The sequence below is a fragment of the Lycium ferocissimum genome, chromosome 5, assembly GCF_029784015.1.
Source record: "Lycium ferocissimum isolate CSIRO_LF1 chromosome 5, AGI_CSIRO_Lferr_CH_V1, whole genome shotgun sequence".
Classification (NCBI taxonomy): domain Eukaryota; kingdom Viridiplantae; phylum Streptophyta; class Magnoliopsida; order Solanales; family Solanaceae; genus Lycium; species Lycium ferocissimum.
In genome coordinates this window covers 4,359,857-4,430,527 of record NC_081346.1, presented here as the reverse complement: position 1 = coordinate 4,430,527, position 70,671 = coordinate 4,359,857, and the positions used below count along the sequence as shown (strand labels likewise).

General features: G+C 33.6%; 7 protein-coding genes, 1 non-coding gene and 2 pseudogenes across 10 annotated transcripts; 6 read left to right on the top strand and 4 right to left on the bottom strand.

Moving 5' to 3' along the window:
* The first annotated feature begins 52 nt into the window (after window positions 1–52).
* On the top strand, window positions 53–3,742 carry LOC132055536 (uncharacterized). The gene is made up of 4 exons (XM_059447413.1): window positions 53–388; window positions 1,259–1,657; window positions 2,807–3,218; window positions 3,412–3,742. The coding sequence occupies exons 1-4, from the start codon at window positions 154–156 to the stop codon at window positions 3,611–3,613; spliced, it is 1,248 nt and encodes a 415-aa protein (XP_059303396.1). The 5' UTR covers window positions 53–153; the 3' UTR covers window positions 3,614–3,742.
* Window positions 3,743–5,073: 1,331 nt separating this feature from the next.
* TRNAL-CAG (transfer RNA leucine (anticodon CAG)) lies at window positions 5,074–5,154 on the bottom strand. The gene has a single exon. It is a non-coding gene; the product is annotated as a tRNA-Leu (tRNA).
* A 2,766-nt stretch (window positions 5,155–7,920) lies between these two features.
* LOC132058107 (reticulon-like protein B9) lies at window positions 7,921–10,039 on the bottom strand. The gene is made up of 5 exons (XM_059450671.1): window positions 9,614–10,039; window positions 9,113–9,293; window positions 8,519–8,660; window positions 8,317–8,386; window positions 7,921–8,216 (listed from the first exon to the last, which is right to left on the bottom strand). The coding sequence occupies exons 1-5, from the start codon at window positions 9,711–9,713 to the stop codon at window positions 8,047–8,049; spliced, it is 663 nt and encodes a 220-aa protein (XP_059306654.1). The 5' UTR covers window positions 9,714–10,039; the 3' UTR covers window positions 7,921–8,046.
* Window positions 10,040–12,574: 2,535 nt separating this feature from the next.
* Window positions 12,575–18,141, top strand: LOC132055535 (L-Ala-D/L-amino acid epimerase). Of its 2 annotated transcripts, XM_059447412.1 has the most exons (7): window positions 12,576–13,258; window positions 15,111–15,221; window positions 15,454–15,670; window positions 15,874–16,207; window positions 16,865–16,926; window positions 17,019–17,091; window positions 17,845–18,141. In XM_059447412.1, coding segments are annotated over exons 1-7 (1,299 nt in total). In that variant the 5' UTR covers window positions 12,576–12,757; the 3' UTR covers window positions 17,846–18,141. The 2 variants fall into 2 exon arrangements, with proteins under 2 accessions (XP_059303394.1, XP_059303395.1); XM_059447411.1 differs by lacking the exon at window positions 17,845–18,141 and having other exon boundaries at window positions 12,575–13,258; window positions 17,019–17,095.
* A 3,655-nt stretch (window positions 18,142–21,796) lies between these two features.
* Window positions 21,797–22,447, top strand: LOC132055534 (non-specific lipid-transfer protein 2-like). Its single transcript, XM_059447409.1, has one exon. The coding sequence runs from the start codon at window positions 21,886–21,888 to the stop codon at window positions 22,165–22,167; it is 282 nt and encodes a 93-aa protein (XP_059303392.1). The 5' UTR covers window positions 21,797–21,885; the 3' UTR covers window positions 22,168–22,447.
* Window positions 22,448–22,914: 467 nt separating this feature from the next.
* On the bottom strand, window positions 22,915–27,894 carry LOC132055533 (kinesin-like protein NACK1). The gene is made up of 14 exons (XM_059447408.1): window positions 27,657–27,894; window positions 27,460–27,549; window positions 27,257–27,357; window positions 26,774–26,890; window positions 26,607–26,688; window positions 26,444–26,511; window positions 26,274–26,333; window positions 26,065–26,189; window positions 25,621–25,819; window positions 25,323–25,433; window positions 25,124–25,213; window positions 24,086–25,039; window positions 23,601–23,926; window positions 22,915–23,510 (listed from the first exon to the last, which is right to left on the bottom strand). Exons 1-14 carry the CDS (start codon window positions 27,892–27,894, stop codon window positions 23,183–23,185), a joined length of 2,889 nt encoding a protein of 962 aa, XP_059303391.1. The 3' UTR covers window positions 22,915–23,182.
* Window positions 27,895–30,833: 2,939 nt separating this feature from the next.
* Window positions 30,834–32,071, top strand: LOC132055532 (LEAF RUST 10 DISEASE-RESISTANCE LOCUS RECEPTOR-LIKE PROTEIN KINASE-like 2.7; annotated as a pseudogene).
* Window positions 32,072–32,263: 192 nt separating this feature from the next.
* LOC132055196 (rust resistance kinase Lr10-like) lies at window positions 32,264–33,301 on the top strand (annotated as a pseudogene).
* Window positions 33,302–40,141: 6,840 nt separating this feature from the next.
* On the top strand, window positions 40,142–49,828 carry LOC132055530 (LEAF RUST 10 DISEASE-RESISTANCE LOCUS RECEPTOR-LIKE PROTEIN KINASE-like 1.2). 2 transcript variants are annotated; one of them, XM_059447406.1, is made up of 5 exons: window positions 40,142–40,968; window positions 41,296–41,589; window positions 48,202–48,237; window positions 48,331–48,591; window positions 48,699–49,828. In XM_059447406.1, exons 1-5 carry the CDS (start codon window positions 40,497–40,499, stop codon window positions 49,631–49,633), a joined length of 1,998 nt encoding a protein of 665 aa, XP_059303389.1. In that variant the 5' UTR covers window positions 40,142–40,496; the 3' UTR covers window positions 49,634–49,828. The 2 variants fall into 2 exon arrangements, with proteins under 2 accessions (XP_059303389.1, XP_059303388.1); XM_059447405.1 differs by lacking the exons at window positions 40,142–40,968; window positions 41,296–41,589 and adding an exon at window positions 44,608–46,498.
* Window positions 49,829–50,516: 688 nt separating this feature from the next.
* Window positions 50,517–54,087, bottom strand: LOC132055531 (protein SAR DEFICIENT 1). Its single transcript, XM_059447407.1, has 7 exons — window positions 53,877–54,087; window positions 53,658–53,733; window positions 52,448–53,000; window positions 51,941–52,101; window positions 51,646–51,840; window positions 51,437–51,533; window positions 50,517–50,991 (listed from the first exon to the last, which is right to left on the bottom strand). Exons 1-7 carry the CDS (start codon window positions 53,969–53,971, stop codon window positions 50,777–50,779), a joined length of 1,392 nt encoding a protein of 463 aa, XP_059303390.1. The 5' UTR covers window positions 53,972–54,087; the 3' UTR covers window positions 50,517–50,776.
* Window positions 54,088–70,671: the final 16,584 nt, after the last annotated feature.

The following is a 70,671-nucleotide window of genomic DNA, read 5'->3' as shown; positions in this document are numbered from 1 at the left end:
CACAATAGAGTATTAATGCTCCCTGTAAAAGAATTTTAAGTCCAAAGCCAAAGATAACGTACTATTGTGATTCTTTTCTCGTTTCCGGTTCCTCTGTATAGCTGAGGAAACAGTAAGCTGAAACATAGAGGGAGACGCTAAAACCCTAAAACCATGAGACGAGCTCTTTCTCTTTGCTCCCGCAATTTCCATCTCTCTCAAAGCTTCAAATCTACTCCCAACACTAAAATCATTCATGGCCCACTTGTTTCTTCAAAGTTTAGATTCTTCTCTTCATCTGAAAATGACTCTTCATCCAATCCTGAACCAACCCCTCAGCCCGAAACTAGCTTGACTGAATCTACGGGAAAAGAGACCTCCCTCAATGTTGAAGATGTCAACAATAAAGGTACAAAAAGAAACTGCTATCTTTGTGATCTGCAAATCTAAATGGGAATGTAGTGGCAGTTATTTGTCAATTATGATAAAATGAAGTGGTGGGGTTAATTTATCCTTTTCTTTTTCTCGCTGTGTTGTTATATGATGTATGTAGTATACTAGAGGAACCCCAATCTTTAGTGATTTTGCTGATTAATTCTTATGAAAAAAGTGAATTTTGCTGGTTAATGATTGTATGCTGGATCTCTCTTGCTATGATTGATCCTGATTGGTTATTATAGAGCAACAACAACAACAGCATATCAAGTATATTCCCACAAATGGGGTGTACGCAGACCTTACCCCTACCTTCGTGGGGGTAGAGAGGCTGTTTCCGATAGACCCTTGGCTGATAATAGAATAATGGAGAAAATTTAAGGAGTAGAACTCTGGGTTTGTTTTATTGTCCTCTCTAGGTTTGTTATTCCAACTAAAATGTCCCCAGGCAAAAAAAAGGACTTCTTTTTCGAATTTCACGGTGTTCTGTCTTATGGAAATTCCTTTATTATACTTTTGTTGTGTGTGTTAAAAACAACTTATTATTGCTCTGAGGATTCAGCTGATAGAAGATGGTGATGTATAATATCAGGGATTGTACATTTTAAATTGAGAAATTGACATAAATAGCCGCCCACCAATATAATAGCCAGCAAATGTATATTGATGTATAATATACATAAAATATAAATTTTGATACATAATAGTGTATATTTTTTGAATATTTGGCCAGCGAATGTAACTATTTTTGCCCGACTGGCGAAATGTGTAACTTGCCCTTTTAAAATTTACATGGGTTTCTGGGTTCCATATTAAGCAATTTTATTCGTTATATCTACTGTAGAGTTGAAGCTGCGGATCGAGGAGTATTTCAACAAAGGCAATGAAGAGGCGCTTCCGTCAATTCTTGAAGCAATTTTAAAGAGGAAATTGACGAAGAAGCATGAACATACAGATGATGAGTTACTGGAGGAGCTGCAGATGAAACCCCTTGATGGTGTAAATGATGAAGAGTTTGAATCAGATTTCGAGGAAGCTCACAAAACTGATGAAGAGATTGAAGATTTGTATGACGCAACAGATATTGTGAAGAAGCGAATGGCGTCTGATCCGTTCTTCAACATGGACGACAAGAAGTGGGATGATATGATAAAAGAGGCTACTGAACATGGGCATCTTAAGGATACAAAGGAGTGTGAAGATATCTTACAGGACATGCTTAGCTGGGATAAAATTCTACCTGGTACTACTTTTGTATGCTCTTCTGGCTTCTTAGTCCTTATCCCCAATACCCCATTAGTAGAAATATTTATTCTTATGCATCATGATGTTATTTTCGACTAGGCTTTATGTCGATAAAAAGGTCCAGCTCCTCATATCTGTTTAAGTCTTATGATTAGCTTCTTGAAAGTGAATAATTTAAGTTGTCTGTTGAACTGGGAAAGGTTCCTACCCGTAGCTCGTAATCATCAAGTGAACAGCTGCTTGGAGCGTTTCTGGTGCATCTTTTTTCAATCTTTCCAAACTTTTACATCTATTTCAAAAGAATTTGTTTACCTTTAAACTGTCCCTCCCTTTTTATTTCTGTCTGTGGACTTTTTGGAGCTTTAGCTTAAGGCCCTGATCCTTGCAGGTTAGATAATTCTGGATCTCAATTTGGATTTTTTCCATGTGTTTTAGGCCTAAGTTAACTTCATTAGTTTTAGATTATGATTGGCCTGTGAACTGAAACATCAATATTTGATGACTTTCATGCCATTTTCTGTCTTTTTCCTGCAACACAAAAACTTGTGGCTTGCGCTATTTTTAATTTGTCCCCTCTCCTGTTAAATATAAGGTAGGGACAATTTCTGCCGATCAAAGTGAAAAGATTTCGGCTTAAAAAGTTTTTCAAAGTATGCAGGTGAATAGTATCTGTACTCCAATTAACGAGCAAAAGACAATATCTGTGCTCCAATAAGCAGTACCGCAGATATTGCCTGAAGTTTAATGGGAACAGGGGTGCGATTTCCACAATTTGTTTTTTAGTACAATAAATTTCATTTTCTAATTCCTTTCCCTGTTAGGTTAATGAAATTGGTGTAATGGTGGAAAAGTATAGTTAAGTTTAGGTTTCTTCATCGAGCATATTACATCTTACCTTGCACACAAAGAATCACAAAATTCTTTAACTCTTCAGTCAGTTATATTTCCTCACTAGCTAATTTCTCTGATAGCTTGTATGAAGTAGTTGTAAGCTTTATTATATTTCAGTTTCACACAATGTTGTCTCTTTAGGACATTATTCGAACTTGTCTTTTACAGGATATTAGAGTCAGCTTTCCGTGATCTATTTGACGTCCCAATCTTATATTTGGATTCTCGACTCATTTGGTGTTTTATTTTTATCCAGATGAAATTAAGAAGAAGGTGGAAGTTAAGTTTGATGAGATAGGTGAAAGGGTTGAAACAGGTGAGATTACTCCTGAAGAAGGCTATGCATTGTTCAAGGAGTTTGAGGATGGGGTGGTTGTGGAGTGCGCAAAACTGATGGAGAAGGATGCTCCACAGTTTGATGCGACTACTCTGCCTGATAACAAAATGAATTTGGATGACCCACCAGGTGAAGGGCCAGTTCTTAGATGGCAAACAAGGGTGGTCTTTGCTCCTGGAGGTGATGCATGGCATCCAAAAAACAGGAAAGTCAAATTGGGTGTTACGGTGAAAGAGTTGGGTCTGTCAAAGCATCAATTTCGTCGCTTAAGAGAATTGGTCGGAAAACGCTACCATCCTGGGAGAGACGAGCTTATTATAACTAGTGAAAGGTAAGGTCACATTGCGGGTGTATCTAAATTACTAGTATCGGATCTTATTATGGATTAACTCTTAATGTATGTTTCGCCTTATCTTCAACTGAGCTTTATTAATGTGTAACTATTTGTTTCAACAATTACAAGAAAGTACTTATCTACTGCTTAATGGGAAACTTACATGAATAAATTATTTATTTTTACTCAGATTTGAACATCGCGAGGAGAATAGGAAGGACTGCTTGAGGACTCTATTTGCTCTTATTGAAGAGGCTGGAAAGGCTAACAAAATGGTAGAGGATGTTCGAACGTCATATGTGAAGCAGAGGCTCAAAGCAAATCCGGCATTCATGGAAAGGCTGCGTGCAAAAACCATGAAATTGAAAGAATCTAGCTCGCTGCATGCATGACATAAGCTGTTTGCAGCTGGCGTTTTCTTGTAGAAGATAAATGAAAGGATATTGATGTGCCTTCTCTTTGTCATTTCGAAACATTTTTCAGCATTCACAATTAGTACAGGTTTGCAAGGGCAATTCTTACATGGTCTGGTGCAAAAAGAATTACCACTTACTTTTGGTGGCACAGCGACGTAGTAGCTACCCTTTTTCTCAAACCATATCAAGAAGATTGGAACGAGAAGGGTTGAAGACGACGGAAAACATGTTAATGAGATGACCTTTTTGTACTTTAACAGCTGCTTCTCATCCGCCACCTGCTGAAAGAAAAGGAAAATAAAGTGGGTTTCTTCTTTGAGAGAATAGTAGTCAAACTCCAAACTAAACTCTTTCAGGCTGCTTTTTGCTTGCCATCTAAGTTCTAGCCCACTGTCTTAAAAGTCCTATTAGTTTTCTGCTAATCCAGGTTGTAGGGTGTACACCGTGACGCATCTTGTTTGGGATGTGATTTTTGTGGACGTTGTTGTGTCCCGCTTTTTAGTTATTTTTGTTAGCATGGTTAGTTGCTGTATAACTTCATTTTCACTTGGATCCTTCATGAACAGATTATGCACTTGGAAACAATCAGATTATGAACTTGGAAACAATGGAATCCATAGTTCTATCGTAACTCACGAGCAACTGACTAGAGAATAGTGGTGAAAAAGGTATAGATAAAAGATGTGACCTAGGTTCAATCTGTTGACACAAGAAAGTAAAATTGGATGTTCAAAGAGAAACCAACAGCCTTCTTTTGGACATTTTAAAGTTAAATGCTATGCTCATTATTCCAGATATTATTATGACTTCTCAAGTCAAATGATTACAAGATAGCAACACAAATTGTGATAAATTAAAAATAGTAAGCCTCCTAGTTCTCCTCATCATTCTATTCGTCCTTTCCCTGATCAAACTCAGGTGGCGAAAACCAGCTGCTAGCAGCCTAGCACGGCTGGATGCGGTCCATTATCCGCCCTATAGAGTCGGTTAATTCTGACACGCATAGAGAGTTTGAGCTAGACGCAAAGGAGTTAGCGTCAAACTTGTACGATACAGAGTCTCATTAGAAATGGAGAGACTGATGCTCATGAAATGATATTGCCTTCAAGCTTATGAAATGATACCTCTGCGTGGTGTACTTGGACAAGCTTTAATTCCATTCAAGCTTATGAAATGATACCTCTGCGTGGTGTACTTGGACAAGCTTTAATTCCATTCGCAATACTAGGATTGATGGTTAAATCTGAAAAACTTAATACTTTTTCTTTGTTGGGTTGAATTCTTTTTCGAAAAGGCAGAATGAGTGATATTGTGTTTGTAGTTGTCTGGATGCATTTTACATACCTCGGATGATGTGTTGAATAGTATATTTGCAAACTAAAATAAAGTTTGGAAAGAGAGAGCCCAAAAAGAAAAAATGGAAACCTAAAAACATTTGTCAAGAATGGGATTTGAACCCATGCCCTTTCGGACCAGTACCTGAAACTGGCGCCTTAGACCAACTCGGCCATCTTGACATCGACGGGAGAGATTATCATCAAACTTTATTTATCTAGAGATCCGAAATCTGCATACAGTATTTTTACGTTCTTGGTGGCCACTGGATCATGTTAGCTAAATTTTCCCGAATATATACAAGTAAAATAACATACTTGTGTAGGAACAATTTGAGCTCTATTATAACCTTTTTTTCTTAATCAGCAACAATGGAATTCAACTCTTCTTATCCCCTTTAGTCAGAGTGTTTGATTTCAAACAAATAACATCACCTCTGATAATTTTCTCTCTTGCAGTGTAGTCCTCCCTTAGAATTTTTTTTGTCTTTTTCTTCTCTTTTTCTTCTTGTTGCTGTGTTTATATGGAGTAGCAACTTAAGGATAAAGAAAAAACTGAAAGAGGAAAGAAAGAAATATATAGTAAAAGCTTGAGACTTGAGTAAAAGAAGTTCTATCATTACATATTTGAGAAATCCATCCTCTTCCTAAAAGAAGATGTGAATGCCAGTGTCTGTAGGTGTGTATATCAACTGACAGAGGCATAGTAGTAGAACTCAGAAAAGATGGAACCAACTGGATAAACTCAAAATTCCTGCATCAGCATTAACACTATTGTTCCTCTGTAGGCTTTTCTAATCAGTATGAGGCTTCTAACTCAGGGGATTTCTATATTACTTTCATCTTTAGCATGACTACAAAGAGACTCGTTATGATAAAAATACAATTCGGCTGAGGCAGATTTAGGACGGGTTCTATAGGTTCAACTGAATTCATTATTTTCCAGTTGAACTACATATACGTATGCGGAAAAAAAAGTATTCATTCTGATTCCACTGACTCTAAATACTAAATTAGATTCATCATTCGAGCATCATGTTCATTCTGAATCCACTGACTCTAAATTCTAAATTCTCTTCGCGTTCAGGCACCACAGCCTGCACCGCAACCTGCTGCACATCCGGCCCCTTCATACGCACTTGATTCTGCTGCTCCTGTTTTATCTCTTGGCATCCCTTCTGCACATGACAAGATTATGAACATTATGCTGAAAATCGTAGCCAAAATTCCGAAGAACATTAGCAAAACATTAGTGCCAAGAATTCCAAAGCCTTTTCCATCAATCAAAACACTCAATTCCCTTGCCATTTCTTTCTCTTCAGTCTGTTTTCAGTGGGATTGTTTTTTATTGGAAGGGAAGGCAGGGGAGAACTTATAGTTGTTGGAAAGGCCAATTGACTAAAAATGACCCTTCTTTTCTAGCTAAATATGTCTCTCTATGTCACCTCTGAATTTTTTACAACTTTATGTGATACATATCTAGTTAGCGACTTAAGATGGTGGGTCGACACAACCACTATCAAGAGTTGGATTTGGAGTCTTCAGATCCCACTCTTCTTTGTCACTTTCTATTATGTGTGAGAAAGATAGCATCCCATTAGTATGACACCTCTTTTCCAAATTAAATTACAGTTGACTACCCGATTTTTTTATTTTTTTGGTTCGACCTTCGATCTCAACGAATTTCGCCGGAAAAAAACTTCTTTAGGTGACTTTATTTTCGAGGCTTGAACCAGTAAAATTTGGTTAAGAAAAAAGACATATTTACCGCTCCACCTTAGCCTTTAATAGTGACTATATGAATTTTCTATTATGTACTATTTGGACCCATTGCATTCAAATACTGATAATTTATACAGTATCTTTTAAATGGGAGATTTTTCAAATCTAACACTCGTCCCTACCAAACTTAATGTAGTTTAATGATAATACTTAAGGGGATCTTAATTTTAACTAATTGGTATTGTTTTATATGCTTTGCTTTCCATTGGCTTCTACTATTAGCCAAGTCCACATTGATTTCGGAAAATTAGAGTCTAACTTGGCGCCATGTGATTTTAAGCCTTCTATAATGCAGGTAATCGGTGATAAATATTTTTGGATAAGTTAATCATGTAGTGAGTACAGGATTTGCATCAAATTTGAATATTTAATTATATATTTTGCTAATTCTCATCTTGGGTAGATTGTAATTAGTGCGATCTAATCCTTAGATTAGTGGAAGTTCAAATTAGTCCAATAATTAAGTTATTTAACTAAAAGAGAACATGCCTTCAGAATTTGTCACAAGTTTGATCAGGTTGTTAATAGAGGTTAAGTAACATGGTTGTTTCCATAAAGGACAGACAAAATAGATGGAAGTACTTAAAAGTTCTCTTTTTCTATTTCTCTCTTAGTGCTACTGAATCTATGATTAAGTAGATCTCTTATTGAAGTCAAAATAGTACCATCCAGTTTAGTAGTTTAAATAAGAAACACAGCACAATCTCATGAATATAGCATAACTTCACCATGTTTTTGGTTGAAATATTGTTTCTTATAACAACTATACAATCTCATTATATGTTTATCGAGTTTTTTGGATAATCCATAAATTTTCAAAGGTCAATGGTATATGGTTTACAATTTAATAGATAATGAGCGCCTTCTCTATCTTTTTCCACTTAATTACTCGACTTTTCAGTGTCGGAGTTCAAAGTTGTGACGTTCCCCTAATTCACACGTCACACGCTACGCTCTCACCGCTAAAACTGTCATTATGTGTGTAACATAGCATATTACTCTTAGTCATCCTACTTTTTGATGTGTTCCTTTGCCAGAAATAGTAATTTAGTCGTCAGTGCTTCTTTCACTATTTGTGTCAATTCTTATCCATACTAGAGTTATTCTTTGTTCTTATTCCATTTTTTCCTTCACATCATTGGAATTTTGACCAGTCCTGGAAACACATTTCACAAAGTGTACTATTGCATAACTTAATTATCCTATACATTTATCAAATTGCAAATTATTATTATTTTGGATATCCAAGAGATAGAACAAGATTAGACCATTTCAGAATTTTGTACGTCCACCCTATTTCTCCTTTTTCTCTTTCCCTGGCCCTCTGGGAATTTTGCCTAGAAAATCTGCATTAAACTTCCTGCCAGTTTTTCTCATCTGTCTCTTCAATTTATATGCAATATCGTCGACTTCTTCCTCGCATCTCTCATAAAGAAATGGGAGAGTTTCCATGCACAGCAAACCTTGTGAACGATTACAGAAAAGTTTAATTAATACTAATGGATTAAAGAAAAGAGACTAATGTTACTAATAGAAGAATTGGAAATAACTGATTTTTCTTACCAAAAAACAATAGGTTCAAGGTGCTGATATAGTTTCCAATCACTGAGATTATGTAGAGAGAAATGATGGCCTAAAACATTAAAAAATGGAGTAAAAATTAAAGTATAAAAAATTAGCATGAGTTCACTTACGTACAATAAATAAATCCATGGAAATGAAGGGCAAGATGAAGAAATTTATTTTTCTAGTTGATTCATAATACCAGAAAAAAGAGCTTTGCATCATTTCCACATGCTACAAAGTGACATACGGAGAGGAAATTGTTGAACTTCTTGTGTAATATTGAAGCAACATCTTCAAATGTTGTGTCCTGTAATATGTCTTTGGGGATGCTTGGAGGTGTCCTGCATATGTAATATGAATCAACAAATTACATGTATATACAAAGGCTGATGTAGTATACAATCAAAGATTTCAACTGAATCCAAAGATTTTTAACACCAGACATACATATATATGTGAAAAATCACTTACACTATAACAAACACTAAATTTTAGACTATAATTTCAAAATTGTAATGGGTTCAGCACTAAGAACCTAGAAGATGAACCTATCAAATCTAAATGAGAAATTTAACATAAATACCGTCACTCAAGAAAATAGCCGGTAGATGTATAATATATGTATATGTATATTGGCTAGAGAAGTAAATATTGTTAGCCGAACGGCCAATTTTGTAGCTTCCCCAATTTAAATTCTGGATCTGCGCGCCTTTGTGTATATATATACATGAAGTGCAGCTTTGAGGAACAATTTTTTCATTCATAGGAAGGAAAATAAAAGAAAGAAGATTACCATCCAAAGATTTCTGCACCAACAGACCAGATGAAGACTATTAACATAGTGGTGATGGAGACATGACAAAGGAGGGTCACAAATGTATAATCCACAACCTCAAAAAGAAACCACATTACTGCAACTGCAATAAGAATTGCAGCAGAAAATCTCGCGTCTCTCCACAATAATATGTCCGCAACTGCAAATTACATATTGTTAATCCATTGAGTAAGCAATCGCAGAATAAAAAATAAAATAAAAAATAAAAAAAATTGAAAGACAAAAAAGTGAATGCAGCATTTGAAACAACTTTTCTAACACCCATTAACATTCGGTCCCATTACTTTCGACTTGTAACATAGATAACGAATATTATGTTCTGAACCCAAATTTCATAAGTACAACGAGTTCAGTGCTAAGAACTTTAAAGATTGAATCCTTTAAGTCCTTGATCCGCCTCTTACTACAAAATGCCTAACAAAGACAGGCAAACTTATAATGAGAAATTGATATTTGTACCTTTTCCTCCTCCTAAAACAGAATGAATAGGCCTTTGGCGGCCCAAAAGTTTTGATGTTGGTGCAAAATCATTATCAGAATCGGATGAATAAGTGGCCATGATTCTGAATTTTGGGAAATGTGGCTCTGTACGTAAATCATGAATTAGCCAAGAAGCTTAAATAAGTCTATTTCAGGTCCTAAGTTTAGTGGCCAAGAAACTAGGAAAGAAGGAAAGAAAAGAATTTCTTGAGCATAGAGTTTGCATCTGTTTTACTTTTTTGCACATACTATTAGTGGCATGCATCTTCTATGCTTTTCGTTTGGTAAACTTTTAGTATCTCTTGATCTTTTTAGCTTCTTTATGTACACCACATTACTTGTAATTTTTTGGAGAATGTTCTTACAAATTGCTACAAAAGGTTAAGTATTAGTAGTAGATTTTTGGTTTCAACTTTCAACTTGAAGGACTTGGATTAATTCTAGACTACCATGAAGCATGAGCCTATTAGACTACCTTCCAAAAATTTGAGTTTTTCCCTTGATCTTGCATGTGGCCATGGCTAGATCGCGACACAAATTGAGAATGAGGATCTACCTTAATTAAGAAAAGTTCCACCAAATTGATTAAGATTTTCAATCGATCGAGTTTTATTTAAAATTTCAAAATGTACTTTCATCTTTAATTTGTCACAACTAATCACATGAACATGGAAAGTGACGCATTTGTCATGGAAGAAAGTGTCTCTTTTTCTGGAGGTTGATTTCATAGATGGTCACTCAACTTTTATTTTATTGCACTAAAGTCATTAAATTATTGTTGCAAAAAAACTAGTTAATTTTATCTAAGTATCACAAAAATAAATAACTTATTTTATATGATACTTAGTTAGATTTGAATTATATTTTGGTTTATAAAAATAATTTTAGTGACTTGTGATACTAGACAAAGTTGAATGAGGAAAAATTGTTTAGTGATTTTTTGTGACACTTGAGCAAAATTAAGTGATTTTGTCTTATAAAAATATAATTTAATGAATTTAGTGCAATAAAATAAAGATTTTTGTCTTATAAAAATATAATTTAATGATCATCAATGAAACCAACCCCTTTCTCGAGAGGTGTCAATGCTGCTCCATATAGTTGGACGCAATAATAGCAAAAATTATGCATCAAGATTAAGTAAGTTGAAATCAATTATATAAATCTTCTCCTCACTATCTATGGAGATGTTGCTCCATTTAAGCCAGCCTAAGTCAAATATTGAAAAATTCAAATTTCCTAAGCACTATAACTTTCCTACATATTCTACTAACATATAAAATCATATAGTTGCATATAAAAATTTGCTGCTTTTGTTGGCAAAAGCTGCCTGTTCCATGCTAGATTGATGCTTTATTTTATCAAAAGAGTGCTTACGCTAAGAAAGACAATATGAGGCCAGGGCAGATCTAGATTCACATGAATTTAATTATTTTTATTCAAATTTCATATATGTATTAAGAAATTTACTGAATAGTTTTTGACTATAAACTCAATTATTATATTTTAATTTGAAATAACTATATATATCTATAAATTTAGCTCTTGAATCCGCTTTGTAATTGGCCTGCATGTCATTGATGTACGGAGTAGCAAAAATCATGATTTATGCTTTTTCAATGAAGACAAGAATTTAGAAAATGCTTAATAAGAAGGCATTAGTGGATTCACCCTTTGGAGATCAAATAGGGATATGAACTGTAGAATTAATAGGGAAATAACCCTAGGAAGCATCCAAGAGACATCCTACAATTAATAATCTATAGTAATTAGCTGAACTTCAAACTACTATGAGAATATTGGACCACTTTCACGAGACCGCTACTGTAATAATAAATCTTGCCAAAATGAAGGCTAAAATTGTTATAGAAACATATAGTATTAGGCAGTGATTAAAAATTGCTAGCTAGCTGTCATGTTCTCATTAATTAATAATTCCCCAAAAGACCAGAGACTCTTTCGTTTACTTGGTTGTGAATTGTGCATTTGTGATAGGATCTTAGCTTGGTACATTGATGTGGGACTAGACATGCTGTGATTTTTCTTAATCATCCTGTTTTGGAAAGTTTACTGATTCGACTAAGTTCAATTCACGTCTCTAAGTTCACAAAAAGATCAAGATCAAATGCTTTGAATCATAGTAGTCTATTCTCAAAATTTGGATCCTAAGTTAAAAATGGACGAATCTCAACTTTTACAACCACAACCTAAAATCTAAATGTTTGATTTTAAGTATTACTAATAACATAATTAATAATAATATAAGAAAGACTTCATTTTTTAAAACGAAGCTAGAGGACCTTGTCCACCAACCGTTCAATCCCAGTAGAGAAAATGGCACAAATGGTCCCCTATGTTTAAGGAGATGTTCAAATAGTCCCTTAAGTATGCACTGAACAGTTTTGGTCCTTTAAGTTGTCAAAATTTAACACTTTTAGTCTTTGTAAAATACTTATCAAACTCTATCCGTTAGATTTGACAAGAATTATAAGAAAAGAAAATTAGCAGGAACTCACATTTAGGGGTATAATTCTATAGTTTCTACTATTTTTTGATTCATTTCTAAAGTCAGATGTAGTTTTTTGAGGTGCAACTTTTTTATTTTATTTTATCTTTTTAGTGTCGAATGTAATTTTTTGTGTTACATAATTAAGGATCTGATGAGACTTTCTTGATGTTGATGGTTAATCCTTATTTTCACTGTTTGACTAATTTGAACCTATGTTTTTTCATTTTCTCAATGCATGCCAAACAAATATAAGAATTTCCCACATGGGATAATTCAATAAATATTTGATGGAGACTAAAATTGTAAACTTTGGCAAACTTAAAGGACTAAACTTATTCACTGCATGCTTAAATGACTAATTTGAACCTATCCCAAACATGAAGGACCAATTTTTTCATTTTCTTAATGTATAAACAGCTCAAGACAATAGGGCAAAAGCGTTCCAAGAATTCTCCCACATGGGAGAGCTAGAAACTGACATTTTCCAAATAAAATATACCGTCAACAGAGGACAAGACAACTACAAGAACATAGTTCGATATTCACTACGCCAATTCTTCAAATCTTTCATTTTCTTTCCAAGACCAATCAGTGACACTCAAACTCAGTAGGAGATGGCGCGAATTGGGCTTTCTCAAAACTTCAAAGCCAATTGTTTCCTTCACTCTTCTAAATCATTACATACCCAAGTTCTCAAAACTCCAATTTTTTCACTCAATTTCAAGAACCCCAAAGTCATCACATCTTGCATGGCAGCAGCTATGCCAGCGTTGACACCAACAAGTTTTGGGTTCAAGAATTTGATGGAAACAGTAACAATTAATGTTCATAAAGCGGAAGGAAGGCCATTGAATGTACCTTTACTTGCTCCTTTTACAATTGCAACATCAAGATTGGACAAAGTGGAAAACGTAGCTATAAGGATTGAGTTAAGTAATGGTTGTGTTGGTTGGGGTGAAGCTCCTATTCTTCCTTTTGTTACTGCAGAGGATCAATACACAGCTTTAGCTAAAGCTGAAGAAGTATGTGAGTTCTTGAAGCATAGTCGGGAGATGACTTTAAATTTTGCATTGACGAAGATTGGAGACGTGCTTCCTGGACATGATTTTGCTTCTTTTGCTTCTGTGTTTTTCTGTTTAATTCTGTTTTGTGTTTTCGTATCAGATAAACCTTGATAAAATTCATGTTTTATACCAGTAATTGAAGTTCTTGTTTTCTCTGTTTAATTCTGTTTTGTGTTGGTTGTGATATTGATAAAGTGTTTGATTTCTTCTTGTTTTGGGTTTGGTCCATTTGGGTATGTGGAGCGTGGTCCTATTTTCTTGTTGAACCTAGTAAGGTACTAAGTTTACTGAGAAAATGACAGAAATGGTCCCTTATGTTTGAGGGTATGTTCTAAATAGTGCCTTAAGTATGCAGTGAACAGTTTTGGTTCTTTAAGTTTGCCAAAGGTTAACACTTTTAGTCTCCCTCAAATATTTACTGAACTCTATTAGATTTGTCGGGAACTGTGGGGCAAAAAAAGAAATTAGTGGTAACTCACATTTAGAGTTACAAATTTTGTAGTTTCTGCTATTTTTGATTATTCTAAAGTAAACCTGCTGATCATACGGTCTTACATCATTATCGTTATGATGTGTTCTATAAAATTATTGATTGGCAACTTCAAGAACTTTTTGAGGTGTAATTTCTGCCATTTTTTATAGTGTCTAGTGTTTGCATATTTTAGAATTTGATGAGATTTTCTTGGTATTTATGGTTAAATTGTTTTTCCCATTGTTTCCGTTAAATCTAACGAACATAAATTGTTAAATATTTGATGGAGATTACAAGTCTTAAACTTTTGTCAAACTTGAAGGACTAACACTGCTCAGTTTAAGGGATTATTTTAAACCTACGCTCAAACATAACGGACCATTTTTTTCATTGTCTCGTTGTTTACTATTATGTTCTATGCAAACTGAAGTTGTTCTAACTGAAATTTTACACAGTTTTTTCTCTGATGGAGGCAGTTCTTTAACCTTGATGTTATTTTGTGGTCTTCGGCAGAACTATAAAATTCTTTTGGATTTATCATTTTAAGTGTCTCATCGAATTGATTCTCAGGATTGAAACTCAAAAGGTCAACATAACATTGAGTATTATAGGCTTATCTGTTTTATGTTATTTTCTTGAGGTCTGAGAGACATATTATTGTGATAATGGAGTTATTTATCTTTTTCAATACATGGTTATTGAATGTAGGGCTGCCTTTGTTCCTGTAACAATTCAATGGACCTTTTGTCTAGCTTATATACATTGTCGGTTGGCTTTCAGATTTTAGAAGGTATGGGAGGTATAGAATTCTGACTTGGCGAAACTGGAAGGAGGATAGTGAGTTGGGAGGCAGTTATCACTTCGAAAGGACATGCATAACTTGCATGTGTGGGTCTTCTAAGCCTGAGGCTTTTATTTATGGACGTTGTATAACTAATTTATATGTTACTAGTTTGCATGTTTGGCCTTTCTATATCGACCTATATTTTTCAGGGATGGGACCTAGTTTGTGAGACATTGTCACTGGATTCTTTCATCCCCCTCATTAAGGCTTTTCATCTACATGAAAATAACTTCTCTGTCTGTTGTGTCCTCAATTCTCCTTCTCGTCTGGTTCTTTTGGCTTACCTTCAGTCAGCATCTCTTTTTAGTCTTTGGTAATATCACACAGCAGAAACCCTTCCTGTGAAACTAAACTAGCAATCCTTTCATAAGGTGACGGATCTTTCTTAATACATTGAGAAAAACACGTACTAGTGTGTGTACAGTAGTCCTGGTGCTTCTAGATTGACACTACGTATCCACAGGATGAATAGACAAGCTACCTTGAGCTTTTAAATACTTTAAATCTGTTGATTCTTATCTTTCAAATTCATATTTGTAGAACTGGAAACTTGTGTGGTACTGATTCAAATTATAACCTGATTGAAGGTCAGGGCAGGAGTTGAGATGGCACTGATTGATGCAGCTGCGAACAGCACCGGAATACCTCTGTGGAGACTATTTGGTGGAGTATCTAACTCAATATCTACTGACATCACAGTTAAGGCTTTTCCTTTTTATTCTACTTTAGTAGGCACTTCACAGTAAAATAATTTTCTACCTCTGTTAGCTTCCAAGTACTTGCAGCCTCAAACATTGCTCTCAAATTGCAACAATGCGATCATACTAGAAGTTTTATTTAGAAAAAAATATCACTGAGAGAATTTATAGTAGAAAATTAAAAACTGTCATAGACGTGTTTAAATAGATTTCAGTGACCATCTTATTGTAGATTCCGATAGTTTCACCCATGGAAGCTTCTGAACTGGCTTCAAAGTATCGTAAACAAGGTTTCAGGACTTTAAAGCTTAAGGTGGGCAAGAATTTGAACGCAGACATTGAAGTACTTCAATCCATACGTGCAGCACATCCTGATTGCTTGTTTATCTTAGATGCTAATGAAGGTTACACGGCAAATGAAGCTATTAATGTCCTGGAAAAGTTGCATGGTAAAGTTATTTTTATATTAAGTAATCATCTAGATTCTAATTCTCCCCTATCTTTATGGACAAAGGAATGGCAAAGAATTTATAAATCTAAGTACTTTCTATTTCTTCCATATCTCTATGATAATGATTAGCCTCTTTCAGTTGTTCCGCTACATCATTATCTGCTCGAAAGAGAAAATGACAAATTTCTAATTTCCTGTCAGAAATGGATGTGACTCCGGTGCTTTTTGAACAACCTGTTCATAGAGACAATTGGGAAGGTCTTGGTCATGTCAGTAAGATCGCAAAGGATAAATATGGTGTGGCTGTTGCTGCTGATGAAAGCTGTCGAAGTTTGGTTGATGCTAAAAAGATAGTGCAAGAAAGTCTTGCGGATGTCATTAATATTAAGCTTGCTAAAGTTGGGGTGCTTGGGGCTCTGGAAATTATTGACTTGGTTAGGTCCTCGGGCTTAAATCTGATGATTGGTGGTATGGTTGAAACCAGGCTTGCCATGGGCTTTGCTGGTCATTTAGCCGCTGGCCTTGGATGTTTCAAGTAAGTTTCTATAGCAATTTATCTGGAAAAAAAAAAAAAACTGATTTGATCCAAACTAATCTATCATCATTGCTAAAGACATTAAGAATTGGAGAATCCATTGGGAGGTTTTCGCTAGTATAGTAGAATAAATTAATTCTACTTTTGAAAAGCAAAATAAGAATAAGGTGGATCTTAATCTAGATTCAGTTTTACGCTATGTTATAAGGGGCAAGGAAAAGAGAAAGGTGTAACATTGGTTTATTTTGCCTAAGTGTATAATTAATTCTTTGTGAAATGTCAGTTGACGTCTTGTAGAAGAGAAGTAAATATGATTTACCTCCTTTATCTGGTCTCTACTCCTCATCCTCCTCTTGCGCCTTTTATCTCACTTCCCCTTTCGCCACCTTCCTTGTATCACCAAACTCTACTTTTAAAACAGTATAAATCAAATCATTGGGTAAAACAGTTGAGATAATTCTATGACTGAATTAACTCTGCTTTAAATTCTATGACAGTATTTTAATACTTCATTGAAGTTGACATCAGTATATCCATATTTCAACAAATACTATGCCTAGTCATGGTTGTACTGTCATTTCAATTTGATTGGTTCTCTTGGTTATCCAATTCAGCACACATTGTGTTCTCTAATTTTTGTACCTAAATGCCGTGCAGATTCATTGACCTAGACACACCCCTTCTGTTGGCAGAAGATCCAGTTTTTGGGGGTTATGAAGGTACTTTCTTCCTTCCATCGAAACTTGTAGTAGTTTTTGCTTGTACTCAATTGATCTGAAAAACTGCATTGCTCACTTAGTTTTGTACCCAGTTTCTGGACCTGATTACAACTTCTCAAATGCTAGAGGTCACGGTGGTTTTCTTCATTGGGACAATATTGCATGGTAAGTTTGATTTTTACATTAATTCTGAGGTAACCATGTCTCGTTTGCTCTAGCAACATTTAGTAAACATGATTATTAGAGTAATGTGCCAATTCGACATCTTTCATCTTATTACTGGAGAACAAACGAGTCATGCATATAAGAACAAAACCGATGGTCTGTGATATATTTATATTCTCGTACAGTTTATTTCAGTAACAGGAGAGGTTAACTATCTAATTTCCCACGCCCTCCCCTCTAGACCTCTGTGCTGCCTGCCTATGTTACACCAACTTGTTTATGCATACATATTTAACGTGGGTGTCAGTTCACTTAGGACCCACACCCATATAAAAGCCATTCAACATGGGTACGCCAAGACAAGTAAAGGATCTATCTAATGTAGCTTTAGACTTGGCGATAAAATTATTATAGTACAATTTAAATAAAGAGTTGACCAAAAACAGTATCTTCTTAAAGCTAAGTTTCTTTCCTTCTTTGAGCATTTCATATCTAACTTGAGCTGCTCTGTGAACAATTTAACAGCAGTTTGAATTATGGTAGCTTGGTTTTCCTTGGGCTAAAAGCGATTAAGACTAATTGCTTGACTTAGTGATAACATGGTTCATGTTTTCAACATGCTTTGTCTAGCCTTGATAGCTCTAGATACCTGTGGTCAAGTTACTTGATATCTGTGATTTGCTCTAAATCACACTGTTCTTGACAAAAACTATGTTTTGTTCTATTGTCTCTAACATTTGAAATTTTCTGCAGACAATAGTTGTGGAGTCTGTTCACTCTTCAGGATTGTCATTCACAGCAGCCAACCCCTTTAGTTCCAAACTATATATATGAATGTGTAACTCGTAGAGTATTAGTCGATGCCACGTTTGAATGTTTATGTGCCAAAGATTGAAACACAATGCTAGGATATCCAATCTTTGGGGTGAACAAATATGTAGACGTCTTATTGTCTGTTGAAATTGGTATGAGTAGAGAACGTCTTGCTTGATGTTCTCTTTGACAATTTCAACAAATATTAAATCAAATATGCCAGACTCTTGGTACTAATTTGTTAGTTGTTGCACTAACATCTAGCTTTGGACATAAAGCGCAGCAGACAATTCCAATGTAAAAATGATCGCTTAGGACTTTAAGATAATAATAGTCTGGAACCTGTACGCTAAAATGTCCCTATCAACTTGCCCCGGGCTTTGACCTAGTGGTAAGAGCCCAACACATGATATGTGGATTAGGCATACATCATGATTCAGCGGTTCAAACCTCGCCGCAAGACAAAAGAATGGGTTTTAAGTGCAAAAGGGACGGACCACCATCCATAAAATCTCGAATCGTGCGCCGTAGGAATTTCTCAATTATCCAAAAAGAATGTCCCTATCAACTTGAAGCCAGATAGCCTCTATAAGAAGCTGTTCACACTTTAGTATTGAGCTATTGATAGATAAAAGCAGTTGCTTGGTACTACCAACAGAGGGAATTCACTGATAAATGAGGATGTGAATTACTAAGAGGTTGACAAACGGAGAACCCATCAAAAACTGAAGTTAATGTATAAATTATCATGCCCGTTTTTTGAGCATCCGGTTTGACCCAATGCAATCACTAATTTTCCGAAGTTACACCACGGATATGATAAAGAAATGAATATTTGGCCTGATTTAATCTCACAAGCTAGCTCATGAGAGAGGATTATCCAAGTCCATCCAAGGACATCAAGGACCACGTATGCCACCGATGTGAGATCCAACAGGCTGTACTAACAAATTGTAAAAATGTTGAATATGACTTGAATAGGGGAAATGAGCAAACATGATTCTTTATTATTTGAAAAAAATGATCCTATAAGTAACTTTTTGAAGTATATGTTATTTTCAGATTTCTTATGTATAAAGTAAAATTTTTTCGTAAAAATATAATTTTTATCTTAATTTCCCTCTTTTACTGTCCTCATATTGTTGTTCAGGTCCACTCAAACTCCAAATGAATTAACTTAAAAAAAGGGCACATTTTTTTTTTTGGAAAAGTAAACTCTTGGTAGTGAACATGATTGGGGTTACGAGAGAATCATTAGTATTAATTAAACAAAATCTTAAGTGTGGATCAAAAATAATAATTGAAGGCATACTATTGGGCACACCAAAGTATGAGAATAAATGTCAGTCAGTACTGGCAATCACTAGCACCGAAAGCAGGTTGCATATGTGTGTGTAGGGTCCGCCCCATGCCAAGTCGTCAAATGCAGCGGCCTCTCGTGCGTGCGTTTAGCCCATTAGTACTAACATTAGCTTCTTGGTAAATTTGTGCATCTCAATTGCTCCCAACCATTTCATTGTGTCTTTTTTAAGATTTTCTATAATCGTTTTAATCAGGCTTGTTTGTGCATATCTCAATTAGTTTTGTGAGGTACTTATAATTTACAAAGTATAGGTATCAAATAATACTATCCAACACTCCTTGGACAAATAAGAAAAAGTTATCTAGAATTTTTGCTCCACCGAAATCTGAAGCTGAAGCCTCATGGTTCTCAATCTACTTCAATGACCACTAAGGTATACCCTTGGGTGATTACATATCTTAGTATGATTGAGCACGAAATATAAGAAATTAAGAGAGATTTTTCAACATTATGGTCTTAAATTAAAATGTTTCTAATACCAAAATGCCCTTTATATTGTATCGTATTTGAGATGTTGAAATTAAAGAGTATGGACGTGTTTGTCCATAATTGTTTTTGGATATTATCTCACACAAGTGTTCGTTTATCATTAATTGTTATTTTTGCTATGATTTAAACTTTAATTTCTCATAATTGTCACCACTTCGTGAGGTGCATGCGCTAACCCATTATATTGAAGAAATTTTAGTACACGACAATCCTCATTATCAAGTGTGATGATTTTGGGTAATCAATATAAACCATAAATACTTTACTGTTTTACAAATGGACAGTTCGAATTGCAGTGCTTTTGTTAGTAGGCAAATCCTCCATTTTCCTATCAAGACCTATTAATAGAGCCCTTTTTTTTTTTTAAATTTTGGGGAAGGGGAAATGGTGAGTGAATTACAAGGTAGGAAATCGAACCCACACCAACGGCGCCAAAGTTGAAAAGTAAATTAACCGAAATTTACTAAAATTCCTCATAGAGCTTGCTTTTAAATTGATGCAAAGGGGTTTATAGTGGTCATTACTATTTATTAAAACAAAACATGAAGTGAAATTTTGTAAACGAATGGATCTGTTATCAGCCTTAGGGGGAAAAAATAGAATGTTGGTATCCATAAAAATGAGACACAAATTAGTCATGCAGTGAAAGAAAATTATTTTGGGACTTTAATTTTCCTAAACAATGATTATTTTGTGACTTTAAGTTTCCTAAACAATGACCCAAGAGACCTTTTGAATGTAGAATCGCTAGTTTCAGTTTTTCCAAAATTAGATAGAGATGGAAAGAATAATCAGAAAAATTCAAGAAATTAGGTAGGGAGTCTTCTAGAAGTCGTGTTAGTGGTTGATGACCTGAAATTAATTACAGTAATTGACTTGTTCTTCACCGCGAAAAAGATAAAAGAATATGTCTAAATTCTATTGCATTTTAAAAAGAAAAGATTAAACTGTGCACAGATTATAAAATAGTACAATTGGTCCCCTACAATATTAATGCACATTCTCATTGCAACAAAATAATGATGATCACTGGTATGCCATGCCACAACTAATTATAACATGAATACAAGCAAAGTACTGAATCGAACACGTCGATGATTTTCTATATTGTACTCTCGTTTAGGCATTAAAAAAATATTTCCCTTTGTTTTAGACCTTAACTTAATAACTTCTACTTTTATTTTTACCATTCAACAAAATCTAGCCAAAAGTAATACCCCTTCAATCTAATTTATATCACGCTTTTTGATTTTGGGACGTTTCGCGATGTTTGATATCGTTCTATGCAAATACCTTCAATAAACTATTTAAACTTCAACTTTGATGTGATGTTTGCTCTTTTAAACTTTGTATTCGGTCAAATATTGTCACATAAATGAAACGCACACGTGATAATAATTAAGGAGGCGATCAAGATTGATATGACTAGTCGATGCAACGCCAATTTGGAAAATTCTCGGCTACTGCAAGTCAAGCATGTCATGAAATGTAGCGGTGCAGCTTCCAGCACAGTACGTAGTGAGACTTGAATTCATAGGATTCACACTTGTTCATAACTTCATACTTATTACCTAAACTTGAGGATAACAATTTATTTTTTTCCCAGAATGGCCACTCGTGTCACATTGAAAAGTATTCCCAGTCCATTTGAGATCAGGGGAAGAGCTAGAATTCTAGTTTCGAATTTGGTAGAGCTCAATACTTTTAGCCTAAATCCTGTCTTTGTATTAAGAAATCCACTTTAGATGTATAGATTTATTCAGAACGACCTGTATTTTCTAGAATTCAGAACTCATAAACTCAAAATTCTGGATCACGCATGTAGCCCCATGTTTTTAAGCAGCTGCGGGAAAAACAGCCTTTGGATATTGAACAAGGGTGCTCACGCGTGTAGCCCCATGTTGACTTAAACTAGTGACTTGGTAATTGTGGGATGCCATAATTATGGGAATTAAAGAACATGCACTAGATGTACTTTCTATCAAACCTTTGCCTGAATATTCAAAAGTTTTACCAATCTCTCCTCTATAAATTGGGCCACGGACTAAGCTAAAATGCAGCTCATCCAAGTCCTATTCCTCCAACTCTCTTTTCTCTATTGAAGCAAAAGCCATCTTCAAGTGACAATAATGAAGACAACATCAAAGCTTGCAGTTGTCACAGTTCTAGTGCTGCTTCTTGCTGAAGCACACATCTCTCTGGCTGTAACGTGCAGCGCAATTCAGCTGAGCCCTTGCCTTGGCGCGATCACATCGAATTCACCACCATCCACTCTCTGCTGCAGCAAGATCAGGGAACAAAAACCTTGCCTTTGCCAATATCTCAAGAACCCAAATTTAAGGAACTATGTCAACTCCCCTGGTGCCAAAAAGGTCGCTCGCACTTGTGGTGTTCCCTATCCCAAGTGTTAATACTACATTTGAAGGACCATAACTCTAGTTATATCTTGCTTCGTGCTATGTGATGTGTAGGGAGTGAAAACAATATGTTTGATGGACTCTATATCATGTGAGTCGCTGTGTGTGCTATGATCTGCACTCTTTGTTTTTTTATGTATGTTTGTTTGCTTTTTATATATGCACTCTGGAATGAAAGAGATGAACTCATGCTACTTTAACATCCAAGCTATTATAGACTATATGTACAAGTTCTATCATAAGTTCTACCAAGACCATATATGGTATTTCTTAATGACTGTATCATGTGTTGACCATATATGGTATTTCTCAATGACTGTATCATGTGTTGTTTGTTGGCCTTAAATACACAAGTTTTAGAATATATGGCCATGTGTGTTGTTCTGCCAAGTTCTATCATAACTTGTGGATTTTACTTGAATTAAAATACACAAGTTTTAGAATTTAACTTGCAAGTTCTCAATTGCAATCTCTTGCTGCTAACCAGAACTTCCCAAAAAGAGGACATAAATAAATAAGAGAGACATAATACGAGGACTTGTTGGCCCAAACAATAAATTACAGACTTTCAGAGAAAGAAAGGCACAAGAAAACAAACAAGCAGACTCAAATATTTCAGGGAAAATGTGATAGCTTTTTGTAATTGAGTACAATAAGTCAACCAAAGTGGGGAGTTTGGGACCTAAAATTAAACTCATAATGGGGGCATGTTACCGTACAGATCCATATCAAGCCCAAGTATAGGAGGATTTGCGAGTAGGCATAGCAAATTTGTATAGGTGTTCAAAGTACAGATTTAATACAGATATCACAATTTCAATCGAAATCTTATTCAGAAAATGAAGCTGCATGATGTGATGCCTCAAATTCCAATCTTCCATGCTGCTCTAAATTTAATCAGTTGTACTGGAACAACTTCGGAGGCTCCAAAATTGGGAGGCTCCAGAGTTTCATATACATGAAAAACAACTCGCAATACAAATTTACTTACAAAAAGACTCTAAGCTTCTCAGATATGGAGAAGGTCGGAGATTTGGTTCCAGCCAGCGAACCATGTCCGCCTATCTGATGGAAGGACAAAATTTAGCTCAAACATCTCTCTTGACATGTTACCTCCTTCACAGAAACCTACGAGCTTTGCCACTATCTCAGCACTCTCTTTTACATGCTTTTCGTCATTCGGATTTGTCCAAAGCTTGTTAATAAATTGCAGTTTCCTCTGTTTTCCCTCCAAAGGAACTTCCCACTTTATGTACAGATAATCTCTTTCTTCAGCTGTCAGACGGGTTGTCAATCTCTTGGCAAGGAATTCCCTCTCCCTCTTCAAAGCTCTAATGCTGAATTCAATTGGAAAATAAAAAATCAGCAGTCTTATAAAGTTTCTATGTACACGTAAATAGGCCACGAGGAAAGAGAGGAAAAGATACCTTGATGACAAAGAGACTGTTGGCTCATTTCCAACACGAGCCGGGGTTGCATTTCCAAGCTCTGCTAGGTGCTGTTGTAACCATGTCAACCGTCTGAGCTCAACTTCCAGATATATTTCATCTGCAGGGTCTCCCTTGAATAACAGATAGAACTGTGACCTATGAATAATTGAGACGTAGCAAACATCCCATAAGTCAATAATTTGCTGCCTCTGTTCCTTAAATGTGATTTGCCATGAAACCGGGGACTCTTCTGGCATCTCCTGAATGTTTTCATCATCCTCTAAATTGTATCCAGCCGCTTCATTTGCTTCCAGTTCAAGCACCTAACAAACAAATAATAAAGAAAAATTGAAGAAGATAAATATAATTCCAGCAAAGGGATAAAACTATGAAAAAGAATATCAATGGTAAAAGCTTGAGGATTCCTGAAAATTTTGAACAACTTCACAGTGTGACAGAAAAAAAGAGAGTCCAAGTTTTACCTGGCATACAAGGAGCTGCTTTTGGTATTGAAGTTTGGCCACCCGTTCTTTGAGTTCTGTCACATACGATCTTATGTTTCTGACGTTCTCTTCTGCTGCCTCTTGAAACATCTTTTGCATCTTTTTCATGTTCACTGAACTGGAACGGCGATATGGAGTGCCTTCCTTTGATGAAACATCTCCTCCATCACTTTTTGTAGGAGTCTCATTTTCTTGCATCGCTTGAATTACACAGGACATATCCTCCGAATCTGGAGCTCTATTTTCAACCTCACAATCCAGTACTTGTCGTGCAGTTGACAGAGGAGAACAAGGAGATTTCAAGAAATTTTGCCTGTTGATACTGTTGCTCGAGGCCAATGGGAGCAACTTCTTCTTTTTCGATGGATGCTTTGACTTTTGTGTGGTGTCATTGTTTGACTGTTGTTCATTATTGCTTGGAAGACACATAACCAGTTTGTCTAATGATTTCTGAACATTTTCTAGCTGTTCTTCAAGGTCAGCAATTGTGCTTCCTTGTGAGTGAAGTCTGGCTATCTCTTCCTTCAGGTTGGCACTGACACTCTTATTGACAGCAACAACATTTCCAACTCCAACTTCTTTGGGGACTGGCTTTACAGAACGCATTTCTCTGATCTCTGCTTGCAACTTAGCAATAGTTTCTGCAGCATCCTGGTTACCTAGCCTATGGCATGCAACTTCCTTTTGCAGTACTTCCAATGCTCGATTTGCTTCATCTCCAAGCTGCTCCTGGAGATGTTCGAGTTTTCGAATTTCATGCATGAGTGTAAAGGGGGCAGCCAAAGATTGCCTCATCATTGACTGCCTTCCCATCGTGTTTCTTGTTCTTTCACCACGGACAGGTGCTTTTTCTTCAAGGTTCGGAGATAATGTGCCGGAGAATGAGAGACATTTCTTCACAACCGGACTAAAAGATTCAGATGGCTTCAATCCCTGCATCAGGGATTCAGTATTAGCACAAAGAGACCTTTACGTCACTCTGAATTGCACATGATACAAGAAAACTTAGATACAAACCTGTTCCTCCTGAAGCTTTCTGCGTAACTCGTCAACTTGTGACTGTGCAAGATCCCTTTGACGCTTCAGCTCCTCGATTTCCATTTCCATCTAAAAGGGCCAGTCAGTTAGTCAAATGTTAAACAATTAACGTTTCATTTTCTTAAAGAAATTCATCTTTAATAAAAAAAAAAAAAAAAGAAGTCATCTTTTAATGCACCTGTTGAATTTTTAAATCTTTCTCATTAGCTGGCTCTGGGGTGCGCAGTTCTGCTTCCAATCTGGCTACTTCCTTCTGCAAATGCTTGACAAGCTGTTTGTCGGAAACAACCTGATTTAAAAAGGAAGGGAGAAGTTCAATATTAAAAGATAAAATGAGATACAGCTCATAAAAGAAGTATATCCATAATAAGGTTGTAAGGCAAGTTACTAAGTTCAATATTAAAAGATAAAATGAGATACAGCTCATAAAAGAAGTATATCCATAATAAGGTTGTAAGGCAAGTTACTAAGTGTACCATGTTAACTTGGGCGTTGTTTGTGACTTCCTTCGCTCGGGTGGCGAAGAAGAGAGTGTTGCGAGATTGTTCAATGTGACTAGATGCAGGGCTGAGAGTGCATATTATCGCAGTACGGGCATTTCCACCTAGTGAATGTTGCAATATTCTTGTCAGCTTTGAGTCCCGGTAGGGTATATGACCACTTCTTTTGCCCACACTACATTGAGGAAAAAACAATAGAAAGGAACCAATCAGAACGGAGAACTGCAATGACAGAAATAAGTTATCAACTGTGGTAAGAAGCTATAGACGGGCATGTCATCAACAGAAACAATGAGTTAAGTTTTTAACACAGAACTATAGAAGCACAAAAGTGTTTGTCCATGCTTTACACAGTACAACGACAGGGATGATGAAATAACTTGAACAAAAAAGTGAGCTGTCACATAATTGATTACAGACCTGAGCTTTCTAATTACGGTTGTAAGAGTCATCAAACTAAGATTGATATGGCAACCTTCCCTAAGCCTTGCGCCATCTGCATTTGTCTGTGAGGCTCTTTCGCTCCCAGCCAAATCAACAAAATTCTGCAGCACAGAGATATTAATGATTAGGGTTTCTCTATTGCTCTCAAGTGTCCCCTAAAACAATCAAGGTGGAGGTTCATTTACCAAGCTTGCTACATAAGACCTCACGCAATCAGAACTTTCACGAAGAATGCTTTCAATTGTCTGCATATGGTAAAAAGTAATAGTAGTCAGTATAAAAAGTTGTTCCAGCACAAAGATAGACATTTTCAAGTTGGGAACACAAGACTTCCAGCACAAAATTGAGGACTGACCAGTCTTATTATCTGGTGAGACCGTGAGCTCGTATCATTTAAGGCGGTTTCGCCGACTTGCCTCTGAGCTGCAGATTTAAAAAAGATGGCACATTATAAAGACAGATTCGCTGGAAAAACTAAAATATAAAGCAATATCACTTTGAAATAATCAAATTCTTACCCTCACAGATACTAATTAAATGTCGCAGATGTTGGTCATTGCTTGCTGTTTCTTCCACCAATTTCTCGACAACAGTTCCTTTCTGCAAATCAAAAAATACCATGAAGAAATGATACAAGAGAGTGAAGGCTATAAATTTGAAGGTCCATCATTTAGCTCAAGTTTACCTCTGGATCATCAAGAAGCTTGAGACTGCGACCAGATTCAGAATTCAACAGGTCCCTGACATTTTCATTATAGATCTCCAGTCCAGATATTCTTATTCTAAATTCTCTTTCTGGGGTCTATGACAATGTAAAATGACCCAAAAAAAAAAAAAAAAAAAAAAAAAAAAAAAAAAAAAGATCATCATCAGTCTCAAGGATAATGGCACTTAACAAAGACTCTAAATATTTGTTTCATTTCAAGCAAAAGAAACTAGTATAAAAATGTAGGATTTGTAGAAAATACAAGTATGAAACAGGAACTACTTGACTTATCACTCATCTAGGACAAGGACCATGTAAACTACATGCTTCAAATATCTCATAGTATAACATTCTACTAATAATTCCAGTAATCCCATTTGTGACATGTCTTCAATGACCTAGGGAAGTTCTGACACCAAGTATCAGACGACAACAACAGCGCTCAAGAATGATGAAGCTTACACTCATTATATGTGAATATATGTCGTTGACAGCTTTCTCAGTAATTCCTCTCATAGTGTAAGTCTTCCCACTGCTGGTTTGTCCATACGCAAATATGGTTGCTGAGATGCAAATAATGGAAAATAATCCACGATCAAAAGGTTTCCCAAAAGCTAGAGATATTCATATAAAATCCCCCTTCAAAGTACGAGCAAGAGAATTACCATTTATTCCCATCAATGAGGACAAAGCTACATTCTTTACTCCTTCCTCATACACGGCTTCAGTTATACTATCTGGACCGAAGACTTTATCTGAGATAAAAAAGATAAACATTCTCAATCAGATTTTATAGAGTCTAAATTAAGATAAGACAACAATGACAAGAACATTAAAGGTGGTGAATGTGTCATTCAGTTACCAAATGTGAATGAAGCTGGTTGAGCAGCACGTTCCTGGGGCAGTGATTTAGAAATAATTGTGTGATCATCAATGCATTCCCATGCAGCATGGTCTTTGGCTGAAAGCTCTCTTTTGTTCAAAGGCCTTAATCGTACTGTTACGACGATTTTCTCCTCTCTAGCTTGTTTACTAGGCGTGGTTGCTGGAGTTGTCCTTTCTATCTTTGAAGCTGGAGTACCAGGAGTTCTAACTGTCATCTTGACTACTAGACCAGTAATTCCCCAAAATGAACTCCAGTTGAAAAATGCAAAAGCCTGTTGCAAGGACACTGAGATAACTGAATTTTTAGATGTCTTGATGATCTTATTGTAAAGAGAGAACCAATTAAACATTGACACAGTGCTAGAATTTATAAATATCCCTAAAGACGGTTGATTAAGGTTAGGGTTGTCATTTCTGGGCAAGGTTCTTCTTCTTTACCCCAAAAAAACGCGCATAGCGTAGAAGGCAAATCCAAGATTTAAGCCCGTGGGTGTGGAATACCACAACACCGTGTTACTCCTTTGTGTCAATGCGTGAAAACTTGGTAAAAATATACACATTTAAAGACTATGGTTCAAATTGAAGACCCCTACCAAGTACTACAGTGAACCCAATTTTAAAACTTTCTTTCTGTTTATGAGGATTAAACACAAACAATGGTACCTAATATTATTAGTGTACAAGAAGAAAACTCAAAAACATTAGTTAAATACAACAAAGCGTAAAACTTTACAACTCAAAAGAAGCAAATAGAAAGCTTAATGCGAAAAAAACAAAAACAAAAACAAAAAATCTAATGTCACTCATTTAGATCATCGACTCCAATTATCCACTTCAACATAACATCAGACCTTCCTAATTTGACAAAATAATCTGAATCTAAATTTCACTAAATTCAAGTCAACATTCGTAGTACGCACTAACTAGAAAACAAATGGTCTAAGCAAATAATCATAATTACTACTTTACTACTACTACTACTACTACATAACTGAAGATTAGTGAGCGAAAAAAAGGAAAGAGAATTTAACAACATGAAGTAGAATTTGCATCAATTTCACCTGAAATTGAAAAAGGAAACAAAAAGAAAGAAAACAGAAATTGTTTGTGAGATTTACCTGAAGATTGATTGATTGATTTGCGCCTGAGATCTGAGAAGAACAAAATCTGATATCTGATAGAGAGCAAAAAAAGGATATGGAAATGGAAAGAATAATGAATGAGAGCTTAAGAGGTTTGTTTCTCTCTCTCTCTTTGATACCGTATGTAAATTGGGGCTTTTTGAATTTCGATTCCTCAACGGCTAGTTCATTTTCTCGTGGATCCTATTCGTTGATTTTCTCGTGTTTTAAATGGAATTTGTCTTATGTTTCGTCAATTTATCGCCCATCTTGTGGTGCAGCGCTCAAGGATTAACGGTTCTGTGACTTTTGTTATTTGTAAATTAATTTCCTTCCGACAAAATTGATTGATGTAATTTGCTTTCATGCCCCTGAATTTTGGGGATATCTTATCTTCGACTCACCTTTCCTAATATGTGTTTTTTTCTTTTTCTATCTCTCCTGATTTTGTTTTCTTTCTCTTTTCTCCATGGACCTTTTCACTTTGGTAGATAAGTAAAAACAAAAAACATATAGTTCTTGGTTGAAAGAAAAATAAAACCATTCTTGCATTTCAATGCGGTCACTAGGTAAAGTGTAGACAGTAAAATTTTACTGGATCAGTCCATACCAAATTTAATGGGAAAATTTCATAAATGACTAACTTTTAAGGGTTATTTTTGCTGCGTAGCTACATTTTACCTATTTACATCTCGTAGCAAACATATAGCTTGTTTCAGCGCTTGTTACTTATTGTATTCACTATGGTGCGGCGCTGTATTCATGAATACAGCCAGTAAAATTTGTATTCAATTCAAATGTATTCAACTCAACTGTATTCATTGTAGCTACTTTTACACTGTATTCACTTTATTATATTTAAAATCAATTACATACAAAAAAATGTCCTTCAAAATACACTCCAAAACACTCAATTTTGCACTAAAAAAGTTAACGAATACACGCAAAAACTGAATACAAGAAACAAAATTCACTCTATTCATTTGTATACACCTCAAATTCATTGTATTCATTTGTATACAAAAATATCTTCTTCGAAATACAGGCGAAAAACACTGTATACATACAACAAATAAGTGTATTTTATATTTTTCCGGTCAAATTTCGTTCAGATCTGACTGTTTTCGGTCAGATTCCGGTCAGATCTGACTGTTTTCGTCCAGATCTAACCGCCGTCATCATCATCAACATCACAATTCTCTTTTCTTCTCAACATCACGGTTCTTTTCTTTTCTTCTTTGGAGAAGAAACTAACTCTTTGTAGAAGAAAAGAACCTAACAAAAATCTCTTCCTTCTTCCATTTTTCTTTCTGCAATAGCAAAGGATAATCAAAAAACCAAAAAATACTTAGAAAAATACACCGGAGTAGTGGGGGGAAGGGGGGAGAGAGATGGGAGGATTGGGTTGGTAGTGAATAATGTGATGATGGGTATTCTACTTTAAATATATATGTAATTATTAATTGTATTTAGCATATTACTTTTAGCTATAAGATGTAATTAATCTAAACTATAACTACTAAATCTAAATATGTACTAGAGTTAGTTATGCTATGTAGTTATCCCAAAAATGAGTATAATAACTTCAGTGCAATATAGGTGAAAGTTGACTAATCGTCTATAAGATAGCAATTAAAAGGCCCATTTGAAATTTGGCTAGCCCAGCTGTAAGCCCATTTGTTTTACTTCCGAAAATATGTAGAAAGAATAGGAAATGCGCAACGTTTTGGTACCCCATGAAATTTCTTTTTCCTGTTTTTTAGATTCTTTTTTTTCTTTTTTACATTTCTAGAAAGTATGTTATAAGTCTCTTTCATATTTTTTGTGGAAAACAATACTCCCTCCGTCTCAATTTGTTTGACACTTTTCGTTTTTCGAAAAACAAACGAGTTGTTCTTTGATTGTAAGTTTTTCATATGTCTTTTAATATTTCAAATGTATTTTAATATTTCAAATTATTAATTATAGCGACTTATAGTACTTTTTACGTAGTTTTTAAATATGTAAATTTTATTTCAAAAAATTTAAAGATTTTATGTTCAAACACACGATCAAAATTAAGAAGTTTAACTCTTAAAAAGCGAAAAGTATCGAACACAGAAGGAGTACTAGTCTTTTCTGTCTATTAGAGAATATTCTTTGTTTTGACCTCATTTTTTTCCAATCGTCTAAGTTGAACGCGTATTTTGTTTAGCAATCAGTGGAAAAGTCATCAATTGGTTTCGATTGAATAAATCATATATACTTGGCAAAACTTTCCTAGTACCTACATATTCTCTCTGTGATGAGTTCTCACAAATGCATGTTCAAAGCTTACTTCTTTCACTCCATCATCACCTTCTTATTCTTCTTGATCACTTCCTCACTATCCTATGGCCAAGAAAATGAACAGTATACCACTTGTAATAGCTCCTACAGCTGTGGGAATATTCAAAATATAGGCTTTCCTTTTTGGGGTGGTGATCGGCCTCAAGAATGTGGTCTTCCAGAATTCGAGCTTGAATGTGAAGCCAACGAGGATCCCGTTATAAAGATTGATAATCATAATTTCCGCGTACGTGCCATCAATAAAGATACGAGAACCATGAGAATTGCACGCAAAGATCTTGACGAAGACGATTGTCCTGATAGTTTTGGCAACACAACCTTGAACGATGCCCTTTTCCACTATGGTCCCGACCTGCAAGCTTTCGTCCTGTTATATGGTTGTCCTTTCAGTATACCTTCAGAGTGGAAAAATTTCTCCTTTAGCTGCAATAACACTGGAGACTTCAGTCTTGGTTTCTATCCAGATGAGTCATTTTCATCATTTTGGGGACCAATGTACCCAAGTTGTGAGTTTAAGGTCGTGGTTCCTGTTGTGGTAAAGGAATTGAGCAGTTTGAGAACCAAGGAAGTACGAAAATATTGGAGCTTTTGAAGCAAGGGTTTGATGTGGTTTACTACAAAAGCGTAGAATGTATGGCTTGTGAGAGGTCAAGGGGTTTATGTTGGTTAGATACAGATACTAGGGAGCAAAAGTGCCTTTGTCAGGACCGAACTTATTCTTACAACTGCGGTTATGTACCGGATCAAGGTGTGTTCCATCTCCCCAATCTAACTTAGTTCTGTTTACAAAATATTAGTTGAATTCAATTGTTAGCCCAGAGTTTTCGTACTGAGCTTCTAAGAGCACTATAACTATGTAGTAGAGTCACATCAGGGCCCTGCTTATACAAAAATGAGTTACCCACAAGTGCTGCAAAGTGGATTTTTTTTTTTTCTGCACTAGGATAGTAGGATGAGGCTAAACGTAGAGATTGCTTGAATAACAGAGGGCACTGTGGTGCTCGGATAATGCATCCAACCCCAAAGCAGAATGTGCTGTCATGATAAACCTAGAAACTAATAGTCGAAATCCATGTTTGACTATTATTCCGTTAATGGACTAAAACAAAACCTTCTTCCTTCGTTGGTAAGAAACAGTAAGGTCATAGTTGTTGATTTGTTATACTATTGAAGTTCCTTTAATATGGTTCTGTATCAAATGATCACTTGTTTATCTTTGCATTACAGGTACTAAAAGAGATATCCGAGTGAAAGTTGCCATAGGTAATTGTCTTTTGACCTTGTTCATGTTATTATTGTCCTTCTCTTCTCAACAATGACCAAGAACTTAAAGATAACTATTGGATTCGAACACTCTTGTTTTCGTCTGGTTAATTACAGGTATATCTGCTGGAATAGGAACAATATTAGCCTGCTCCATGATCTATTGGTTTGTATTTCAGAAATCATCTGATACATGCCTTTTCTTATCAAAAAAGAGAAGGAAAGAACATCAGAACATTGAGGCCTTCCTGAGGCAATATGGATCCCTAGCCCCTAAGGCGTACTGTTATTCAGACATTAGGAAAATGACAAATTCACTTCAAGAGAAGCTTGGACAAGGGGGTTATGGTGGGGTCTATAAAGGTAACCTTAATGCCGCCCTGTTGCTGTAAAGATTTTAAATTCGACCAAAGGGAATGGAGAAGATTTTATCAACGAAGTTGCAAGCATCAGTAGAACTTCACATGTCAACGTAGTTACTCTATTGGGATTTTCTTTTAATGGTCGAGAAAGAGCTCTTGTTTACGAATTCATGCCCAATGGATCGCTCGATCAACACATTTATGGTGAAGATTCTAAGTTGGGATGGGAAAAGTTGTACAAAATTGCACTTGGGATAGGACGAGGACTGGAGTATTTGCATCGAGGATGCAATGCACGAATATTGCATTTCGACATAAAACCTCACAACATCCTTCTTGATGAGGAATTCTGCCCCAAGATATCTGATTTTGGCTTAGCAAAACTATGCCTTGAGAAAGAAAGCATGATATCGATGTTGGAAGCTAGAGGAACCATTGGTTACATTGCTCCAGAAGTATTCTGTAGAAATTTTGGAGGCGTCTCTCATAAATCGGATGTTTACAGCTACGGAATGATGGTTCTTGAAATGGTAGGAGGAAGAAGCTAGAGGATATCACCAACACTAACTGGTTAAATTGCTCCCCCAATGAATAAGGGAAAAAATATTCTGGAGAGAGTAGAAGGTTGCATGGTGCATTCTATAGCAAGGAATTTTACCACCAATGTAGTAACGAGTATAAATACTCCTAAGACCACTTGGACAAAAGAAAAACACTCTTTTTCTCATACTACAATATCATCACACTCTTTTTCTTCATGTTTAGCAGTGCTTATTCTTCTTTAGCAATGATTTTGGTGTGTCTTCAAATGATGAAGACTGGTGAACCTCTTGAAATGGTAGGAGGAATCTAAAACAAGAAGGGAAATTCTTTTCCTTTTTCTCTTTAACATTGCAGAAAAATGTCTTTAGCCATCATAGTGGAAATAAAATTAAAGCATTAATAATATACTTCCCACGTTGGGCTTATCAACGCCTAGTAACAGATGAAGATTTGAATATACAATGCATCACGACCATTGAAGAAGAAGAAATTGCAAAGAAGATGATATTAGTAGGTTTGTGGTGCATTCAAACTGATCCCTCTCAGAGACCACCAATGAGTAAGGCAATTGAAATGCTGGAAGGTAAGTTAGAGGCCATTCAATTCCCACCAAAACCTTTCATATGTTCTCCCTCACGATCTGAAGGATCGTCCATGATCTCTTTGGGGCAGCCAATTAAGCCCTTTATGTGTTATTCTTCTTTGAGTTCAACACTTGATTCTACAGTCTCAGCTAGTGAAGAATGACATTTGAAGAAGAAATGTTTGGACATGACTTACAAACACTCATTGGAGAATGAAACAGACACAGACGGAGATCTAATGAAACTTGTTCACCATCTTCTTTTGCCTTTTCTCTTTGAGCATTTATGATCATTTAATTTTAAAATGTCTTTAGCCATTAATTAGCAGAACAGTCCGTGTTAGTGTTTTGAATAGAGTGATTAGTCAACTTGTAGACGGATCCATATTGGCAATGGATGAATACAAAATTAAAGCATTAATAATATTCTTTTTGAACATACGTAAACAAATATGTACTCCGTACATATGTTTGTGTAGGTAGAGAGCACACAAGATCATGCCACGTACCAACACCTTTGAATCGGTAGCCAACAAATTGAAGTGCGTACTGTGCTTAGACAGTTTTTCAGGAATTCGAGCAAATAAAAATATAGATGATCATGATTCCCCTGTACCTGATCTGCTATAACAACTACAATTGGTTGTAAGAATCAAAAAACCAAAATTCACTAATCAAAACACCTTCATCAATCCATCAAAATGAACAGTTCAATATCAAAAGAAGAATTTATAGAGACAGAAACATACAGATCCATATCCACAATGCTGAAAGAACAATTGTAGCAATTTTTTCGAGCTAAATATTAGTACTACCATTTACAAGTACACCTTCATGAGAATTAGCTCAGAGTTCACTGTTCTTACGCCTTGCTATTTTGTCCTTGGTGTATTTGATGTCGAAGAATTGTTGAATGGAGTAAACAAGAAAAGTTTTATTTTGGTGAAGGCATGTTCCAAGTCATAGTTGGATTGCTAAGATTTACTATGTGTGAGGCATGCCAAGTCATATTTGTGAATGAGGCAATGTTCTGCTTGTATATAGCCAAGTATACAAAGCATGAAAACGAGTACTGACTGAGTCAATTGCGGTCAGCAGTGTTAATAGATTGATGTAGACCCCAATATCTATATCTATATCATATACAATCAAAACCCATGGATCTTATATATATATATGTTTCAAACAAGACCCCAGTTTCCAATCCAGTCCTTTTATTTTTTCGTATTTGCAGTTCAAATTGGTTATCCATTTTTTAAAAAGAATATCTCTTCTTATTTTGAATATCGGTATCTTTCAATTCTCTCTCTACTTATTATTTTCTATCAAATTTTGATTTATAAATTCAAATTATTAAATTAATTTTATTTTTGAAACAAAGTAGTCCCTTATCAAAAGTCCATTATTATTGATTTAATTGTTTAATTTTCTAAGCATTTGTTTTTTAACATTATTTGTCTTATTAATATGACCCTTGTTATTACATATACTTTTCTGTGTTGTGTACGATTTTTTTTCATTTTTTTTTTTAAAGGGACGGCTGGGTCTTCTTTATATAGTTTCAATTAATCATATGTACCCCCATCGGACAATTAGTTTGTAATATATATATATATATATATATATATATATATATATATATATATATATATAAATACACACACACACTATGTGAAAGTTCTATAACATTTAATTTGTGCACATCTAAAAATTATATTAGTGTTTGCTAAAAGATAAATCTTGACATTGTTTATTTTTTTAATATGGGATTCACTTTTTTTTTATTATATATTATATTTTGTCAATATGGGATAACAAAACATTAATATAACATTGATTTGTATCTCCGATTTAAAACTTTATTATAAGTGTTTGCTATAAATACGCATGGTGTTTAAACTAACAATTATTTTCATTTATTAGAAAAGGAAAAAAATGAAAAAGTAATTAAATTCTTCTTTAAATATATAAGTATTTTAAGTAGTTTCACCAAAATATCTCCTCCTTATACCAGAGCAAAAAGCATTATTATTGAGAGATACTTTGGAAATTACATGAATATTGTTTGATTTTTTAATATTCATTTTTTTTTTTTTAATTTGCAATTTTTAATATATATATATATATATATATACTATGTTCAAAACACGATTAATATAATATTGAGCTTATTGTTAAAACTTTATTTTAGTTATGAATCTAAGAACATTATTTTTTTTTAATATGGGGTTCAATTTTTTTTTTTGATAATGCTTGATTTTGTTAATGGGATCTACTAAGGAAACTTTTTTTTTTTATATATATTGCTTACCTTTATATGGGGTCAATATATATGAGCCTAATTTTAAGGAATAAGGCCCAATTTTTTTTTTTTTTATATATCATACTATGTTCAAAACATGAATGAATCATATAAGACTTTATTATATTTTTTGTTTTTTACAAAGTCACATTATTATATTTTTTTAATAAATTCAAATATATGCTTGATTTTTCTATCCAAAAACACACAATATAACATTGCCCGAAAACTCAACTTTCCGATATTAGGTTTGCTGATACGCATTTTTACTTCTATTTTTTATTTTAACTATTTTTTTATTTTTAATCTAACAAATACACTTTTTTTCCAAATTAAAAGATGTTGTTTAATATGATCAATTTTTTTTAATAATCGTCCAAATTTTTTATTTTTTTTTACAATTTTTAGTATGATCCATAAAAAAAAATTGTAATTATATAACCATTTATAAAACTTACCCTTTTTTTTTTTGACATTGTTTTTTTTTTAATAGAAATATATACAAGAAAACACTTAAAAAAAACTTTATTAACATTACTCCATTTATCTCTATTTTTTTAACATTGTTTTTTTTTAAATATTGATAAATGAAAATACAAAACTACAAATAAAGAAGGTTGGAGACAAATTTATTTATTTTTCAATTTTTTTTTTTTTTTAGGCAAGATGAAAAGGGGTTGAATATGGGGAAAAATTTATTTAAAAGAACGGAACAAAATGAAACTCACATACGGGGCCCATTAATTTGAGGAAATGAAGCTGAAGGAGAGAGTACTGACAAGAGGGGGGGGGGGGGGGGTGGGGGTCCACAGACCCACAAAACACTTGTCAAAAAAAAATATAACACAAGAGGTATGAGCAATGTGGCATGGCAAGCTAATAATAAGCACCAAATTTAAGACAAAATTAATAAAAATTTTTAATAAGACACAAGTTTGAATTGATAATTGAAATATAAAGATTTGAATCCAAAGCTAAATATTTAAAACTTATTATCAATATGTCTATTTTTTAATTTAATCAAATATCATTTTTAAAGATAAAGTTTTTGAATTGAAAGATAATATTTTCAAACTTAGATTAATATATATATATATATATATATCAATTATATAACTATGCTAATCATATCTCATATAGCTAGTGTACATACATTTAGTAGAAGGAAAACTTGGAAAGTCTTTGGAATTTTTTGGTGTATTTTTCTTCTCAAAATTTGTCAAGTCTTTGGGGCTAAGAAAAGTCAAAGTTTCACTTCTTTCATGTTGAGAAAATATGCTAATCACGTAAAAATTCTTAATGTAGCTAGCTATTGTACATACGTTTAGTAGAAGGAAAACTTGGAAAGTCTTTGGACTGATTAGAGGAATAACTTTGCCACCACATTTACGGTTGCAGGACTTGGTGTATTTTTGGTCTTCTCAAATTTTGTCAAGTCTTTGGGGCTAAGAAAAGTCAAGGTTCCACTTCTTTCATGTTGAGAAAATTCTTAGAAACTCTTCTAAGAATTATTGTCCGGATATCACATTTGCTTTAGTGATTTTATCTTGAGTCTGTGTAGTCACATCCTAATTGTACATTTTAGCACGAACCCTACGCATAGTTCCAAAGTTTTTTATATAGTTCAATTTACTTTATATATTTCTAATAAATCAAGCTTTATGAAAACAATAGGCGCAAAATGTCACTTTTTATTGTTTCAAATAACTAAAGGTTTGCAATTAAACTATTAGAACAATCTTCTATGCAAGAAAAGCTATCGGAATAATTCAAGTTGCTTATATATATATTTATTTATATATAAATGTGTTGTTTTACTTTTGTTTAGTCCTCGATAATTAGTCTTCAAAAACATTTTTTTTCCTTTTATTTCACACAAAAGAAGATAAAAAATATTTTAAATAACTAAGAGTTTTTTTCTTGCTTCGAAGACAGTAGTCGATTATGTATTAATCTCCCCTATACAAGAGTCTCACAATTTTTAGGGCTTTGGTGATATTTTGAAAAAGAATAACCCAAAACTCTTAGCTTAATGTTATGCAGTTTTAACATGTAATTAAATATTAAAATATAAGATGATATTAATTGGTATCAAAACTTGTGGGGAATATCTTTTTCTTACTAAAATCGGAGGGTAGTTTTTTTTTAAAAAATCATTTAATTATGGTTTAAATGCCTGTTAGTGTAATATAATCTGGACTTTTACAACTTAAATAGAACACAATGTTACTCAACTAAAGATACACTTGAGGAAATGAAGAGAAGATGTAATGGAGAGGAGCCAGATCTAGCAAAGACTAGTCTTTTTCATATAAAGTAAAGAACATTACGAATCTAGCATTTAATCACGTATTGACCACTTAAATATGTTAAGGGAAAAAAATGTTTTTGTGACACAATATTTTTCGTGTTCTCTTGTTTCCATTGTGAAACACATTCAGTTTTTTCATATATATTTCAAATAAATGTGAATTGGCATAAAATTTTAGCTTCAATTTCATATCATGATTTCAAATCCCAGATCATCCAAAAAGGCATGATTTGGGATTCCAATTAGTGATGATTTCAAATTTTTAAAATGTAAAATTTAACCCATAAGTTTATATTTTGTAAAGAAAGACTCATAAGTTGGTAGATGTATTTACCAATCATTCACAATATATCAAATATCAAGTAATGCAAGATGATAGTATATTTATAATAAATTTACTCTTACCAACCATTTACCAACTGCATTTACTTATACAACTCATGTTTAATTTTTCTTTTTTATTGAACTAAAGTTCGATCACTTGACGTTGTATTTCTTAAAAATGTTTTCTAGTAGCGTATTAATTTTATTATGAACTAAGCTTTAGTCATTTGGTGAGATTGTATAAGAATTGTGAAAATTTTGATATATATATATATATTAAAAAACCCAAGTATATATATATATATATATATATATATATAATCATATATATATATATATTCCGTAAGTGCAGAATTGTTCTCAAACAAGCCCATGCTCCATAGTGGAACAAAATAAAATAGAAAGGATATTATATTTTAAAAAGTAATATATATATATATATATATATATATATAGCATGTATATATATATATAAATATAAATATATTTTTTTAAAAAAAAAACTAAAGCAAGGAAAAGAAAAAGTTTAATAGAAAACCAATATAAATAAAATTCTGAAAAACAAAATGGAAAATGCCAAATTGGATTGAGAAGCTCAAAATTAAAATTGAAAATAAAAGTTTCTCTAAATTTGTCCAATTTAAAACCAAACACATAGTATTTTAAATTTAAATCATGCATCATCTACTCCAGTTTTAATGCAAAGATCCAAGCAAATCATAAGCATTAGTTATTATAATCCCTCCATTATGATCCCATCATAAATTTGTCCAGGAACCAAATACTGTACTCCCTCCCCTCAAATTGTTTGTCATGGCAACTAAAAATAGTTGTCTCAAATTTTATCGTTTTAGGAGCTAAGGTATAACTAATTATTTTTTTTCTCATTTTATCCTTAGTAGATTTTTTTTCATTAAAGAAAATGACACATATATAAAAGTAACACATTTAATGGCAAGAGATTATAACTTAGATATAAATAAGAATAAAACTAATCAAATACCCCTTTTAATTAATATTTATTCATGGGCATGTAAATCAAAAAAGCAATGAATAATTTGAGACGGAGGGAGTAACATATTACTATTAGCTTCTTACTTACTAGTCTCTGTTTTTGTTATTAGTGCTCCCTGCTGTAATCCGCTTTGATTGCTGTGTACCTAAATTACAATTTGCAATGGGCGTGATCGAGGAAACTGCTTGTATTGTACTGTAAAGAGAAGCTGCGTTGCAATTTCCTTCTCTTTTTTTTTCCTCTTTGGTTGGCGTCGTTTTTGACCATCTTTTTCTTGTGCATTTTTGGATACAAATAATTCATCTTACCTTCTTTCCTCATTCTTTATGTTTTCCCAATACATAAATCAAGCCAAAGTCTTGAAAAAAAAAAAAAAAATCCATAAACTCAATACCTATATTAAGAAATCCAACTCTCAATAGCAAATGACAAAATAGTTTGGTGCCTATCCATGAGACTATAAAGAAGCTCCCAAATTCATCGTTTCATACTTCATGCTGACTAAATATATACTCCCTCTCTTTTAATATATACTGTGTGGAATCAAACAAGTAGTTAAGTAATTGCAAGTTTCAATTAAAAAACATTACACTTGAAGCTGCACAAAAGATACTAAACTACATGTATACCAATCAGTTTTGCAATTTGTTCAACTTTAATTGACCATGTTTCAAAATCAATCCTTTTCTTTCTTCTTCTATTTTTTCGTGTCTCTGTTTTTCTCCTTCGTCAGATCCAGTCCAAATGATGATACTCCTTCAAAAGCATATTGTCCTAAATCTACCTGCAATGAAGTTGAAATTTCATATCCTTTCTGGAGACTCGACAATTACAGCTCCAGCGTTCCTCAGTACTGTGGTTACCCACGATTTGGCATCAACTGCTCCAAAGATCAACCACATCCTATTATTTACCTTCCTGGCGATGCTTTCTACGTCAAAAATATAGATTACCAAACCGGTTCTCTCACTCTAGTGGACATTGATGTTTTAGACGTGCAATGTCCTAGAGCACGTCACAACCTTACATTGGAGAAATTGCCGTTGAATTATTCGGATTCCGATTTGAAACTCAATTTTTATTTCAACTGTACGAAGCCTCTACCGCATGCGCTTCACGCAGAATGCTTGAAATCAGGTACAAACAGGACGTTTATTTTTATTCCCCTTCCCCTCCCTTTTGATCCCCCTTTGTTGGAGTTATTGCTCCTTTGGTAACTCGAACCCACGATCCTGGGGTTATAGGTATGGGGTGCTGACCATCAGGGGCGGAGCTATAGGTAGGATTGAGGCTTCGAGGAAAAATTACACTGTATACAAAGTTAAAATCAATTTTTTATGTATATATAGTGGATGTTGAAACTCCATTGGCTTTTTTGTGTATTTGTTTTTCATATTTTTTAACCCCTTTAATGAAAACCGTCGCTCTGCCACACCGACCATCTGATCAACCCCCTCTTATCAGGCAGAAACATGACTTATTTCTATATTGGGGAAACTGAGCCAGAAGATTTGAAGTGGTTTGGGATTTGTGAGGAGAAAGTGGTGGCGACGGTGACGGAGAGGAGAAGCTTCAAGAACGATGATTGGATCAGACGATTTGGTGGGGCTATGGGAGGGGGTTTCGTGCTGGACTGGGGGAGCGCGTTGGAGTGCGGCCACTGTGAGGAATCAGGCGGGCGTTGTGGTTCTAACAATTCAACTCAGAAACTTTTTTGCTTTTGCCAAGATGGTACCGTTAAATTTGATCATTGCAAAGGTACATTCCAACTTTATCAGTTTATGGTTATCGACTTGCTAGTATTTACCTTGCTCATTCTTCTTATACAACATTGCCGTTAGATTTTCATAATTTGCTGCTTAAAAGTTAAAATCAACCTAATCAGTCTATCTCATGGTTAATAAACTTTTTGTTGGTTTACATTCAAATGACTGACGTGAACAGATACGTAGTAAGAATGTTTTGCCTCTTAGATTTGGTATGTCAAATCTATAACTCTTTATTTTTTGGTTTAATCATGCATATTTGAAATTATTTTTTGGTTTAATCATTCATATTCGAAACTTACTTTCCTACCATAAGTTTCTTATTCGAACTCAAAATATTTAGTTAAAAGAGAAGAAATCATATTTATCCCATGATACTGTAAATTTGAAGCTATTGATATTGAATCAGTCGTTCTTATGCCTTGAAAGCTGGTAAGACAAGAAGTGTTTCATAAACCTAGAAAAAGAAATCACAATCCGTCCTGTTCAAGAAGATTAATACGAAGGTTTGGTTTTATCACTTTTTTAACCCAAGTAATGCTATTTGATCTAAAAAAGGTCCAATCTTCTGATTCCATATATAGTTGGCCTACGTGTTTAGTCATTATCCCATCTTATTATATACGCCAATTGTATCAGGTTTTGTTGAATAGCTGATGTTAGGATTTGACTTTAACATCTCGACACTTCTCTTTTCTAAATACTTTGAATTCAAAAAAATCAAAGTACAGCTCTGCTTTGCTTAGTTTCACAGCAATTTATTGCGTCTAAAATCAGAAACCCGGTCGAATTTTCCACAAAGAGAACCAAAAATGAAGGGATATGAACCCAGTAAGCACTGGGCAGTACTATTAATAGCTGCAGAAATTAAAAGGCCCATTAAAGATATTACTAGCCCAGATGTAAGCCCATTGGCAAATAACCACAGCTAATTATTAAGCTTTAACCAGCATTCAAAACAATTCAAAGTTTAGCCACTTTTAGTTTCCAATATAAAATCTGGAGAAAAAATAACCCAAGCTAAAACATGGGAAAATGCAAACACATTGTGCTGGAGTTTAGAACCTTTATGAGTTGAAACTCCTGAAAATTCTGGAGTTTGAACTACACATAAGAAATTTCAAGAATTTTTCTAAGAGTTCACTTGTCAAAACTAACTTTGAACTTCAGCACCATGTTTGATCTTTTTCTGTGTTTTAGACTATTAGCTAGGGATATTGTTGTTCAAATTTTATTTTCGCCTTAATTATGACTATTTCACAATTACTTGTCAGGCAATTCGCACGATTGTCCTATCTCGGGGTGGTCTTTAATTTTTGTCCTTTGGCACTTTAAGTAATAAAAAGTAGCCAAAAATACTCTTGACATCGAAAAAACAAAAAGAAGAAATTCGGATCGATGACCTAATTTCTCAAGACAAGGTTTCATAGAAACTATGCCTATTCGAGCAAAGTTACATATAAACTATGCCTTGTCCGGCATAGTTCAATAGAAATTAAGTTATCCTACAGAACTATACAGGACAAGATATAGTTTCTATGTAATTTTATCCGAATAGGCATAGTTTCTATAAAAACTTAGTTTCTACAGAACTATGCCGGAAAAGGCCTAGTTTCTATATAACTTTGCCCAAATAGGCATAGTTTCTATGAAACATTGCCTTGCGAAATTGTTTTTTTCACTTTGCTGGGGTTCGAACCCAGAATCTTTGGTTCGTTACCAACGAATAAGGGTACTTTGACCCACAAATTTTCATTAAATGAGAAGTAGGGCCAAAAATTAAAGACCAACCCATATGAAGGACAATCCGCGCCAAAAAAAAGATTAACAAGCAGTCCAAAACGGTGACTTTCGGGCTAGTTTTTATGAAAAAGGGCCTTTTTGATACCCATGAAATTTCTTTTCCTATTTTTTGGAACTTTTTTCTTTTCCACGTTATTGTAAAACTAGTTTTCGCACTTGTGCTTTAACACGTGTATCTCACGCTAATTAATTTAATAAAATGATTTAAATAATATTTACAATATATATGTATGTGATAAGTTACACAAAATTTGAAGGGGAAAAAAGCAAGGGAATAATTGTTAGTTGTGATATATATAGATACTTAATAGTTACAGACATCAAATTAGGTTGTTGTCGAATGAAAGTAACATTTTGTATAAGTAGCCTCCTCCATTTTGTAATAACGTACATATCAAGAAGTTGTTACCGAACGAAAGTAACAGTTTGTATAAGTTGTAAAGCGATTTAATCAACATGTCCATCTCATGATAGCTCGTAACTCATTGTCAGTTTCATGATATACTCCTGTAAATAAGTACATAACAGCTAGGTGTAATAGAGATGCTTAATAGTTACTGATATTAGAAAATTTGATGTGTACAAATACTGGAAAAAAGAATAAAATTACATGATATTTAACTTTTACTATAGAAAAACAAACTATAAAATTTTAATATAGATTCTAATACCTTTCTCTTGACCAACTTCAACCCCTGGCTATTTGCTTCATAAAGTTGAAGTAACAATGATGAACGATATTAGATGCTCTATTTATAAGTGAAAGTTTACATTGCACGTTCACTTTAAAAGCATATAGTATATAGGAAGCTAAGTAAACATTAAAAACAAAAGGATAAATATAAAGGAATAATGAAGTATAAATGTTAGCTTTAATTAGAAGATGAAAAGAATTCACGGGAATTTAAAGGAATACATGTAAGACATTTCTACAATAAATTCTTAAATTAAAAGGATAATATTATGAAGTTTAGTATCTCAAGACAATTTTTTAAAAATATTCATTTTATATATTAATATTGAAAAGCATAATAATGATAGATAATTGTAGAATTAATTGATACATGAATCTTTCCATTTAATTGATTTACTTCTCATTTAGTTAATTCATTTGTCATTTATTGGTAGGTAAATTTACTATTTGGTATAAAAATAGTATAGAAATAGTATTTGGATGAGGGGTAAAAATGTCGTTGAACTTTTAATGGATGTTTTAATAATTCAACTTTTTAATGTTCCCACCTTTGAAATAGTATGATGATGATATACCAGACACTGATTTATGCTCTCTATGGAGATGTGGAAAGTGTTTCTGCTTGTTTCATAACACGACTCCAATCTAGGGATTACTCAAAGCTGCCTAGTTTGGGTAGCTATTCTTTTTCTCCTTAAAGCTTTTTTTTTCTTCCTTTTTTTTTTTTTTTTTTTTGGACCCATAAAAACTAGGGAAGAAAATTAGTAAAGATGAGATCATTTTTGCGTTGGAACCTTGTTCTAAAGCGATGCGGGGCGACCGCAACTCAAGTAGCAATTTCTCTCTTCAGCATGACCCAAAAGAAATTTATTATAAATAGAAGGCTTTATTTGTAGACGAGATTCAGGTTTCTGAGTCTCGGGTCAAAAAAAGCCAACCCCTTTTTAATTATTTATGACCTTTTTATTCTTTCAGCTACGGTGTAGTTTTCTGACCATCAGCAGCACTGAAAATATCCATTAGCTTCACAAAGGGCAAAAAGACAAAGATCCTTAATCAGGTTAATATAGGCATGGTCAACAGGTGCAGTCAGTTAATGAATGTGATATGACATATTGGAATTTTATAATCCATAAGAGGGAATTTTCAAACACATGTTCTTTTCCTGTTCAGTGTGAACATAATTGTTGCCGCCTCCTTTCATTTCTGTCCTCCTTTTGGTAAAATTAGATTCATCATCTAGAACTGTTATTTACAGTCTTGGAGGAATGTTTCAAGGTTATTGACTGGAAAGCTAACAATAAGATTGGAGCAAAAGATTTACGTATGCTTGTTTATTCATTTGAAATTTCTCCTTCTAGTTGTGAACGCAAACCTTATTTTCGTCATCTAAGTTGAAAAGTGAATTTTATATATTAATCACTGGAAAAGTCATATAAAAACTGAGCAGTCATTTCTTTGTTTTCCATACCAATTCTCAAGCAGGACATCTTTTGTTAGTCAAAACTGGATTATATTTGACACTAGGACACTTAAATTGAATCATATATTTTGCCAAATTCTTCTAATACATAGGTTCTCCAGCCAACCTAGTCTTTCATTGATGAGTTCTCACAAATGCACGCTCAAAACTTCCCTCTTCCTCTGCTCCATCCCGTCCTCACCTTCTTATTCTTCTTGATCACGTCCTCATTATCCTATGGCCAAGAAAATGAACAGTATACCACTTGTAATAGCTCCTACAGCTGTGGGAATATTCAAAATATAGGCTTTCCTTTTTGGGGTGGTGATCGGCCTCAAGAATGTGGTCTTAAAGAATTCGAGCTTGAATGTGAAGCCAACGAGGATCCCGTTATAAAGATTGATAATCATAATTTCCGCATACGTGCCATCAATAAAGATACGAGAACCATGAGAATTGCACGCAAAGATCTTGAAGAAGACGTTTGTCCTGATAGTTTTGGCAACACTACCTTGAACGATGCCCTTTTCCACTATGGTCCCGACCTGAAAGCTTTCGTCCTGTTATATGGTTGTCCTTTCAGTATACCTTCAAAATGGAAAAATTTCTCCTTTAGCTGCAATAACACTGGAGACTCCAGTCTTGGTTTCTATCCAGATGAGTCATTTTCATCATTTTGGGGACCAAAGTACCCGAGTTGTGAGTTTAAGGTCGTGGTTCCTGTTGTGATAAAGGAATTTGAGCAGTTTGAGAACCAAGGAAGTACGAAAATATTGGAGCTTTTGAAGCAAGGGTTTGATGTGGTTTACAACAAAAGCGTAGAATGTATGGCTTGTGAGAGGTCAAGGGGTTTATGTTGGTTAGCTACAGATACTAGGGAGCAAACGTGCCTTTGTCAGGACCGAACTTATTCTTACTACTGCGGTTATGTACCGGATCAAGGTGTGTTCCATCTCCCTAATCTAACTTTTCTTTGTTTGCCAAAAAATAAGTTGAATCTAACTGGTAGGCAGGATCGTTCCATTGGTTCGGGCAGACTCCTTATGTTTCCCCTTAATTGGGACGTATGTTATGTATCTATTGCTAGCCAGAGTTTTCAACTTTTAAATAAGACTGCCACCAAGGTAAAAAATCACCTATAGGCTGGCATATGCCCTAATATTTGGCCCCAAGAGACATCTCAATTAAATTGTCCATTCAAAATACCTCCAAAATTTTCCCCATGTTTTGGTGGTAAGCTTCCAATTTTTTTCACGCCTTTCTGATTTATTCCATCCATTGCAACATTCTTTGGGGCATTCTTTATCAAGTTTGTGAAGCCCAAATAATAAAATATAGATACAGGTTGTCCAGCACAAGCCCTTTTTGATGATGCCTGTTCTAAGATTGTAGTAGTACTTGACAGCAGCAAGTTTTGTTTTTGCTTCACCCAGCTAGATAGGTATGTCAAAATTTGTGTATGATGCAGATAACAATGCATCTTCTGAAAGAGCAGTTCATTGGTATAGCAACAGCTTAGCGATGGGTCTATTACAACTTACAAGGAATGAGAACTTCCTAAGGGATTGGTTTTCAAGAATTAGCTGAGATATATGATAGAATTTTCAGAAACAAAAGATCAGAAGTGATTATCTCAATATTCTTGAAAACCATATATCTGTGAATGGAAGAAAAACAATACTTCGGTACTGAAGACGAGATTCTGCATTTGCAAGGCTCCATCTGGGTATTCTTTTGCTAGTCCTGAAAGTGCATGAGGACGGAATGACTAAATAAAACAACTTTTTCTCTCTGTTTCCATGTTTTCACTTCTACCACCCGAGATTTGGATACTTCTCGAATTCCCTTCCCTTTCTACTTCTTCTTGTCTAATTCGTAATTGAAATCTCTAATTCTTTTGCCCCATCTAGAGTCCTTGACTCTCTTATCCAGTAGGTGGTGAAGTTGGACTTTAGACGTTAGTAAGACTTGCAATTAGTTTCCACCTTTTCACCTGAATGTCATGATATTCTGTGATTTTAAACTGACTTCAGGATTTAGGCTTTTCAAATTGATGTTTCTACGCAGTTATTTTTTCTTGTTTCCTTCTATTGTCTTTTTTTTTTCCTTGTTAAGTTTTCTCCATTAATAGACTAAGGAGGGGGTGGATCATCAAAGTCGAGAAATCTGATGAAGCATTCATATCCACCTCAGGAAACTCCATTTAGCTTGGTCCTTAGACAAATGGAGTACAAAACCTTATCAAAGGGAAACTTATGTTGTAAATTATGCCAGCAATACCCTGATCATTATTTTGCGATTTTTCATACTGAGCTTCTAGAGCACTATAACTATGCGGTAGAATCATGTCAGGACCCTGTTTATGCCAAAATGAATTACCCACAACATCTGCAAAAAGGAATAAGGTTGATATATCGAGATTGCCTGAATAGCAGAGGGCACTGTGGTGCTTGAATATCGAGTCCAAATTTAATCCACGTTTGACTATGTTCTCATAACAGAGTAAAAAATAATGACGTTATTCATTCGTAGATAAGAAACAGTAAGGCGATAGCAGTTGTATTTACGTCTTTATGATACTACTGCAGATATTTTTTTATTGTGGTTCCGTATCATTTGATCACTTGTTTATGTCTGCATTACAGGCACTAAAAGAGATATCCGGGTGAAAGTTGCCGTAGGTAACTGTCCTTTGACTCTGTTCATCTTATTATTATTATCCTTCTCTTCAACAATGTTCAAGATCTTCCTAGTCGCTTATTTCTCTCTTTCAGGTGTAGGTGCAACCGCATTCACTGCCATTGTGGCATGTGTAATTTTCGTTCTCTATCATCGTCGACAAAAGAAAAGACAAGCTGGTTCGTCTTTGATTTCCAGAAGCATCCTTTCCTATCCCTCCTCAACAACGGACCCTGGAAAGGCTTCGCACTATTTTGGAGCTCACGTCTTCGACTATAATGAACTGGAAGAAGCCACAAACAGTTTTGATTCCAACAAAGAGCTAGGAGAAGGTGGCTTTGGCACAGTATACTTAGGTAAGAGAAATTACCCTGAAGTAGCCTTTTTCTCACTGCAAACGTGCTACTAAACCTAAACATTTGATCTGATTCATTAACCATATGGTTTACATGACATGTTATAGGTAAACTAAGAGATGGACGTGATGTTGCTGTAAAACGTTTATATGAGAACAACTACAAGAGGTTTGAGCAATTCCGAAATGAAATTGAAATCCTCACTCGCTTGCGCCATCGGAATCTAGTTACCCTTTACGGATGCACATCTCGCCATTGCCGTGAGCTTCTTCTTGTGTATGAATATATTCCCAATGGCACAGTTGCTGATCATCTTCATGGAGAATGCTCAAAGCCTGGATCACTTTCATGGAGTACACGAATGAGCATTGCCATAGAAACAGCAAGCGCACTAGCCTTTCTCCACAATTCAGATGTCATTCACCGAGATGTAAAAACTAACAACATCCTCCTGGACAGTACTTTCTGCGTCAAAGTAGCAGATTTTGGCTTGTCTCGGCTTTTCCCAACTGATGTTACACATGTCTCAACAGCTCCACAGGGTACTCCTGGATATGTTGATCCCCAGTATCACGAATGCTATCAACTCACCAGTAAAAGTGATGTTTATAGTTTCGGGGTGGTACTAATTGAGCTCATATCCTCCCTGCCAGCTGTTGATATCTGTAGGCATCGACACGAAATAAATCTATCAAATATGGCAATTAACAAGATTCAGAGCAACGCATTACATGAGCTGGTTGATTCAAATCTTTGCTTTAGCTCCAATGACAAGGTAAAGTTGATGATCACTGCCGTGGCAGAGTTGGCTTTCCAATGTCTTCAGAACGACAGGGATTTGAGACCATCCATGCCAGAAGTTTTGGAGGCTCTACTTGGAATTCAGAGTATGGATAAAACAGCAACAGAAATAGGCAAGCCCAGTCCTGGTGATGATGCTGGGTTGTTGAAGAATCACCCGTTATCTCACTCACCCGATTCAGTTATATCAAAATGGACTAGCAGTAGCAGCTCAACAACAACTGCTTCCAGTACTGGCTAAGTTTATGCCCTCAGCTTGTCTAGTTTGTGGTTTTCTTAATAGTGATCTTGATCACCTGCTCTATTGGTTGCCGAAACCTGAATTTTCGTGTTTTTCCTTTTGATTACTTTGGACCTTTTTGATGTACATATCTCGTATGCAGTACTTTAAATTTAACAAAGCTAATTCAATTCATTTCTTAAATTCTTTAGTAAATCGTGTAGATACTTGTTTAATTGGTTATGCAAATTATAGTTTTACCAGGGTGATTAATCAGAGTACATTTTGTGTCTAGTGTTGAATGTATTTGATGTGTCTTAATAAGCAAAACAAAGTGTTTTAGAACTCTTCAGTTGTGTCTTTTACTAATTTATGTTCAGGTTCACTTCCTCAAAGTAGTTTTCAGCTTGATGGCCCCATCATACATTTTGTTGTGCACTCATTTCATTGCTCAAAACTTAATGATATTGACATTGTTGAACAGATAAATTTAATAGGAGACATTCATCCGGTACTGCCCAGCCAGTACTGGTGGCAGGCACCAGTAGAAGGATTAATTGTGCTTGCCAGCAGTACCGGTAAAAACTTACCTAATCTTTACGCTATGTCAATGTATACAAGACGTGTGTCTTTTCTACTCACACTTGACACTTATCACCTAACTAGGGTTAAATACTACTATATACTATTTTTTTCAATTTAATGTTTAATTGTTCATGTTAAATTGCTTGTTTTGGTGTAGATACTAGGTTTTATACCTGCCAAATTCAGAAAAAATTGGGAAATTTTCAAGAAAAGGATCTTGTTTCTTTTACCTACAATCTTCTTCTTTTTTTAATTCAAAGAAGTTGTAGAGGGGTGTAAAATAAACAACAGATAGCTGGATGCATAATCAAATTAAACATTTGCATTAATTTGTTCTTTCAATTTAAATGAACAATCGCTCGCTACAACAGACAATCCAAATTTGGATTTTAAAAAGAAAAAGAAATTGAAACAGACTTCCACATTCGATTGCCAAGCCACGCATCTTTTACAAAAAGGGGTGGCGCAACTTCTACAACAAATTTTAGCCCCTTATTGGGCAAACTTTGTTCCTACACAATATTTACATGAACGTGATGCATAAATTTTTATTAACTTCTATACACTGACGGTATAAAGTTAACGCAATTCTCTATTAGAAAATCCTCCTGAAAAGTAATAACCACCATTAGTATCAGCAGGAGTGCAAATGAAGTTAGGATCAACATTAATCCAGTCATTGTATTCAACTAATTGTTCAGATGCATCTGTCAAAACTGTGTTTCCCTGATAGGATCTTAGCATGGGTTGCTGCTGATGTTGAGCGTTGGGATACTGATCCATTATTGGTTCTCCTGTTCATATGAAAAAAAAAATCATCATATTATGTATTAGTTAGTTAATAACCAACACATTGTACTAAAATATAGAAGCAAAGTGCGTTGACTCTTACTATTAATTCCAAAAACTTGTGCTTTTTTGAAAAAGACCTCTTTATATAATCTTTAGCAAGTACAACTAAAAGCAACTTTTTTTTTGTGCATGGGGGCATATGTGATACTGTTAGGTAAAGGTAAGCTTAAAGAAATTAATTATGACGTAGTGGTCAAAGAAATGGGTTGAGAATCATGAGATTTTAGGTTTAAATTCACATTAGGTGATTTCTTCTCATATTGTTCAAGTCTTGATGGACAGAGTTACCCAATATCTATGCCGGTAAAAAATAATGCAGAACCCGTGAAATTAGTGTAGCTGATCCGAACACCAACCATTATTTAAAAAAGCGTATGAATTACAAACCTTGAGTTAGTAGTGCTGGCTCATTCACTAGACCATCAACTTCCTCTAAAGAACTCCAATTGGCGTAAGCATCCTTTACCAAATTCTGGATATGGGCCTATTAATACCATAGTATAGATATTAGTAAAATTGTTCAAGTACAAAATGGAATAAACAATATCTCAAGACTCTAAGTGCATATAAAATCGATAATTTTTTTTTTTTTTTACCTTTTGTATTCCCGTTAATTCACGAGTAGGATAAATCTGTCCATCAACAATTGCCTTAACAACTTGACAAATTGGACTAAGGATGAGGAGGTAGGTTGCTCCACGGGCCATATATAACTTAGAGCCCTGCTCACAAGTTTTTGCATGCTTGTATGTCACTTCCCACATTTTCTCTGACATCCCACTTCCCAGTATCTGTAGAATCATAAATAATTATTAAAAAATCTCTTCATAAAATTTTCTTTTTAATTCATAGTACTTAATTTAGATTTGTTTTGTCTCAGTAGAGGCTTACCTTTCTAAGCTTTGGTGTGTCAATAGTGGCCAACTTCAAGAAATCTTGTACAGTGTTGATGTCATTTGAACGCAGCTTGTTGTGAAAAGTTCCATCTTTTCCAATCTTTTCAAGACGCCACACATCATCTCCTAGTGCTGGTGGATAATGTTTTTTGTACACTACAATATGTTAACATGTCAGAAACTTATTATTTTGCAATTGATACAAAATAATTTGTACAACACTATCAAATCATTTAAATGATAGCTATAGATAACCGTCCCCAAAAGTACATTTAGTAACCTAAAATATAAGTAACTGTAGAAGGCAGGGAGCTCAATACACTATCAGTATAAAAAAATCATTTATCTAGTAATATTGTAGTAGTATAGTTTGGGTCCTTTTGCAATTTATGAAATTCTGATTTTAGAACTCAGAATAATGAGCCTCGGATGTTTGTCAAGTTAGAATATTAGCTTTGACTACACAAAAAAAATTATAATGGAAAAATAAAAAATTGCTTACATTCTCCGCGGTGATCTTTAACCATAAAAGATTCAGTAATAGCTTCTGCTATTCTCACACCAGTTTGACCGTTTCCAATTTTAACCACTTTTGCGCCAATTCTAAATTTCCTGCCTCGAATCCAGCTCGAATTATCAGTAAATTCAATTTCTCCAACAGAAACAGAAACAACACCATCTCGCATCGTAAAATTAAGTTCACCAGCAAGCAATGGCCTCTTTCCAGTTCTCTCCTTTATGATGTTTTTGTTGAATTCATCGTGTGACCAATTGGTTTCATTAAAATCTCCGTCGAGTACGACGATTTCTATTTTGATTGGATAAGGTAAGGTTGTCGGAACCATGCCTTCACCACTTGTATCGACCAATAGAATTTGGAGATTTTGGCCGTCGTTGGTGGCGATTTTGGTACCTGTGAATATTGTTAGAGAGAGGTTTTTGTTGAAAATTAAGCGAAGATTTGATGGTTCTAATGCTTTGATTCTTAGTGAAGGAGATCGAGATATGGAACGACATGAGTAACGTTTCAGTCCATCTTCCACCTCTTCATGAACCTGCAAATTAATTTCAGGTACCTGTTAATACTTGGCTAGCGTTTGTATATAGATATATAGATGGAAAATGATTTTTGGAAGTTAGAAATTGTGTTTAAACATGCCTTTTACTTGAAAAAGAAATGGACTTTTTGTAAGTAGAAAACTTGAAAAACTAGTCTAAAAAGCTTTTTGAAATTTAAAAATTCATCTTCAAAAACTGCTGAAAAAACTGAAACTAACCAATGTTTTCAAAATATTTTTGAAAAGAAGTGAAAAAAAAAATTATGGGCAAATTGCACGATTACCCTTTTGTTTTTAAACATGCCTTTTACTTGAAAAGAAGTTAAGTTTTGAGATCTCAACTACATTTTAAAATTTGAAAAATTCATCTTTAGAAACTGCCAAAAAAACTGATCACTTTTTATAACCCTTTTTTTGGAAAAAGTAAGAAAATCTATGGCCAAACGAGAGCTTCTGACATGGTGGGTTAGTTTCATGTGACAAAGTTACTTTATAAATTTATTGTTGTACTGAAATGGTAAAGTTCATTAATTATACATGAAATTTACTCAATCCGTGCAAAAAAAAAAAAAAGGCCGAACGAGAGCTTAAATAGTCTGACTAGGTTTAGTAATTATACGATGAAATTTATTCAAAATTAAATTGTATACATACCACTCGACGGAGCATAGGTTCCAAGGCAGAAGAGACGTTGTCTAAGAAATTCACCATCACCACTTCTTTAATGACACTACAAATAACCAAAGAAAGGATAAAAGATATAAGTCAGATAATCATGATAAATCAACGTTGGAAAAGAAAAAAACAAGCAATTAAATAAGTATTTGGACATGAATTATTAATTGATATTTAAAAAATTCGTAGTGTACATACGAAGCAAAAGAAGGTCTAGTAGTAGATCTCATGGGTTTGTAATTTTGTTGGTTCGGGTCGGAATCCGAGTCATCAAACAACCGTTTATCTGCCATTTCTTTGTTGAGGAGTTAAGTGTAATAAGCTCAAGATATTTTCAGTACAAATTCACTATTAAAAATGGAGCTTAGAGAGATGATGAGGGATGGGTAAGTAGGAAGATATGAAAAGCTGGAATACATGTATATATAGTACAGAGCTGGAAGACTTATAATTGTAACATTAAGGGTTAAATTGCGTAATTAGAGAAGTTTCGTGGAATAAAGAAAGAAACAGCGTGGCAAGAGAGGCTCATTCCAAACTTCCGAGTGATCCAAGGCAGCTTGATGTAACGACTTTAACGTCGAGTCCATCTTCAAGTCAAGCCATCATATAAATCCACACACTCAAAATAAAATACTCATATTTATAAAATCAAGTAGGTAATAATTTCCTAAAAGATCACTCATGTTTTGACAATTGCCTCTTAATATCACTTTTATTTATTTTAGGACTAGAATATCACTCAACTATCCACATTTTCCTTAAAAAATACTAAACATTACAAAACCCTCCGTCTCTCTGTTAGTTGGCATCTTGTAAAAATCACATTAAAATTTTATTTTTTAATAATAAATTTATGGAATAATTTCAAAATCCTCCCTCCAAATTTGTCTTGATAACACTTAGTTTCCTTGTGGTTTGAGATATTTGCACTAACATCCCTTATTTCAATTTTCGTAACCAAACTTGTTTAAATAATTAGAAATCTATATACTTCAAATTTACCCTTTTATAACTTAATTATGTGAACAATGTTTCGTAACAGTTCTCTCCTCTAAAATTGTTAGGATTGTTATATTAATAGTTAGGCTAAAAATTTAAAACTATCTTATATCTAAATAAGAAATCCTAAATTTTAGTATTAATGTCATATCACTCTGAGAAATCCTAAATTCTCGTGTTACGGTAATATTTCTCTTTGTTCTTATAATCATGTTATTAATAACAATAGTTGGGCTAAAAGGAGCACATCACGCTTTTATTAATTAGAGGGTGAGATGAATAATCTATTTTTTAAATTCTTATAGTTGTATAAGCTAATAAATTTTATACTAATTTTTTTGGTAGAAGGAGCATAATTATATCTACGAAAAAGGGTTGGAAAAGATGTATATACGACGTAAGACTTTAAAAATAATTAATGAAGCGGTATGAAGTCCATGCTTTTGAATCAATTTTCATATCACAATTGTTGAATTTCATGTTTTAGCGTTCGAGATTAAAATTTTTAAAAATAATTAATGAAGCGGTATGAAGTCCATGCTTTTGAATCAATTTTCATATCACAATTGTTGAATTTCATGTTTTAGCGTTCGAGATTAAAATTTTTAAAAATAATTAATGAAGCGGTATGAAGTCCATGCTTTTTGAATCAATTTTCATATCACAATTGTTGAATTTCATGTTTTAGCGTTCGAGATTAAAATTTTTAAAAATAATTAATGAAGCGGTATGAAGTCCATGCTTTTTGAATCAATTTTCATATCACAATTGTTGAATTTCATGTTTTAGCGTTCGAGATTAAAATTTTTAAAAATAATTAATGAAGCAGTATGAAGTCCATGCTTTTTGAATCAATTTTCATATCACAATTGTTGAATTTCATGTTTTAGCGTTCGAGATTAAAATTTTCATGCACAAAAAAAAAAAAAAAAAACAACAACAACAACACTTTACCTATAAAATTAGATAGTTATAAATTAGGAAAAATCTTACGATCAATGAGAAACTATTATCTTCAAAAGTTCAAACATTATAAATAAGGTTACAAAAGGGTATATTAGCAACATAAATAATTTTTAGTATTTAAAATTAGTTTGATTACAAAAGAATCAAAACAAGGGAAGCTAATGTAAAGGGAACTAAGTATTATAAAGGCAAATTTGGAGGGAGGTTTTTGAAATTATTCCATAAGTTTATTATTAAAAAAGAAATTGAATGTGACGTGGCATGCCAACTAAGAGAGAAGAAGAATTTTGTAATGTTTAGTATTTTTCGGGAAAATGAGGATAGTTGAGTGATATTCTAATCCTAAAAAAACAAAAGTGATATTAGGAGGCAAATGTCAAAACATATGTGACCTTTTAGGGAATTAACTCGGTAATTTGCTCGCGCTTATTATATGCTGGATAGCCTTATTAAACTTACGAATTTGAATATCAAAAATAAGAAAAAAAAAAAAAAAAAACTAAAGATATATTATGAACATTCTGAAATTATATAATTTGGCGTTGTTAGTATATCTCAAGAACTTTTAATGAAAGATTGCAGAAGTCTTGCATTCTATAAATTTTCAGATTCTAACATTTGTTCCTTGATATAATTGCCTTCTGAATATTGATTGATGTTTTATGGAACAATCAAGCATCGTTTTGCTAAGTTTGTATACAGGAAAAGTATATAATACTCAATACTATACTCGTCTTCAAATCTTTCATGATTGGGTTTGGGGAAGGCATTAAGTGTCTCAAATCAATTCAGGAAATGACTTGTTTACATGTTTTGTTGCAAATTTACTTATGATAAGATATTACAAGAGAGGTTAAAAAAGAGATGAAACTTTTAACTTCATAGAAACCAATTATCAATCACAATTCACATACAGTTCACTTGAAATTTTGAAAAGAGGGATGAATCTTCAATATGCATCATTCACTGAATCATCATCCTTTCTATTTTTTTTAAGCTTTTTAAATGAACAATTATAAAACTATATAATCCAACTAACAGAAAAGAAATCCTGAGAAGTTCAGTTATATTCTTTGCAAAATCCATATGTAGTTCTTGATGAAATAAATTTCTATGCAAATTGAACAATACTACTTTGGAGAAAAAAATATAAGAAGATTACAATATGACCGGGCTAGCTGCCCATATGCGGCACCATACAGCATAATCCTCCCGAGGTACATATCGTTACATTTCAAAACTCAAGTCTCAACCTATCCTCACTTAATGTTCAGAACTTTGAGCCTTTAGCCAAATTCACATATCTAGACATGATTTAGATCCAGCACTTAAAGGGGAATTCCTAAACCATTCCAGTCCTAGTATTTTGCTTGAACTTTGATGCGAAACTTTGACCACAAATTTCTTGTATACATGTGTTTATCCATGAACTCGTGACATGTAAAATTATAGCTTGCCTCGAAAATAATCACGCTTTTGAAACTATAGTACTTGCAATTGTGTTACATATCGAAGCCAGATCGTCATATGACGTATTGTAGGTAAATCGTGTCACCTTGATATCGTGGACGTATATTTAAGGACTTCCAATTTCTCAAATTCAAAACACCATGGAGTACATGAAGATCAACAAAGTTTGTAGATCTACTTGTTAGACTCAAGATTAGTCTAACAAAGTCTTATATGTATCAAGAATTTGGTAAACAACGTAAGTTTTAACTAATTTCAGTATAAAGTTACATCTAAAGAAGTACTCCAACCCTTCGAAAGCATCATCCCTTATTTTTGTGGCTTGGAATAAAGAAGAATGTTCATTATGCGATGTTATTTTTGTACTGCAATATGCAAAAACTACCCCAAGCATGAATAAACCCGCACTTTTTGAGCAATTGAGTTCCAACAACTAATATTTTACATTAAACGTAAAGGCTAATTTTTAGTACGATTTTGTAAATGTTAGCCTTGAAAAACATACCAAGGCTAAACATGTCCAAGATCATCATGAGAAATAATGGATATTTGATATTGGCTATAATTGCAAACAACTTAATGTTCCACCTAAAACCATTGATACTATGTAGCCTTGGAATAAAAACAGGCCATAAGAGAGAGCAAAGAGTGAAAGAGTAAAACAAATAGTTTATATTCAGCGTAAATGTGAAACACTAAAAAGTATAGAGCAAACATTTAGAAAAAATCTTAAACACCTAAAAGTACAGAGCAAAGAAGTACGGCAAACCCATAAACAATACACACGTTTCAAGACTCTTGGGTTTCAGATCCGTTTAAAACACTTTTTATCTCACAAAGATGATATCAGTCTATCATCCAATCCCTCTCCTTTTTCATGACCTGCTCTCTGGTCATTTTGCATACCAATCTCTTGCCAAGATTAAAACAAACGGGAAAATATTGAATATAGAATGAAATAATACCAGTTTATCATGACTTGAATGCCATGGTTCACCTATTTTGATTCCGCTTACCGATATCTCTCTATCATTTTTGTCCCTCAGCTTAAAGTTATTTTAGTTCAAACTGTTATCATTAAACTTATAACGGCAAATTGCGTACAAATATCAAAAGCAGGGATAGAAGACCATTAATAACTTGCCCAGCTTTGCAATAATGATCTGCACTAACTGAACAGGAACTGAGGGCTGGAGTAAATTTTCAAAACTTGAGTGAATTATTGTTAAGAAACTGCAAAAGCTAATCAATATATAACAAAGAAATAGGATCAACAATCTTCATTACCAATAAAACAATACACTTTATTCATAGATGGTCTATAATTTTGACATATGGAGAGAGTGTTTTGCCTTAAAGATTAGTATCTTCATAATCCAATTATTTAACGAACATGTAACCTGTAAGTGCTATTTACTTTTGTGTGCCTTTTTATTTGTCATAGATCACATCTGGAAACATAATATTAAATATTAAATTTCAATCCAACAAAAAAAAAAAAAAAAGGATAAAAGAAGAGGGGATCTTACCACAAGGGTAGAAGCCAATGTTGGAATCACCATCAACTTGAACAATAGAACAGGCGCCAGAAAAAACTGATGAACATAATTAGGTGGCTGTTGAAGCACCTGATAGTATTGTTGAATAAAGTAGGAATCCACCTGCGAACACACGGAAAAAATAATACCCATTTAAAATCAATCAAAAAGGAATGGCAAAAATTAATATGCATATTGTCAGAAAGGCGATGGAAAACCTGAGTGACACCGAGGGAGAAGAGTATGAGTTCACCATTTTGTCCATCCCAAGTGAGTCAAGAATTATAATCGACAAAAGCCCTCGATCCAGAACTTTGGGTCACAAAAAGAAAATTACAATTCCAATTGATATGTAGGAAAAGTTAAATTATAATATATATTATACCATACAACAATATCGTATCTCCTTTATTAAGTAGGGGAAAGGTATCAGAGAGAGTTGTTTAACCTTAAAATGTAGAACAGTTAGATTTATATGAGGTGCCAAAGATATGCGGCTAAATTCAATTAAGGATTTAAATAGTATGATATATGATGAAATGGACAAAGAATCGAATCTAACCAAGTGCTGGATACGTATGACCTCGGGCTAGGAAACCGAGGTCGATATCCTTTCGTTACGAGCTACCAAGAGACACAAATAAAATAAAACTCAAGAGCAGATGGAAACTGATGCAATAATTTCTAATGATTGTTGATATGAATTCTTTCTCTCCTTCTTGTTGCCAACCCCCTTCATGAATGAAGACCTCCCTTTTATATAGTAGAAGAGTTTTAAACCTAGTACAATTCTAAATAAAGCAAATAAATCTGGTGACAGTTGCAGCGTCGGGATTGACGCCGAAATATCCGGGTGAGGGCGGATATTTCAGTCTTCTGTTAATGACAGTCAATCATCCTTCGTTTATCGCCTCGTACTGGCCCGAGCTCGAGCTCCTCGATCCCGGTGAGGTGGTCGTGCTGTACCCGAGCATAACCATGACAACGGGAAACCGATCGTACTTGTGTCCTCAGTTTTACCCGTATACAAGAGTATGAATAGGTATTGAATTGGGAGAAAAGAAAGAGAAGATTCCGAGGTTTGGAGGAGTAGTTTGGTGGCTAATTAGCGAAGAAGTAAACGGGGAACGAAAAGAAGCATCGGGTCGTAAAAAGAAAAGGGCTGAAATGGAGTCAGAAAAATGGGGGGAAAAGGCAAAAGAACAGGAAAAAGATAAATAGCTTTCCTGTCCAATGTGGCGTGCCATGTCACCGGATCTATGTCCTGCAATTATATAGATATATAGATTTTAATACCTAAAGTATTTTTTTAAATATCTAATGTACTTTAAGGAGTTACTTTTAATCAACTAATCCAATTTTATATGTTTCCTACACTGTGATATCTTAATCATGGTTATTCAATAGAATATATTTTTATTTCAATTTATCATTTAGCTATAACTTAAATTGATTTTTTAGATGTATTTTTACTAGGGGACAGGGAAGGAGATTACAAAGTGGGAATCGAAAGTTCAATAGCCAATCAATTGAGCTACTAAAATTTCCCTAAATTGATTAGTTTAATGAGTTTGATTAAACGGAAAAGGCTTAAATATGCCATCGAACTATAGGAAATGACTCATTTATTCCACTCATCAATAGTTTGGCTCATTTATGCCATTGAATTATCTAAAATGGCTCATTTATGCCACTTATCAATAATTTGGCTTATTTATGTCATCGCTCGTTACCAAAATGATTCATCTATGGCATTTTTCATTAACGCCAGTTTTACAATATCAGATATGACACGTGATTTCCAATTAGAGGTCTACGTCGTTTAATTAAACCAGCCCAATTTTAAATTTCAAATTAATGAAAAATCTAACCCATACACCCGACCCACCCACAAGCTATAATAGTAGTTGGAAGTACGTGTAATAGCTTGGTATTGTAAAGCTGACTTTAATGAAAAATGGCATGGATGAGTCATTTTAGTAACGGACGATGGCAATAAATGAGTCAATTGATGAGTGACATAAATGAGTCGTAATTTTAGATGTTCGATGGCGTATTTGAGCCTTTTCCGTTGATTAAATACTACAAACAAATTATTCACACTTAATATTCAAACTAATTTAAATACATGTAACATAATGCATCCTAGTATCTTTAATTTTTCATACTAGTATTCAGCCACAAGCCAACCACCGGCCACAAAGAAATCAAGGAACAGTATAGTACAGGGAAGACAAAAGCCAATGATGAATCTATATCTATATATAATATAAAACTAGCCATAGACAAGGCGATGTGTGTTTCTACATAACTAGCATTCCTATTTATCTTTTTCTCCTTTTTTCATTTAAGTACTATGTTAAAAATAACTAAAGAGTTACTACTTTAAATCTCTTAATTATGTTAAATGTGCTACAAATTACTTTCTCTGTACATTTATAAGAAAAACGCTCAGATTATGGTATTCAAAATAAATACAAGTAATGAGCATTTTCCCTTATCATATGAACGTATTGCCATTACTCCACACGTCAACCCAAAGACACATTAAATTCTCTTAATTACACCTTAATTCCTCCTTCCTCTTGTTTCTTAGATTTATATTTTACAAATGACTGATTTCTTTTACTAAAATTTTGCTTCCTCCTGAAACTTTAATTCTATATTCTTGTTGGGTACATAGTGACCAAGTAGCAAAATTTGGAGAATTTGTTATGGCATGTTCAAGTCTGTCTGGCTTTCTACTCATCGCATGTTCTTTTATGTTATCTTAAATCTTGGATAGTTGTTTTTTCTTTATACATGTCTTATTTTCAGATGATGTATACTTTTATTTTTTGTACGTAGTGTTATATGTGATTGGATGTGTTATCTTTGTTCAGCCCTGATTCCCTGCGCGCGCGTAACAGAAAAGTTGTACACATTGCATTGAAATATAGTTTGATCTTCCGAATCCCTTTGATTCATCCACCTTATTGGCACAGAGAGCTTATTATGGGCTTAATCACTACGATTCCAGATACTACACTCACCCTATATCTATTGGCTTTCCTAAAGCACCCATTAAAGTGTTCATTCACTTTCCAAACATAACTTATTTTGATTCCCATGCAAGCTTTTCACACGAGATAGGAGATGAGTGGTAATCATTGTTTAGGCAACTACGTTGTTGTGCAGAAAATGGTTTGTCAATTTTCAAAAAAAGAAATTAGTATTTTTTCGAAGTTTCACGGCTATATCAAATATGTATTTCTCATAAGGATATTAATTACAAGATAAATTAATCAAAAAATGAAGAGCTGTGAGACAATCAATAATTGCAAGGGATGACTAAAATGTAGTAACGAAAGGGTCATTTGACATAACTAAATGGACAGATTCTTAGAAAGTTAAAGCCAATTAATGTGATTATCCTTGAAATTGGACGATTAATTCTTTTGTTCATACTGAGTTGCATATTTTGTCCATTAGTTTTTTTTTATTATTATTAGGTTTCCTTTTATATTTTATTTTTACTTCTTTTATCAAATTGAAATGTTTTTTCAGTAATACAATATCGTCATTATTTAGTCTGCGCTAAATTTGTGGCAAAAGGTTGAGCACCACCAAAGCACATGAGGAAAATTGCTGGAATGATCAAGTTAACATTTTGCATTTGTATTAAAATGATAGGTTTTAGGTATTCCGACTTTCAGAGTGCGGGGATTTTCAAAAGAATGTTTAAGTATTCATGACGGCCTATTTAGTGGATGACGGCCTATTTAGTGGATGTGTACGATGTATTTGTCGTATTTATCGTGTTCTTATTATCAGAAGATTAGAAAGAATTTCATTTACTAAGATTACATGAATCAAAGCTATCAGTCTACAATTCCTAGATCTTTAGTGATATATATATATATATATATGTCAAATTATTTTGAGTTAATATCACGTGGATAAGAACACATATAAATTTATTTTTATATGCATTTACATGAATAATTTAATAAATTTTTATAAATTTTATTTCTAAATTCAATAATATTTCACTGGATATATTGTTTTTGTAACCGCGCATAGCGCGGATAGATTTACTAGTTAACACTTTAAAGCAAGAACTTAAATAGTATCAGACTTAAGCATCCTTAGATAAAGGACAAAGAGGGGTTGAAATTTATCTTATTTATCTAAGAGGAACAATTGTTGGCTAATTAAAACAGATGATATTTTTAATATAGTATGATATTATTCGTTTTGAGTCAAATTTATACGCATTAAGAATATTTTTACACCTTATATATGTAGCTTTTTTAAAAATTATTATATGAAACTTTGTTCGCAAACTCAGTGATAATTATATTATGCGAGAGTTTATATATGTCTAGGGATAATTACTCATTTCCAATCAAAGAATTAATTCTTCTCTTCTTTAAAGAACTTTTAACTTTAATCATCATATGCCCCAAAAGGAAGAAAAAAAAAGGAACCTCTTCGAAACTTGTCAATTTATAATTTCTCCAAACGCCAAAAGCATAGATCGTGACAAAATTACTCCCTCATAGTTAATTTATGTACACTTTTCATTCGAGAATCGAATTGACCAAAAACTTTGAAACTAAATTGGATTATGTTTACTCAATATTTAAACATTAAAATTTATATTTTTGAAAACTACACTAAAAGATTATAAGTTGCAACTTTTTCCCATATCAATTTGGTTAAAAAATACATCTTAAAATGTTAATTAAAAATACGATTTGAATCTCGAGAAAATTTAAAAGAATATATAAATTGAAACAGAGGAGTTAATTAAATAGTACTAGTACTTATTAAATAACGACACATACGAGATAGTACTTATCATAGGTTATTAAAAATTTGTTTACAAAGACAGACAAAAATACAAATATAGTACAATTAGTAGTAGCGTTTTGTCAAACTAACCCCCCCTCCCCGCCTCCCCCCACCCCAACCATCCAAAAAACACACAAACACACACACAGCTTGTTAAATAACATCCTTAGGAGTTAAAATTTTGTTTAGAAGGTAGACAAAGATAATATAGTTAGTACAAATTAGTAGTAGTATTTTGTCTAACTAATGGCCCATTTGGCCATGGATAATTTTCATTTTTTATTTTCATAATTGGAAATAGAATAATTATAATTTTTTGGAAATTTACCTTGAAGTTGAATTTCGGAATTTAGAAAATTTTAAATCTCTGCTTTTACATTTTTCGATTCACAAAAATTCAAAAAAAATTCAAGTTGCACCTATTTTCAAATACCAACTTTCAAATTTCGCATTTTTTTTATGTCCAACGCTAAATAACACTCCGCCCCCGTGCCCCACACACACACACAGAGTTGACAACAAGAATGGGACAAGATAAGCCCAAAAAAGCAACACATCCACACAAACCAAAACTTCCGGCCAAACCCACACTGCAACCGCGTCCCACATAGGCAGGGTTAACTTTAGTCAATTGAATATATACTAGCAATACATGCCCACGTCGTCGGCCGACAATGTCCTATTCTTTTAATTAGTCGGTCTTTAAGGTTTGTATTTTAAAAATAACTTTTAAAAATATTTTAATTGTTATTATATATACAAAATGTATTTTATGTACCATCACTTTAGTTGTAATTAAAAGTCTTTGAGATGGAAAGAGTGGTTTTTTTATCATTATCATGACAGAAAAGTTGTTCATTGATGTAAAAGAAACTTAGTAAGAATATGAGGGAAAATTAATATTTTGATTCTAAATTTTTTTCTTTTTTAAATTCTTTAATATTTTATATGTATCTGATAGGTTGATATCCATTTCAATTAAGCAACTATTCAAATCCAAAAAATAAAAACCATTTTGTTGTATATATTGGATTAAAATATTTTTATTAAATTAATTAAAAAATATATTATAATTTTTTATATTAATTGTTACAAAGAAATCAAAATTAGAAAGATATATGTTATATCATTAATTACCAAATTTTAATTCTGAAATGAAATATAAAGTAATACATTTTACAAATGTAAAGAAACAATAATCAGAGACTGCAAAGGAGAGTAAATAAGTAAAGTATTGACAATGAAGGAAAACGGGGATAAATGTCACTCTATCCCTTTACTTTTATTTGTCGATGTTAACATATCAAGGAAAAAAAAAATTTCTTCTTATTTTACCCTTCACATTAATTATTCATTTTCAAATCATTTTCTGAGACTATTGAGTCTATATACCAATAAATATGGATATTATGATAAAATATACACTTGATTTATTCATTTTTAAAGAACGTGAAAAGTCAAAAAGTGAACAAGTTATGTAGGAGCATTAAAATAACTTTTTGTACAAATTTGCATTGCTATTGTTCGTCCTCTCTTCCACGTTTAAAGTATTGTGAATAAGGAAAACGAGATAATAGAAATAGAAAAGAAGATAAATATAGAATAGAAAAATAGACATATATTTTTAGTAATGTGGCCAAGTAATATGGACGAACAGAGTACTTCATTTTTATTAATTCTTAAACAACGTAAAAAGTCAAGTATAGTAATGTGGCCAAGTAATATGGGGCGGAAGGAGTACTTTATTTATTAATTCTTAAATAACGTGAAAAGTAAAAAATGAACAAGTAAAAGTGCACGAAGGAAATATATATGTGTTGGAGAATTAAAATAGAAGTGCACACGTGTATACACGAGAAGAGAACAAATATTCAGTACTATGGCATATATCCACGTGAGATTTATTAATTGTCAAAGAATGTGAAAAGTAAAAAATGAACAAATTAAAATGCACGGAGAAATAAATTTGTATAGGCGAATTAAAATTGAATTGCATATGTCATACATGAGAAGAGAATAAATATTTAGCTAGAACACGAAAATCCTAAAAGTGAACAAGTAAAAGTGCACGGAGGAAATAAATGTGTCGGAGAATTAAATTTAAAGTGCATACGTACACACAATGAGAAGAGAATTAAATATTAAGTACTATGACACATGTCTATGTTAATATGGACGAAGGAGTATTTTATTTTTATTAATTATTAAAAAAAGAACGTGAAAAGTCAAGTATAGTAATGTATTATAATATGGGATGGAAGGAGATTCATTTATTAATTCTTAAATAACGTGAAAAGTCAAAATGAACAAGTAAAAGTGCACGGAGGACATAAAAATGTCTGTAGGAGAATTAAAATAAGTGCACACGTGTATACATGAGAAGAGAATAAATATTCGATCTTGCTATGACATATATCCACGTGGGATTTATTAATTCTCAAAGAGTGTGAAAAGTCAAAAATGAACAAATTAAAGTGCATGGAGGAAATAAATTTATATAGGAGAATTAAAATTGAATTGCATATGTCTATAGAGAGAATAAATATTCAACAGAACACGAAAAGTCAAAAGTGAATAAGCAAAAGTGCACGGAAGAAATAAATGTGTCGGAGAATTAAATTTAAAGTACATACGTCTATACATGAGAAGAGAATAAATATTAAGTACTATAAACCATGTCTACGTGGGATGTAAAAATAGTTGGATAAAGTGTACAAATTATATAGCTCATGGTATAAGAATTTAATGCGGGTACAATTCGTGAAGCCGATGGGTACAAGGAGGAGGCTAGCGTACATGCGTCCCTCCATGACACTTATTATTTTTCAGTACTATGGCATATATCCATGTGAAATTTATTAATTCTCAAAGAATGTGAAAAGTCAAAAGTGAACAAATTAAAGTGTATGGAGGAAATAAATTTGTGTAGGAGAATTAAAATTGAACTGCATATGTCTATACATGAGAAGAGAATAAATATTCAGCTAGAATACGAAAAATCAAAAGTGAACAAATAAAAGTGCACGGAGGAAATAAATGTATCGGAGAATTAAATTTAAAATGCATACGTCTATACATGAGAAGAGAATAAATATTAAGTATTATGACACATGTCTACATGGAATATAAAAATAGTTGGATAAAGTGTACAAATTATATAACTTATGATACAAGAATTTAATGCGGGTATAATTCGTGAAGCAGTGGGATACAAGGAGGGACTGCTGTGTTCGTCCCTCCATCGCACTTATTATATATAGAAATTTGACAGTGCGTTGAACAAAAAACAAAAAAAGATAGTATATTTTATTTTTCGTGTTTTTCCTTTTGATTACTTTGGACCCTTTTTTTTAACGGAAGAGGGCCAAATATACCCCTGTACCATCGAAAAAAGGCTAAATATAACTCTCGTTATATTTTGAGTCCAAATATACTTTTTCTTCATATATTTTTGAGTCAGAGATACCCTTCATTTTAACGAAGAGACATGTGTCATCATTCTATTGATCTATTTTAAAATGTCCCTTAATTAATAAAAATCTAACTCATAACTCAATATCTAATAAAAAAATCTATACCCATATCCGGTATGCAATTAAAATGAAATCTTTGCTCCTCCTCCTCCTTAGCAGGTCCATTTCATCAAAGCTTTCATCTTTATCCATTTGCATTTTGCTATACTCTTCTTTTTTTTTTTTTTTTTTGCCGTCAATCAAGATCTATTTCTTCTTCCGCTTCAGCAAATCTTTCAGCTTTTACTATGCTACTGTGTTGTTTATTATCAATCGGATCGACCTTTTTTCCTATTCAATATTTTCAGCTTGAACAAAATTTTCAACTTTATGTATTTACTATACTATTATGTTCTTTATCCTCCATCAAAATTGGTTTCTTTTCTTCATTGAGACAAAGTTCTCAGCTTTCTGCATTTACTATTCTGTTATGTTATTTATTCTCAATCAATATTGAATTCAATTTCCCTTAAGGTGGAGTTACAGGCAAAGCAACTTGGGTTGTGGTTGATTTGGCTATGGGGGTTTATCTTGATTGGTGTCTCCTTTTATTCTACTCAACTTATGCCATTGTCTTCTTCATTTAAAGGGCAGATAAAAATTATCATCCTTTTCAATGGTGAATTGGATGGTCCCACTATTACCATATTTAATCTGCTCCAAGGCATTTAATCTGAAAGAAGAAGAAGAAGAAGGGGGAGCAAAAGTTTCATTTTAATTGGATATAGGGTGTGGATATGGATTTTTTAATGGATACCGGATTATGGGTTGGATTTTAATTAATTAAGAGATAATTTAAAATAGACCAATAGGATGATGACACGTGTTCCTTCATTAAAACGAGGGATATATTTGTGCCAAAGTATAACGGCAGGGGTATATTTGGACCCAAAGTATAACGGTAGGGGTATATTTGGATCCAAAGTATAACTAAGGGTATATTTAACCCTTTTCCGTTTTTTTAATCTTATAGAGGATGTACATATCTTGTATGCAGTACTTTAAATTTAGGGAAAAGGGTCAAAAATACTTTAACTTTAAAAGAGCTAAAATATCATCTCGAAAGATCATTTGGATCAAAAATATTAAAAGCCATTAAAGTTTTCAAATATACCCCTTAATGAAATTTCAAATTCCTCAAAATAATCCGATTTCATTTTTTAAACTCGTTCCATTATTTAAGTCGACCCAACTAATAATAACCCGATTTCATTTCTTTGAAAGAATTGGAGGGGAATAAGAGAATAGTATGGATTATTATTTAGTTGGATTGGGTTAAATAATGGAGCGGGTTTAAAAATGAAATAGGGTTATTTTAGGGAATTCGGGAATTTTTGTTAAGAGAGGGGTATATTTGAAAACTTTAATGGCGAGAGGGGTATTTTTGACTCAAAATTAGTTCGGGGGATATTTTAAGCATTTTCCTGTAGGAGTGCTGTATTTTTGACCCTTTTCCCTTAAATTTAACAAAGCTAATTCTATTCATTTTAAAATTCTTTAATAAGTCCTGCAGATACTTGTTTAATTGGTTATCTTTGCCATGGCAAATTATGAGTAAGTTTTACCAGGGTGATTAATTAGAATTAGAGTACATTTTGTGTCTAGTGTAGCAGGATATTGCCGTTGAATGTATTTGATGTGTCTTAATAAGCAAAACAAAGTGTTTTAGAACTCTTCAGTTGTGCCTTTTACTAATTTACGTTCAGGTTTACTTCCTCAAGTAGTTTTCAGCTTGATGGCCCCATCATACATTTTGTTGTGCACTCATTTAATTGCTCAAAACTTACTGATATCATTGTTGAACAGATAAATTTAATTGGAGATACTCGGGGATGACGAAATTTTATTAAAAGTAAATTCACAAGAAATTTAAATTCTATTAAATTCACGATATATTAGTCTAAATAAATATCATGGGCTAATATAATTGGATCAATTGCGTAAGTCCAATTGGTATGGATTTAATTGAAAGTCCAATTTTACCAGGCTAGTCCATTCGACGCTTGGTCGTCAAATCATGAGCACGCTCCATTAGCCCAAAGTCATGCCACGTATTAAATACGTGGCGCGCCGTCAAGTCAAGGACCAATAAAATTGCGCCATGCGCGTGTATAAGTGATGCGAAGACGCCAGTCGATAGAAAAACCAATCAAATGTCACCAAATGTTCAAATGACCTGGCTCAACTAATCACATACATACCCTAGCTCTCCTCTGCAACTATATAGGGGTCTTCATAAAGCCAAAAGGGAATCAAGAAAAATACATAGAGAAACTCATCAAGAAATCTTCCCCATACTAAGTGTCTAAAGTGGTGAGTTTGCAAGTTTCCGTGCTTACATTTGTGATCAAAGCTCGGCGCCGCATTCGTAGTGAAATCTCGACAACAAGTAATCCATCCATTCAAAAACAAGCAAAGCTCTTGAATGACGGTTGTGAAGAGAAGAATCAGATGATTAATTACATCTTTTTATTTAAAATTTCATAAAGATTGTAATCCCGAACAAATTCTTGAAATCAAATATTATTCTTTGTCGCTATTTTTCGTGTCTTGATTATTATTTTTCAGGAACGAAAACTTAATCATTACAATACTCATCCGGTAATGCCCAGCCAGTACTAGTGGCTGGCACCGGTAGAAGGATTAACTATTGGTGCTTGCCACCAATACCGGTAAAAACTTACCTAATCTTTACGCTATGTCAATGTATACAAGACATATGTCTTTTCTACTCGCACTTGACACTTATCACTTAATTAGGGTTAAATACTACTATATACTATTTTTTTTTCAATTTAAGGTTTAATTGTTCATGTTAAAATGGGTGTTTTGGTGTAGATACTAGGTTTTATACCTGCCAACTTCGGAACAATTTTGGAAATTTTCGAGAAAGGGATCTATTTTGTTTTGCCTACAATCTTTTTTTTTTTTTGAAGTCAAGAAGTTGTCAAGGGTGTAAAATAAACAACAGATAGCTGGAGCCTGGATGCATGATCAAATTAAACATTTGCATTAATTTGCTCGGTACAATAGACAATCAAAATTTGGATTTTAAAAAGAAAAAGAAAATGAAACATACTTCCACAAACTATTGCCAAACCACGCATACTTTTATAAAACAGGGTGGCGCAACTCCTACAACTAATTTTAGCCCCTTATTGGGCAAAATTTGTTCCTACACACTATTTACATGAACGTGATGCATAAATTTTTATTAAATTCTATACGCTGACAGTACAAAGTTAACGCAATACTCTATTAGACAGTATAAAGTTAACGCAATACTCTATTAGAAGATCCGTCTGAAAAGTAAAAACCACCATTATTATCAGCAGGCGTGCAGATATAGTTAGGATTAACAATATTCCAGTCATTGTATCCAACTAATTGTTCAGATGCATCTGTCAAAATTGTGTTACGCTGATAGGATCTTAGCATTGGTTGCTGCTGATGTTGAACATTGGGATACTGATCCATCATGGGTTCTCCTGTTCATATGAAGAAAAAAAAATCATTATATTATGTATTAGTTAGTTAGTTAGTTAGTTAATAACCAACACATTGTATACCAAAATATAGAAGCGAAGTGCGTTGACTCTTACTTTTAATTCCAAAAACTTCGTGCTTTTTGAAAAAGATCTCTTATATAATCTTTAGCAAGTACAACTA

Coding starts and splice junctions, on each gene's coding strand:
- LOC132055530 (XM_059447405.1), top strand. CDS start 45,712: ATGCACGCTCAAAACTTCCCTCTTCCTCTGCTCCATCCCGTCCTCACC. Junction 48,238..48,330: donor CCGGGTGAAAGTTGCCGTAG/GTAACTGTCCTT, acceptor TCTCTCTTTCAG/GTGTAGGTGCAACCGCATTC. Junction 48,592..48,698: donor CTTTGGCACAGTATACTTAG/GTAAGAGAAATT, acceptor GACATGTTATAG/GTAAACTAAGAGATGGACGT.
- LOC132055536 (XM_059447413.1), top strand. CDS start 154: ATGAGACGAGCTCTTTCTCTTTGCTCCCGCAATTTCCATCTCTCTCAA. Junction 1,658..2,806: donor CTGGGATAAAATTCTACCTG/GTACTACTTTTG, acceptor ATTTTTATCCAG/ATGAAATTAAGAAGAAGGTG. Junction 3,219..3,411: donor CTTATTATAACTAGTGAAAG/GTAAGGTCACAT, acceptor ATTTTTACTCAG/ATTTGAACATCGCGAGGAGA.
- LOC132055534 (XM_059447409.1), top strand. CDS start 21,886: ATGAAGACAACATCAAAGCTTGCAGTTGTCACAGTTCTAGTGCTGCTT.
- LOC132058107 (XM_059450671.1), bottom strand. CDS start 9,713: ATGGCCACTTATTCATCCGATTCTGATAATGATTTTGCACCAACATCA. Junction 9,294..9,613: donor TGTTTTAGGAGGAGGAAAAG/GTACAAATATCA, acceptor TGTAATTTGCAG/TTGCGGACATATTATTGTGG. Junction 8,387..8,518: donor ATGCAAAGCTCTTTTTTCTG/GTATTATGAATC, acceptor TTAATGTTTTAG/GCCATCATTTCTCTCTACAT.
- LOC132055531 (XM_059447407.1), bottom strand. CDS start 53,971: ATGGCAGATAAACGGTTGTTTGATGACTCGGATTCCGACCCGAACCAA. Junction 51,841..51,940: donor ACACACCAAAGCTTAGAAAG/GTAAGCCTCTAC, acceptor ATGATTCTACAG/ATACTGGGAAGTGGGATGTC. Junction 51,534..51,645: donor AATTAACGGGAATACAAAAG/GTAAAAAAAAAA, acceptor TGGTATTAATAG/GCCCATATCCAGAATTTGGT.
- LOC132055533 (XM_059447408.1), bottom strand. CDS start 27,894: ATGACAGTTAGAACTCCTGGTACTCCAGCTTCAAAGATAGAAAGGACA. Junction 26,334..26,443: donor CTCACCAGATAATAAGACTG/GTCAGTCCTCAA, acceptor TACCATATGCAG/ACAATTGAAAGCATTCTTCG. Junction 25,820..26,064: donor ACCGTAATTAGAAAGCTCAG/GTCTGTAATCAA, acceptor TCCTCAATGTAG/TGTGGGCAAAAGAAGTGGTC.
- LOC132055535 (XM_059447411.1), top strand. CDS start 12,758: ATGGCGCGAATTGGGCTTTCTCAAAACTTCAAAGCCAATTGTTTCCTT. Junction 15,671..15,873: donor TGTCCTGGAAAAGTTGCATG/GTAAAGTTATTT, acceptor ATTTCCTGTCAG/AAATGGATGTGACTCCGGTG. Junction 16,927..17,018: donor AGTTTTTGGGGGTTATGAAG/GTACTTTCTTCC, acceptor TTTTGTACCCAG/TTTCTGGACCTGATTACAAC.